At 33.6% G+C, this 72,089-nt stretch overlaps 5 protein-coding genes across 10 annotated transcripts; 3 read left to right on the forward strand and 2 right to left on the reverse strand.

Moving 5' to 3' along the window:
* The first annotated feature begins 9,792 nt into the window (after positions 1–9,792).
* Positions 9,793–12,622, forward strand: LOC109020432 (uncharacterized GPI-anchored protein At4g28100-like). Its single transcript, XM_019002889.2, has 2 exons — positions 9,793–10,821; positions 12,204–12,622. Exons 1-2 carry the CDS (start codon positions 10,147–10,149, stop codon positions 12,546–12,548), a joined length of 1,020 nt encoding a protein of 339 aa, XP_018858434.1. The 5' UTR covers positions 9,793–10,146; the 3' UTR covers positions 12,549–12,622.
* Positions 12,623–14,330: 1,708 nt separating this feature from the next.
* Positions 14,331–16,285, forward strand: LOC118348769. 5 transcript variants are annotated; one of them, XM_035691216.1, is made up of 4 exons: positions 14,331–14,490; positions 14,564–14,677; positions 15,169–15,226; positions 15,540–16,285. In XM_035691216.1, the coding sequence occupies exons 1-4, from the start codon at positions 14,414–14,416 to the stop codon at positions 15,600–15,602; spliced, it is 312 nt and encodes a 103-aa protein (XP_035547109.1). In that variant the 5' UTR covers positions 14,331–14,413; the 3' UTR covers positions 15,603–16,285. The 5 variants fall into 5 exon arrangements, 3 of the variants coding, with proteins under 3 accessions (XP_035547109.1, XP_035547108.1, XP_035547110.1); XM_035691215.1 differs by having other exon boundaries at positions 15,762–16,285; XR_004801775.1 differs by having other exon boundaries at positions 14,597–14,677; positions 15,169–16,285.
* A 4,033-nt stretch (positions 16,286–20,318) lies between these two features.
* On the reverse strand, positions 20,319–23,473 carry LOC108984288 (laccase-1). The gene is made up of 5 exons (XM_035690758.1): positions 23,351–23,473; positions 23,090–23,241; positions 22,012–22,253; positions 21,602–21,730; positions 20,319–21,421 (listed from the first exon to the last, which is right to left on the reverse strand). The coding sequence occupies exons 1-5, from the start codon at positions 23,471–23,473 to the stop codon at positions 20,319–20,321; spliced, it is 1,749 nt and encodes a 582-aa protein (XP_035546651.1).
* A 9,803-nt stretch (positions 23,474–33,276) lies between these two features.
* On the forward strand, positions 33,277–37,250 carry LOC109013780 (pentatricopeptide repeat-containing protein At4g02750-like). Its single transcript, XM_018995983.2, has 2 exons — positions 33,277–34,865; positions 35,344–37,250. The coding sequence occupies exons 1-2, from the start codon at positions 33,330–33,332 to the stop codon at positions 36,148–36,150; spliced, it is 2,343 nt and encodes a 780-aa protein (XP_018851528.2). The 5' UTR covers positions 33,277–33,329; the 3' UTR covers positions 36,151–37,250.
* A 971-nt stretch (positions 37,251–38,221) lies between these two features.
* On the reverse strand, positions 38,222–50,754 carry LOC109013779 (mitogen-activated protein kinase 9-like). Of its 2 annotated transcripts, XR_001999632.2 has the most exons (12): positions 50,152–50,292; positions 46,059–46,467; positions 45,860–45,987; positions 44,891–44,950; positions 43,900–44,049; positions 43,453–43,608; positions 42,220–42,357; positions 42,067–42,140; positions 40,108–40,209; positions 39,313–39,562; positions 39,037–39,219; positions 38,222–38,643 (listed from the first exon to the last, which is right to left on the reverse strand). XR_001999632.2 is itself a non-coding variant. In XM_018995982.2 (11 exons), the coding sequence occupies exons 1-11, from the start codon at positions 50,167–50,169 to the stop codon at positions 38,569–38,571; spliced, it is 1,563 nt and encodes a 520-aa protein (XP_018851527.1). In that variant the 5' UTR covers positions 50,170–50,754; the 3' UTR covers positions 38,222–38,568. The 2 variants fall into 2 exon arrangements, 1 of the variants encoding a protein (XP_018851527.1); XM_018995982.2 differs by lacking the exon at positions 39,037–39,219 and having other exon boundaries at positions 38,222–38,646; positions 50,152–50,754.
* Positions 50,755–72,089: the final 21,335 nt, after the last annotated feature.

Genomic DNA, 72,089 nt, shown 5'->3' on the forward strand with positions numbered 1-72,089 from the left:
AGTGATTTTCATTCTTTTCCGTGATGATCGATCATCATCATGTCTCAACCCATCATGATTTTTTAGAAGAAGAATTGGATGTATACCTAACGTCCTTGACGACCGATCATAAAAGGTTAGCTTTCTTTAATATATATATATATATATATATATATATATATATATTTGGAATTTCAACTGCCATATATAGGAGAGGGGCCCCCATAATTATCGTCCTAGAGTAATAAAAAAATGATGCATATATGGCATGCAATTACCACAAAAGGCTACAAAATGAAAGTTAAGGGGGAAATGAGACCATATGAGTGGTCTGCCTACTCATGATGATTTGATCACTGCCATGAAAAATGTCATTGTTACGTAGAAACTGTAATATAAACATTGCATGCATGGGTATATTAACATTGACTAGGCTGAAGCAATTTGATATATAAAACATCTAGTACCTTTTAATTTTTCGTAAACAAAAGTATATCTGAACTTCCTTTCAGTTTTGATATGTCTGTAGAATCATGCATGAGATATGAACAGCATGTAACGACAGAATATCTTTAGATAGTAATATATATTAATAACTAAATAAGAATGAACATGATCACCGGAGAAGGATAGATAGGGGAGAGGCCGAGTGGTGGAGGGAGGTAGGTACGTAGGTAGCTAGATAGAAAAATGAGAATGATCGAGAAGGGTGGTAGGTGAGAGATCGAAGAAAAAACACAAGAGCATATATAAGAATCTCTCCTAACTATCCTAGCTATATATCATATCCTATGGATCAAGGAGGGAAGGTGCATGAAAGGGCAAAATATTGGAGAGAGAGAGAGAGAGAGAGAGAGAGAGCAGAACATAGCAGATATGGGTACGTGTAGGAGTTTAACGTTTTGGAGAGAGAGAGAGAGAGAAGAGTGGGAAAAGCTTCTCTCTCTACCTTCTCTTTCTCTCACTAAGGCTTGTTTGGATTCGCAAGTCATCTCAGCTCATCTCAGCTCATCTCAACTCATCTCACTACTATTCATTACTATTCAGCAACTTTAACTCACAAATCTCACTACTATTCACAACTCATCTCATTACTATTCACAATCCATCTCAACTCATTTCAACTCATCTCAAGTCATCTCAACTCATCTTCGAATCCAAACATCTCCTAAAAGGTTCTTCATAATAATTAAGTTGCATTGGTCGTTCTTCATTTTGCAAGTAATTATATATCTACCATAAGATGGTTAATAAATGAGTAAAAAGCTAGCTAGCTATCTAGGGATCAATTAGTGGTATTCATATATAATTAATTTCTTCTGTAATATTGGAGAAATATTGTTGTGCGTTTCAAGATTTAGGCAGAGAAGCATCGAATTATCATCATTATTTAATCTTTTGTTAAAAAAAATGAATTTTGAATAAGTAAAAATTCATCCAAGGAAGGATACTCGAATATAATATCACCAAGGAGGCATACTCGTAATTAATTAAGTCCCAACTATATGATACATACATACATACATATATATATATATATACACAAGCAGAAAATCGTAAAGAAAGATGATGCATGCATGCAGCTACGTACCATGCATGCACAACCAGAGCCATGCATGCTTTCACCTACCTAGCTACCTACAACCAAACTGCAAATACATAGAACAGATCAATCCAAGCTCATGTGCATGCAGCTAGCTAGCTAATACGTACGTACAGTACACTGTACAATATATCGACAAGAACAAGGATCGATCTAAACCAAAACTTTAACAAAAAAATATATTATATATGTATATATATCATAAAGGAACAAACGTCCAAACTGATATCCATACCAGAAAGGCAGAAAATTACGCACCATATCTGAGCTGGCACATGCAGCGCCTAGTTAGGGGATACAAAAGAATTAAGGAATAAGAAAGGCATACGTACATACCTACGTACCAACCATATATCGGTTGTATTTGAACCGAAGAGCCTAGCTAATATATACATGATTTTTCAATGAAAATAATAGTAGCTTTTTTCCCATTTAATTATATTTTCTCACCAGCTTTTTAACGTCCAAAGGGTCGGGAATGTGCCAATTTGGACATGATCACATTATGTCAAGGCTCGAAACATCGGAATCATTCGTAACAATTTTGAATCGGTTATTTCAATGTTGGTAAAAAGTATTTACATCATAAATAATGCAATTCAAGCATTTTATATAATGTATAAAAGAGTATAATAGATAAATTCATTGACTACTTTAAATAAAAATATGATATGAATCAAAATAGTTTTATTAATAAACATGTAATTTATGTGTTTAACCTCAATTGTTACGAATTAGAAGATAAAGACCATTAAGTTATAAGCACATGGCAAATGTGGTATTTTATCCACAACCACAAATTTAATACAAAATATTCATTCATCTCCTAATTCTTTAATTCAACTAAAGAAAATAAAGAATTATATGTTTTATCCTTCAATTTTTTTGTGATTCTTATTTAATACAATGATAAAGAAGTTAATATATATCAAGCTCTATCATATATTTGTACAAGAAATTTAAAAAAATAAATAAATCAGCTAGAATTGGTATGAATTAGCATAAATTGGTCAATTAAGGCGATTCAGTGAACAATTTAAAAAGTTTATTATTAAAATCAGTTCGATTTCTGCTCAAGAATCGAACCATTTTTTCAAGCCTTGCATTATGTAGGCAATCTCAAACCATTCTAATAATCTTGCAAGGATATCGTATTTATGAAATTATAATTATAATTACCCCCTATTTACAAAAGAATTATATAAAATTAAAAAAATAAAAGAAAATTTGTATAGTCTTTCAATTAATTCCCATTATGGATAAATAAATTCATGAACCTCCAAAAACCTTGTGGCCCTTTAGTTTGGGCCAAGATTTTGGGATATTTGCTTGGGAAACAAAACTTCCTTCATGGCCGAGAGCTGGGCTCAGGTTATTAATCTTCGTATGACCCAACCCATCTTGAGTTATTTATGAACACAACCCTAGATGAACACAACCCTAGACAGAGATCGCATACGACAGAATAAATAAGTTATGAAAGCTCTACTAGTTACTACAAACTCCTCTCATCAGCTCACCTGTATGTACGCCCCCACATGCTTCAATATTTTGCAAAATTGTTGTCACTTTTTATCAAAGAGAAATAATAGTCGCAGTCATGAGTACATAAGTACTGTACAATTATTTAAAAAATAATAATAAATACAAGATCTATATTAAAAAATAAATTTAATTTTTTAATAATAGACCTTATTCTTTATTAAAAAGACTACACGATACTTATAAACTTTACGACTATATGTAGCGTGTAATTCTCGCACATTAATCTAATGCTGATGGATCCTCTGGAAAGAAAATTTCCTTAGCATCTAATTTTTCGCTACCACGGTCCACAATGCGGGAAATGAGAGATATTGTTTGTAAAATAACTTCATTTTTCATCAGGATAAAAGTCTGATGACTTGATGGTATATGATTTAGTTTTTCAAATAAAAAACATGATTCGAAACACTACTTTCTTATAAAAAAATTATATAATTATATCAAATATTATAAAAATAATTGTACATATATCATTATTCGTGAAATAAAACTATATCGATATTAAATTTTTAAATTTATTAACCTATTTTTTTTTCAATTAATTTCAAAAAAAAAAAAAGAATTCCTCCACTGTCTGCTGCACACAAAGTGAATTCCCAATTTCCATTTTTAATTAGTCACCCCTTATTTCTTTTTGGGCCCTACATTGGAATGGTGCAATATCCTTTTCATGCTCGAAAGACAAAAAAAAAGTCACGAGTCTATAGGCTCAGAGCTAGGAGCTTTATATCAATGCTTTAAATCATGCTTGATGTAACTTGTCCTTTATGTGGGCCAACTTGCAGTCACGTGCATTGACATGAAAAATTATTATTGGACCGACCTCGATCCTTTACTCTTACTATATTTAATTCTCATATACCATATTGAATTCACTCCATCCCCATTGATTATGTGATTTTACCAACACTTTGCTTTTCTTGTGAACAGAAGAAGCCTTGGCTCAGAACAGCAGCCTCAAAAAAGTGATCCTATTTAATGAAATTTATAGCTTCAAACAACAAACACATGTAGTATATAGTGATTTTAATTTATCTTTCACGAGATTAAATACTATGATAAGTTTAAATTTTTTATACAGTTTATGATTTCACATGATAACATAGTAATAGTCTCAAATTCTAACTCTACACTTCACATAATTAATTAAATATTTCATGTCATCGGCCTATTTATTAAGTAGGTCTGACCTACGGATGAGAATAAGTGTTAAATGATATAAATAATTAAATTTATCCATTTTTATCAAATTTAAACTTTTGAGATAAATAATGCACTCGTCGAAATGAATGACAAATCATTCACATTTTTTGCGTGGTAAAAGCTGTGTTGCAAAAGAAGCTATAAAAAGTTTAATTTGACATGCTGTCAATGGTCCTTTATACCAGCTTGCAAATATAATTTTTCATCAGTGGTAACTTTAAATACGCATATTAATTTCTTGAATATCCGAGTTGTCTCTCACAATTAATTTCTCGTAGCATGACCAGTTTTAAATTATTTATTAGGTATAATTTTTTTTTTTTATAAAAAATAGATTTCATTTATTCATAAAAGTAAAGTTATAGCTATGATAGATATATACTAAAAGAAAGAAAAAAAAAAAAAAACACCTAGATTACAAGCCATACTCATGGTTGGAGCTATATTAGTACACAAATTCTTTTGTAATTAGTATGGTCTTAACTTCTATAACTGTCTACAGATAAACCATATGAGAGACCACACTCTACCTAAAGCAGAGATTTCAAATCCCACCTTCTAAATGAGAGGACACACGCACCACCACAGTCCACATGTTTGCTTTTTTTATTTCTTTTAAGGTTGAAAATGCAGATTTACAATTTTTCAAGCTGCATTTTGCTATTTTTTATGTATTATTTATGTTTTCTATTATTTATTAGGTATAATTTATTCTTAATTATAGGACTTTTTTTTAAACTAATTATAGGACTAATCTTATATCATGATTAAAAAGGTAAAAGGATTAACTAAATTAATATAAAATAATTCTAGAAAAATAATCATTATCAAGATTGAGAGTTGGAGAAAGGTGGGCTTTTGTGCAACTGCAAGTCTGCAAGGTAAGTAGGCGTTTAGAAATTAGAAGTAGCAGCTTTAGACTGGAAGGCGTGCAAAGCCCATTGCTCGAACTTCCACGCATATCTTCAATTTCTGCTACAAATGTGCTAAAATACAATTCATAAACCTCAAAAAAAACAAAAAAACAAAACAAAATCATCATTACCCAAGAAACGAGTAGCATCAACTTAAAAAAATAAATATATCTATAAATTGAGATAGTGTGATGCATATGTTAAATTATAAAATTAATTTAATTATAAAATAGATCTAATATATCGCATCAAAACATACCAATTTATAAATTTATTTTTATAGAATCTTTCAATAGTTGTGTATATATATATATTTATATATATGTATATATATATAATGGTAGTTCAAAATTGTTGAAAGAGAAATAATATTTACAATCTAAGAGTGTACAGCCTTGCATAGTCCTAATTACGTTTGCAAGTGTCTTACGTTATTTATTTTGAAAAAAATAGATAAATCTAGAACCTATATAAAAAAAAAATATATGTTTCTAATAGTGAACTCTTCTTTTTTTCGAATGAAATATACAAGACTTGCAAGCCCTTAGTCTATATCTAGTCTTAAACCTCGTTTGGATATTGAAATGAAATAAAAAATCTATGAATAGTGGTAAAATGATTTCAGTTAAGATATTTTAAGGAGCTTTGTGAAAGGAGAGAGAAAATATTGAATAAAAATATTATAAAGTTAAAATATTGTTAGAATGTAATTTTTTAATATATTTTTATTTTGTGATTTGAAAAAATTGAATTACTTTTTATGTTTTTTTTTTAAAGTTTATAATGATTAAATAATAATTAGATGAAAAGTTGAATTCGTAAAATTGAAGAGTGTTTTTATTTTAGTGATGTTTGGATATTGAGATTATATAAGATGAGATATCTCAACATCTAAACGGCGTCATAGCTACATACAGTTATTTTTGTGTATTATTTGCATATTCTACTGATATTATCAATTAAAATAATTATTTTATATTAAAAAAATAATATAATCAATTATATTAATAAAATATATAAATAAATACGTAAAAATGAGTACACAGGATGTAGGCCAGCAAAATGAGATAAAGTTTCAAGGAAAAAGAAAACGTTGAAAGAATTAAAAAAAAAAAAACTTAGGCAAAGTTCCACTTGCACCAGCTGTCAAGTACTCTTTTTGTCACCTTTTGTCATGAATTATATATTCTGCACCTTCGAGTGCTAAATAGAATGTCAAACTTCAATTCCCTTGGCCAAAGTGGGCTTGATAATGCAGTGCTCACCAAACAACACACACAAAAAAAAGTACAACAGTCAAACTTCCTCACAACACTTTCTACTCTTCAAAGTTCCAAAACTTATTACAAAGTGTTAGCATGGGGGACCCATTTAGATATATTTGATTGGGGTTGGAATTTTAAGATGTTTAATTAACAACCCTAGTCACAAGTTATTTTATGTTAAAAAAAATCTATTACTAAGTCGGTGTGTAAAATGTTTAAATGACGTAATTTAATTTAAAAGATAAATTTTAAAATTTAAATCTTACAAATTAAATCTTATCATTTAACTAATATGAATAGTATATTTTACATACCGACTTGAAAATAGAATAACTCATTTTTTGAACGTTCTCCAATTTGGGTTTATTTTAATCCACATTAAAATTTAAGGATCTTTAATGTTGTTTTTATTTAAACAATACAAATGTACCTTGTGCTTGGTAAAATAAGAAATAGTGGTGAATGGTAGATGGAATAAAGGCATGGAGATCTACTATAGTCAATAAGTGAATAAGATGGAACTTAAGATCAGGGAAGTTTGTTTTATAAAAAAAAAAAAACTTTGGAAACTTAGTAATCAGTCCTAGCTTTACCACCTTTTCATACATTTGATTGTAATTTCTCTGTTTTTTCTTTGACAGTTTTAAGATTTGAGATTTTTATAAGAAGAGAAAATATATTTGCAACCGTAAATTATGCAACCGCCGTGTAATCGTTTTGAAAAAAATGAATAAAACATGAAACTCACATAAAAAAAATTAATTTTTTAATAGTGAATCTCACTCATTTTCAAAACGATTACGCGGCGTTTACGCATTTCACGTTTATACGCAGAATTACACATTTTTTCTTTTACTTACGATTATATAAGTAACTATTAATGTATTGGTATATTTTTTTATTTTTAAAAAATATTTAAAAATGTAAAAAAATATAAAAATAAATAAATAAAAAGTAAAATTTGTATTAGTGGGCACACCCAGCAATTAAAACTGGGCGGCACACTAGCACTTCCATTTTTATAATCTTAAACTTAACACCTTTATATGGATTTTTCTTTTTCTTTCATTGTCAAAATATTCTCGAAATTCATTAAACTCACAATCTTACATGTCTTCTCTGTGTAATTAAAATAATAGTAATAATAATTTTATTTACATCTCCTTCAACTAAGATGTTCACGAGCATTTCACAAGTCTCATTTCACAAGTTTTGTCCGCGCAGCTGGCTTCAATACATCTACATGTGACCAATCAACAAGCGATGCCATCGGTTGAAGGGAGTGATGGATGGCATCTACTGAAAAAGATCTTTGGCTTCGAGTAGGAAAGATATATACACATCAATTTCATATATTTATACGAATGGTGATAAATACTATAGATCTTATTTGATTATGTGTCTATCACTCTCTCACTTTAAATTTTCAAGTTCGGATAAAATTTTAAGAAACTATTATCCACATTGATGAATCACTCGAGGAAGATTCAAGTTTTTACTAACAGAGGGAAGGATAATATGCTGCAATCTTTCTTTACCTAGATCATTTTTTCCTACCAACTCTCACCCTTTTAAACTAGTTTAAGCATTGAAACCTTAATTTGGGCACATTTGTATTCAGAATTTAACATGATGGATAATTAACTATACTCGAGAATTCATGTTTCAAAAAATTCAAAGACTTTTGGAATACAAACTTACCTTAACTTATCTCAAACCAATCATTGATAGGATCAATTACTTTTTCAACTTCTCGTAAAAAAGTTAAACTCATCTCAACTTACTTTATACATATAAACATTTATCTCAGCTTATTTACATTCAAATACATTTTAATAAAACCCACAAAATACTATTATTAATAGATAAACTCAGATCATTTGCAATCATCTTAGAATCCAAACGCAACTAAATATCTATTTATATATTACAAATAAGTGAAACTTTATGATTATCATACAATCATCTATTTAAAAAAAAAGATTAAATTGTGGAATTAACATAGATAGCTAATTCATTTTGCAATGGTAGATAGGAATGTAACAAAGAAGTGTAGTTTGGAGGCAAGCCAAGTGAGAGGAAAATCCATTCATTGGCAGCTTATCTGGCCACGTTATTTGCTCCCAAACCCACAGCTCTGTTACAAGACACACCAAAACATAATACAAAGCCTTTTTCTCCCCCCCTTTGAGCAAGAAACTGCCAAAGATTTTATAAATCTACCTCTCTGTTTTTCAATCTAGACCCACACACATGTCAAAAGAAAACAAAATTTAAGGCAATAGGAAAAAAATTTAAGGCAAAATTTAAGGCATGAATCTTGTGTTAAAGTAAGCTAGATACTTCATTTGTACCATAAGTGGGTCCATAGTGGGATCCATTATGTATTTTCAGGGAATTTGGATTGTTTGGGGAATGCTGGAATAGTTCAGATAGACGAGTTAACAAACTATTTATAGTGGGGATACATTATAACTTGAAAAAAAAAAATTAAAACACTAGGGCTTGTTTGGAAATAGATCTTGTCCCAAAATTCTAATTTCATCTCGTCTCGTCTCATACCATCTTCTTCCCAAACATAACTCAAATACAAAATATTCAAAATAATCATTACAATTTTTCTAAACTTTCAAACAAAAAATAAAAAATAATTTAACTTTTTTAAATCCTCAAACAAAAATATTATTATAAAATTATATTCTAATAATATTTTAATTTTATAATATTTTTTATTCAACATTTTCTATCTTCTTTTTCAAAACTTAAAAAATACTCAACTTAAACTATCTCACTACTATTCACAAACTATCTTACCACTATTCATAAAGTTTTCATCTCATCTCAATTCACAAACGAGCATTTTTTAGTGGGTTGTGATAGAGTTATTACTCTCTTACTACCCATTTACTATTTATAGTGTACTTGAAGTTTTTTATTTTTTTTATCATTTTTTAAGTTTTTTTTTAACATCTTTAATCATTAAAAAAATATATAATTTTATTAATAGTCACTTTTTTAATCATTAAATAAATTAAAAAAATTAAAAAAAATCAAATGCAAAAATAATAATAAATAAATAATAAAAGAGTGGTAACTCTGCAATTATTATTATTTTTTTAACATAGTTAATATGAATAACTTCTACGAGTGTTTAAAAAAAAAAAAAAGCCTTCCAAATAAAGTTTCTCCGACAACAACTTGACCCGCTCCTTTGCCAAATGCACATAAATACGTGAATACATACTTATTACCTCGTGAGGCAAACTTAAAAGCCCCACGAATGATATGTTGATGATGCCAATACCAATCCCAAACGACCTTTACAGAGGTATACATATTACATACCAAACTTTGGATCTAACCTAAGCAGCAAAAGCAGCCAAAAACTCAACTCAGCCCCCACTGCCTCACCCTCCTCAACCCCACCAGCCTATTGTTCATTTTCTCCCACTCCAAACACCAACATTTCACACCAACAGCCACCATTACAGGTCCACTACCAATGTACCTTTATTGATTTGCACTCCCAGTACACCTCCATAATCATAAAAGCTGAAGCTTGAATTAAACCCAAAAACACACAGGCACTCGCATTTCCTCACACAACGAAAGAAAGACAGACCCTTTCTTTGTACCAATGTCCCCGAACTCCTCTATCTTTTCCTTCTTTGTTTTCTTCTCCATTCTCTTGCCCACCTTTCTGGGTCTGCACAACCCGGACCCTGCCACAATCCAATCGCTCCGTTCAACCCCATCTCCACCAGCAACTATTCCTGCATTCCCCGAACAATCCAATTTGGCTGGCTGCCCCCTGGACCTCCCGCATGAGCTCTTCCATGGGATAAAGAGCGCGTGTGGTTCCACAAAGGGTGGCGCCAATGGGCAGCTCCGGCGCAGCCGCTGCTGCCCTGTACTGGCTGCGTGGCTGTACTCCGCCTATTCTGGGACTGCCTTGGGCAGAACCAGCAGAGTGGGCGCTGCAGTGGCGGCTCGTAGTAATACGACATCCTACGACCTGCCATTGCTGCCGGATGATTCCGAAACCTGCGTGGATGACTTGGGGAAAACCCTAAAGGCAAAAGGAGTTGAGTTGGTGAGACCCAATGAGACCTGCGATGTGGTGTACTGTTACTGCGGCATTAGGTTGCACCCATTGAGTTGTCCTGAGGCGTTTAAGGTGACCCAGAAAGGGAAACTGGTTGGGGATGAGAGTGTGAAGAGGTTGGAGCGGAATTGCTTGAGTAGCAGCACCAATGTGAATAGATTTCCAGGTCTTGGTGGGTGCTCCAAGTGCTTGAGCAGTCTCCATAAGGTGAGTTCTTTTCTCTGATCGATAATTGGTTTGTTTCGATAGAATTTCATTTATCTAATTGATTTTCTTCTTCAAAGTTACATCTTTTCTTTTGTTCTGATTTGCACTTGAATGGGTAGGGGGAAGGATGAAGAAGAACAATCCGGTTAAATAAAATGGTCTGTTCTGAATCTCGAGTCCTATGCCGAGCTTTGTAATTGGGAAAGTTTTTCCTGTCTTTTTCTCATCTGGATCACCGTCAAACTCTTTTAGGGTAAATTCAGGACGCTCCACGAGGGCGAGTTCATTGTACGCTTGGTGCAAAAAAGAAAACACTAGGTCTGACTGACATGACCAACCTTATCTTAAACACAGAGAGTACGAAAAGTTTTGCAGGAATGCAGAACAATAACAGAGAATAGAAATATGGGAGAACGTGAGATTGTTTATTTTTCCAGTGAGCAGCAGATCAGGGTTGTCTGAAAACTGAAGTAAGAAGTAGACTCTTACACGCGCCCAAAGGCGAGTGGAAATGCAATCTATAATATAAACTGGGTTACAATGATTATGGTCACGAGTTTTCTGTTAGAAATTTAGAATGATTAATTTTTGGTACCTAAAATGGTGCTTGTTTCTGGGGAAAAAAGTGCTTAGAGAGGTACTTGTCTTTGATCAGTGTGTGTATTCTTATACGATCAAAATTTGCAACAATATTTTTGCCACAAGATCATAATGCAGTTCTCTGTTTTTAATAGCTTGATCAATGCATCCGTTTCTAGAAAAATTTGAATTAAGTCAAGGTAACGAGAGCCCATCTTCAAGAGGAGCTGTTGTAGCTTTTTCACCATGTTTTTTTTTGGCAGAATATGACAAAACGCATGCACAGTCGAGTTTTAGAATTTTACCCCACAATAATGTTTGTTTGTAAGTTGATCTGGTTGTTGAAGTCAAGTTCACAGAATATATTGTTTATGGCCTATCTTTTGTCATTTATTTTTTTAATCTAATCCAATTTCAATGTATATGTTTCGCATTGCGGTTATCAGGGTGGCATTCTGGATAAGATTAGTGCAAAATTTAGAAATTTCCAATTTCTGACTGTTCCTAGTTCAGTTTTCTGCCATGAAATTGTCTTAGATTTTGTTAGAATTTTGTTTCCATGACTTAACCCTAGTCTCTGAGTTATAGGATCATGCACATTTGTTTTTGTGTTGGTTAGATTTGTTTGTTCAGTTTGAGAATTGTTGTTTGCTTCAAAGGCTAATTTTAACAGATTGTGATTAGATGTTGCCCCTACACCTACTAATTGGTAGTGTAAAAGCTTTCATCCACCAAACTTGGGTTTGTCCAATCAGTGGGAATGCATCATGTTGTTTTCTAATGGAGATAGTGATCTTATGTAGCTTAACAAGAAGAAGACTTCCAATTCAAGTAAATCTGAGGACAGGACCACTAAAATGCACAACAAAGATTGTCAGCTAATGGGTCTGACATGGCTTCTCGCCAAGAACCGAACGGCCTACATCCACACAGTTTCGGCAGTCTTACGAGCAATCATGATGAGCGAGGATGGCTCCCATCCTCAATCTTGTGCTCTCAACAGTGACGGAATGCCTCTCGCGGTTGATTCCTCCGAAATCTCCGGCCATTCATCATCAAACAATCTTAGAGCACCCATCAACCTCTACTCGTTATTGCTTTGTTTGCTGTATTTCCTCTCAATTTTATTGTCCACCCGGATTCATTAGACCTATAATTCATTCATGATTGTTGTACTCTTTTCTCTTCCTGGTAATATGACATGCCCTGTTTCTCCTCTGCATCTGTTAGTGTAGTTAATTCGAATTCGTTGTTCCTGTCATCTGAGCAAGAATGTGTGGACTTTTGTTGTTTTCTGTATAGATTTTGAAAGGGAATTTTGAGGTGGGGCTCCAATAGCATGTGCTATAGAGACTACTGTTCTGTTTTGGAGAGACAATTTTTTGGTATTTTGGTGAGTAGCTTGGTGTCATTAATATGGAACAGTTGTGTGTTTCATTGAAAATTTATGGACTGTCAACATCTCCCAACAACGGTCCTTTATCTTCTATGGCTCATATGGGCAGAAGATGAAGGAATTTGTCATTCCTGAATAATTTGCTGCCAAGCTGGGCAGGACAAAGACAAATGTCCCATATCTTAGGATATTGAATAAAAAAAAAAAAACTATATTTATTTGAAAACCAAGTATGCAAAATAATAAATAAAATTATATGTTCAATAAAAGGCTAAAAATACAAATTATTATAAAATAATATTCGAAGAATCTGATGCCACATAAACATGTCATGCACATCAATCTAATTTTCAGCTTTTAGACCTCGTTTGTTTTCACAATTCATCTCATCTAATCATTATAATTTTTTCAAATTTTTACGCAAAATAAAATTAACAATTTAACTTTTTCAAATTTCAAAATAAAAATAATATTAAAATATATATATTTTAATAATATTTTATTCAACTTTTATCTTTCATCTCAATTTATCTCATCTACAAAAACAAACGAAGTCTCAATGTGTGAAAATAGAAAAATCTGCTATGGGAGTGCATTAGTTTTGCTGAAATTTTAGTTACCAAGAACTAGAAATATGAAGGGGGGAACAGCTTAGAGAATGGAAGACAGTAGAAAGAAGCATACCCAATTATTAATAATTATGAATTCCTATAAAATTTTGAAAGGATGCCATGTACTTGTTAACAACATTCAGCCCAATTCAAAAATATAACATATTGAAGAAAAAATTTATTTATAACCTTGCTTATTGACACGTCAAATACATTATTGCTATATAGAAGATTGGCACATCAGATAGTATAAAAAAATATTTCTCTTTTGAAGTATTTGAAAGTGATTCGATAAAAGTAAAGTAAAATAAGAAATTAATTACACGATATAAAGATTTACATGATTCTGTAACATGTTTATATTTACAGAATTGTAGAGGATTTTATTATCTTGAAAAATGACAAAACATACTTTGAGGTGAAATACATTGTTCCGGATGGTTCATACTATTCATAATAAACACATATATAAGGTTATACGACAGAAGTTCTAATTATTCAATTATTATCTTATTTGCTCGAGCAAGCGTTGAGGGAACTCTCTGTCTAATATTTGCTCGAACGAGTGTTGAGCAAACTCTTCATTTGAGTTTCACTCGAGCAACCTATCATGCGAATGTCTAACCAATATTCTGCTTGGCATTTCTTGAATAACAACTCAGGTAAAAAAGAAATTCCAAAGGCTTTGCCCCCTTGGCCTTACGAAAATACATAAAAAAAAATTATAATAAATCTTTGTCGAGTTAGATCATCAAATCAAGTTGCCACAAGAATAAACTAACTTCCACAAACCTAAAAATTCCATAATTTAGGAAACATGAAGTATTTCCTTATGGTTCATTCCCATCATTAATTTTGCACAAAAAATATTACTTTTGGACTAAAATATTGTCTTCGACTCTTCCCGCTGCTTCTCTCTCCCGCGCAAGTAGAAAAAATCCAAGAAATAAACACGGCTCTCTTCCTTTCCCCTCTTTCAGCTTGAACAAAATCCACCATCGCAAAAATGAAGGCCATCGACTGCCACCATCGCAACACACGGAACTCAACCGCGGAACACCGTCGTCAGTCGGAGTCGCCACCGTAAGCCACGCAATCTCCATTTTCCTTTCTTTGTTTTGTTCAATCTTCCCTAGCGATTTTAATTTCATTTCAGGCTAGTGATTGTGCGATTTTCAATCTTCCCTAGTGATTTAGCATGGAGACTGGGGAGAGAGATCCGATTAAGGATTAAAATCATTTATTGTACAAAAGTCTCTGATTTTCCCAGGTAACCAGAATCTTCATTCTCGTCTCACTTTGCCTACTCCCTACCATCTTATCGCCCTTTCTATTATGTTGATGGATTAGAACACAAAGCGCCACCCCAATAGTATTTAGGTATTTTCCTTCGGTACTGAAACCCCAGCTTTTTCATTATTTTCAAAGTAATACACACAGACACCGAATTATGGTCTTTGCGTTATGTAAAGAAATTGTCAACTTGTGCTCTGAGGTTAGAGATAATGGAGCGAGGACCGGCTATTGTGTATAACAGAAAATACTGTTTCTTTATTTATTTTATGTTGGATGAGGAGTTGGTTATCTGAACGGGCTTGTGATAATTTCTTTATAGAGTTTAATTTCAGTTTTTTGTTTTTTTTTTGCTTGTTTTGTGAACTACTTGATATTTTTTAATTTATTTCTATTCGTTTTGCTTGAAGTAGTATAAAAACATCTATCTATGGCGTCCCTAATATGTGAATGGGTAGGGATCAACAGGTTCGCGGCAGCGACACAGACTAAATTGCTTGAATTGCTGGGGAAACTTAAGCAGGAGGTTCTTTTTCTTGGTCTTGGTAGCCTGTACTCTGCACTAGTTCATAGGTCGCTGAGTTCTTGGTTCCTGGTTTTGAGTCCTTGATAAAATGGAAATGTGATGTAAGATTTTGGTGGTTGGAGGAAAGGAAGGTGATGTAAGATTTGATTTTGTTTCCTTGAAGTTGCTAGTGGGAATTAATGAAAAGAAAATGTGATGGCCAGCTACCTGTCTCTAATGTTTTAATGTTTGAAACTTTTTCAAAACTGAAACTTGTTTGGTGGTTTAATGTAGGGGTGAGCACCAACTGATCCGATTAGTGTTTACTGTTTAGGACCGACCCGAACAGAACTGGCATCCAGAACAAACAAGACAGTCTGACCCGACCCGAGTTTGATGAGAACACCTTCATTCTGTGGGCGTCGATTATAATTTTAACTAGTGAAATTATTTGTCCCTTTTATAGAGGAATTCTATACAAAGACAAACACAGAGAGAAAGCAAGAGTGAGAGGAGGAAGTTGAAATGAAGCCTAACCGTTGAGTCATCGCTGCAGCTGCATTCTTGGAGTGGGAGAGCTCGTCATGGCTGCAGCTGCGTTCCTGGAGTCATTGCTGCGTGGATCCTGCTGGCTCTAGCCATGGCACTCGCGGGTGACGGTGACAATGGTGGCCCTGGGATGAAATGAGTTCTTCTCTCAGGCGCTGCGTTCGTCGCTTTCATATTGGTTTTCATTGGACCCACGATGAAATGGGCATTTTTTGCAGAGCCTTCGATATGAGTTTTATGGGGATTCCTCAATGATGCTTGGACCAAGCTCCTCAAGGTTGATGCAAGCAAGCGTTGCTTTTCTTCTTCAATTTAATCGTTCGTTTGTTCATGTAGTTTATAAGGTTTGGTTTTTTTCCGTGATGAAATGCTCTGTTTTGTTGTTTTTATTTTTCCAAATCGGCATAAAACTGAGGATTTTCCTTGTGGTTGAACAATGGATCAACAATCCGTTTAACATGGTTGCACAGCCCTAGTTTAATGCTGCATTGTCTTTGGTTAGTTTCCATTCTCAAGTTTGGGCGCTAGTATCTCTTATGTGAAATATATTGATCACTGCCTCTATTGCATTAGTTTGAGAGTATGTTTTATTTTTACCGGGTTTTTATATCGTCTGAAAATCTCTCTTTGGAAAGTATATAAAATGACCATGCGAGTTAGCTATCACATGTTGGTACATATGCAAGTTTTACTTTATGAAATTGTTGGGTATGAGATCTCTTTGCCAGTTATTTCTGTTTTTTATGGCCATAATTATGCATAAATTGCGATAGTAGAGTTGAAACTTTTTTAGAGCAGACCATTTTTTTAAAAAACTATGTAAAGTTTTATCCAAAGTTCTTGTGGTTCATGGGATGATGGGAAGGCTTTGAGTTTTGTTTGAAACTTCCAAATTTATTTTCAATTCAATCATTTTTTATCTGTTTATTGCTTTCATTTGTTGACCAAGGCCAGTTTCAATTCCATTATACAACTTTTGATACTCGCCAGTTTCAATGTCATTTGTTGTAGATATACTTAATAGTAATAAAAGGATGATATTGGTCACTGCCTCTATTTCATAGATTGTAGATATTCACCAGTCCATTGTTTGAGAGTTATGTTAAAGGAAAGGAAGAGAAATAAGCTGGAGCAAAATATTTTTTCTTGTTTTCTTGGGGAGCTGAGATGGTCTTAACAAATATTGTTCATTGCAGATCAATTTCATCAACAAGATTGTATCTCATTGCATAGTTATGATCATTAATAGTGTAATTAACAGTCAGAGTAAGCCTTTGAGCAAGGTCAGAAAATATAAATGATCTATCAAATACATTTATATCATTATGAGATTCCAGTAATCCAAAAATAGCATACCAAATCCATAGATCGTAAGAAGCCACTGCTTCTAAAATAATTGTTGGTTCGTGGATATGATCAGAGTACATACAATATCAAGCAGTTGGGCAGTTCTTCCACTTCCAGTGCATACAATCGATGCTCCCTAACATACCTGGAAATTCACATTTCTCACCAACTGCGAGCAGTCTAACAATTTCATCATTGTTGAGTTTCCTTAAGTACTCTTCAGAAAAAATTAAAACAACTGCTTTGACATATATTTTTAGGCTTCTTAATGCGATAGTCTCTCCAATTTTCAAATATTCATCTATAAAATCAGCCGTGACACCATATGCAAGCATCCAAACATCCTCAAAGCAGTTGTTATTTTTTGAAGGAAAGAAAAACCAAGTCTTCCAGAATTATCTCGTCTTTGGATAAAATAAAGTTCATGAGCTTCTATCACAACTTGGATACAAAGAAATAGAAAACGACTCATTCGAAACCACCTTTAAAAATATTTGTGAAGATAGATTGGAGGATCAGCAAAATAGTTACAAAAAATATTTTGGTGGGCTTACAATTGATCGCGCCTTATGAATTTACGTGATTTTTTAGAAGAACCACGTGAGATTGATCATTCTTCTTCCAAAACAAGTTGTCTTGCTATCTCAAATTATTCGTCAGAATCTGAATCGATAAGTGTCATTTTTAAAAAAGCGAATGATCCATTGAGAAAAATTGAAAAGAAAATGTTTCATAGGGACACTTGAGTTGAAGTGAATAAAATTGTTGATGAAATGTTATGTTTTATTGTGGAAGAATATAACGTTGGAGAAATATAGCCGTTAAAAAATATAACCGTTAGAGGAATATAACCGTTGGAGAAATTTAAATTACAATTAGAATTAAAATAAATTAAAAGTTTAAAATCAATATTTTAATAAAATAATGAAAGATTTGTTAAGTATTTGATATTATTGAAAAGTAGCTAGTTAAATTTGTAAAAGTGGATTTCTTAATCAAATTTTGACTAAAGTTTGTTGAGCCCACTACTAATGCTTAAAAGTGAGTTTAACTCATTCAAAATCAATTATTGATATGATTTATTACTTTTTCAATTTCTTATAAAAAGTTAAGCTTATCCTTACTATTTCATACATTTAAACACATATTTTAACTTATTTACATTTAAACACATCTAAATAAAATCCATAAATATTACTAGAGTAATGCTAGAGCCAGCGGTGGCTCTAGCATGTGTTTTTTGATGTGTTTTTTTTTACAGTTATTTTTTATAGAAAATTTTTTAATACTTTTAAATATTTTAAAAAAATAAAATAAATTTATAATATTATTAAAAAACACTTCCTTAATCGTGAAGTAAAATAAAATATTAAAAAATACTTCTTTAATCACGAAGTAAAATAAAAAAAATAATTTTTTTTTTACTTCATGATTAAGAAAGTATTTTTTAATAATATTATAATTTTTTTTACATGTTTAAAATTGTTAAAAAAATTTATATAAAAATAATTGTAAAAAAAACACATAAAAAAATATAAGGTAGTGCTAAAGCTCCCGCTGGGCTACAGCATATTTACTATTTACATATAATTTTTTTCAAGTTATTTTTATATAAAATTTTTAAATATTTTTAAAATATAAAATAAATTAAAAATATCATTAAAAATATTTTTTTAATCAAAAGGTAAAAAAAAATTATTAAAAAATATTTCTTTAATCACAAAGCAAAATAAAAATTATAAAAAATATTTTTTATTTTATTTCATGATTAAGAAAATATTATTTAATAATATTATGAATTTTTTTATAAAGGATGATGCTAGAACCACCGTTGGAGCTCTTGCTGGCTCTAACGTAGTATTTTTTCATGTATTTTTTTAAGTTATTTTTTATAATGATGTTTTTAATACTTTTAAATATTTCAAAAAAATAAAATAAATTTAAAACAACATTAAAAAAATACTTTCTTAAACAGAAAGTAAAAAAAAAAAATTATTAAAAAACACTTTCTTAATTGCGAAATAAAATAAAAAATATTTTAATATTTTATTTCGTGATTAAGAAAATATTTTTTAATAATTTAATAAATTTTTTATTTTTTAAAATATTTAAAATTATTAAAAAAATCTATATAAAACAAAAAACCAAAAAAATATATATAAAAAAATACAAGTCCCAGCGAGAGCTCCCCAATGGGGGCTCTAGCATTATTCAAAAATATATGATAGAGCCACCGCTGGTGGCTCCCAGCGCTCTATCATTTTCCATATTACTATTTATAAAGGTCGTGAGAACCGGAATGCTTGCGATCAGAAGCCCTGACCACACGCAAAGTCCATCCCCTTTCTCCCATGGTTTAACGTCTCTCCATGTTCTCGAATATTGAGGCTCATCATTGTGTTCCGAAGGAAACTCAAGGTTTTCTGCGTCCATGTTGTCAGTTCCAATCTGAATCGAAACACACGAGACATTATCTCATGCTCTTCCAATCGCATTCTGAGAACAAGAACAGGATAAAGGTACAAACTTTTCATTTCTTTTGAATAGACCGACAATGTACACCTAATAGTTAGGAATAATAATATATACAAGCTCAAGTATACAAACTCAGATCTTTTTCTGTAAAAAAGTCAGCCTCATCATAAAAATGTTTGAAAAATTCATTTTTTCTTAGCGAGCCAATCTTTTTTATGAAAGGTTATCACTGACATCACTCAAAACTAGTGTAAAAGCTAATACACACGTGTGTTCATAGAATGTGCGTTGAAAATGTCTGGGTCGCATCTTTGTTGTTTGTTTTCTTCGCGGTGAAAAAGTGTTAATAGAATGTGCGTTGAAATGTGTTGATTTAGATTTGAAAAAGTTGAATTGTTTATTATATTTTATGCGTAAATTTAAAAAAATTGTAATGATTAAATGAGATAGGACAAGATAAAACGAGATAATTTTAACTGTATAGCAAACCAGTCATAAAGGAATGTTGATTCAGAGTTGAAAGCGTAGTGAGTAAAAGGGTTTAAAATCCAAACGCTCAAAACTATAAAGATTCCACAAGATATGACATCCAAAAGCTCAGACTTGATATCAATCTTCAATCAAGATAAGATTGACAGACGCTTTTATAATACACGTACTGATTCCTAGTAATTCGAGAGAAACTGTAAGCTTAATCACCCAAAATTTGCATTTGATTCCCAGCAAAATGGTTCCTGAAATTTTAACAGGAGGGAAGATCTTGAGGTGGTGGGAGCAAGCTCTGAGACTGTTCTGGGCCGTTTTTGACAATGAAAGCCATGGCTAGTCCCCAGGAAGTATGTTCCTCAAGATGACAATGAATGAACCATACTCCCGGATTGTCTGCATTGAATCTAATTGCAGCCCATCCTCCAGCTGGAACTGCCACTGTATTCCTTTCTGGAGGATTAACAAGGTTGTAGTTTTTGGGATCCTTTATAGCATCGAAATTTCCAAATCCACTGCCAACAATGAAGAAGTTGTGACCATGGACATGAATTGGATGGTTCTCCACGTTAAGAAAACCTGTATCCTGCAGCACAATTTCTATTTTTGTGCCGTATGGCAATATCAAAAGCCTTGTACCAAACTCGGTGTTCATGTTTTCCTTCACTGGGTCCACTCCGGTATAATCAAAAGCATTAGGTGGCTTTTCCGGGAAATCTAAAGAGTATGCAGTGAAGTTCTTGTAATGGTATTCCAATATCGACTTCAAAGGCCGAACAAAGGATTGATTATTCATGGAAGCAAAGAATCTCTTATCTTCATAGCCCTTGCAAGTTTTGTTTGCAGGACAGTCTTGAAGATTAAGGCTTATAGTTGTTATAACTCGCTTATCAATCTTTTTGGGAACATGACAAGGATACTCAGGAGATGCAAGGCTGCGGATTTTTTTAGAAAATCTTGTAGCAAAGGCAGTATCTCTCATTTCAGGAAGGTTATGAAATGCAGAACTCCTTGGCAAAAAAGGGGTCTCACTTGTTTCTGTCCTAAAATTACTGTACCTTAAAAAGCCAACTGAAGTAGAGTTATTGAAGGGAAAAATGGAAGTTATATAAGGAGTGACTGCCATCACAAACATGCCTGAGGAGTCTGGAATTCGATTTGCAGTGAACAGAACATTGGTAGTTTGTCCAGGAGCAACCATAATTGCTGTAGTTGTGAAAGGTCTTGTGTAAACTGCATCAACTTCAACAACTGTCAATGTGTGTTTAGCTATGGCAAAGAATAGCTCATTGTTGAGTGCTGCATTAATGATTCTAAGCATGTAGGTTTTGCCATGTTCCACTGTCTGGATGTAAGTATCTGCACATTTTAACATTAAAATTGTAATGTATAGATGTAGGTATGTCCACCTTTTCTCTGAGGCAGACCTTTCTTCAGTATTATAACGGACACTTCAAGCGTTTTGATCTTTATGGGAACCAAAATAATTGATATTGTCTACAATTCAGGTTGATAATACTTCAGCAACACTAAACTCACCTTTGTTAGAGCAAGGATAGAGTGGTCCTGGCAAGCCATTTATGGTATAAGCATCTGAACTATTAGGCCCACCTCCATACAACATCATCTCATTTTCCACTGCGGCTACCTCTGCATTCCACCATTCACCTGTAGTCAATAAAAAAAAAAGTGAGTCCAACAGCAACTAGTTGCCACTTGCTGTTTGACCTTTTATGTTAATAGTCTTTCAATTTCATCCAATCAAATAAATCTGAAAACAAAATCCTTGTCAGGTATTTACTTGTATATTCGTCTTGTATACTTAAGCTATGCCTAATGTCATCATCTTATGAATAAAACTTCTTGATTACCTATCAAAAACTCGGAAAAACAGAACAAAAAAGAAGTTAATTAAAAGGCCAGGAAAATGGTCTAATTGGAATTTTCACCTAATATAATGGGCACTTCAGATTGGATTGGAACTGAAAATGGATATGGCATGCGAGGGTGGATTATGAAGGAGCCATGCACTGAAGAACGTTGCCAACCATAATGTGCATGCCATAGGAGGGTGCCTCTTTGGTCGATCACAGTGAACTTGTATGTGTAGGACTGCCCTCCTCTTATAGGGCATTGTGTAATGTAAGCTGGTCCATCTGCCCATCCTGTTCTTAGTTGCCTTATTCCATGCCTATAATAAGCAACAAAACACATCAGTCAGGTAACAATTCAAGACAGCTAGTTTCTCATGGTGGTCAGAATATCTAGAATTAAGATTTCCTACAAACTTTTTTTTTTTTAATTTCTATTTTTCTGAGAAAAATAAACATAACATGTGAGTCCTACTGTACTAAATATTGGGGTCCACATTGCTCAGGGTCAGCATTAATACAATATGATCTACATGTTGTTATAATATAATATATATATATATATATATAATTAGCAAAAAGCTGGCAACTGCTTGAAGTACAGAACCATCCTGCTTCAAGATGGGAAAAGAAAAAGAAGAAAGAAAGGCCTCCACCTTAAATAAATACTAGCTGCAAGACCTTCCATATAGTTAATCCCTTTATTGTTATTATTATCGCAGTAGATATGAATAAATATGGTGCTAGATGAGGTTTTAATTAAGGCTGAATAGTTAGGTGTGGTCTGAGAAGCAACCCTACTAATATCCTTAATGCTTATATGGTACTATCTGTACTCTATTTTTAATTCTGTTCTTAGATTTTGGGGTTTGTTGGTTGGCTCATTAATATAAAATCTCTCTCTCTCTCTCTCTCTCTCTCTCTCTCCACCCTTGTGTCCTTTGTATCTATTAGTTTATTATGGAGATATACGATATGCTTAGAGCATATTAATTAAACATGAAGATGCATGCTGAATATATTATATGACTATTTCCTTTTGACACATTACATTAATTTATAAGTTTATTTTTATAATATCTATTTGTAGGCCAAGAATTTCTGAGATTTTTATTACAGACTGTTCACTAAGGGAGTCATGAGCATATATGCTTACCAATGGATAGTGGTGTTCATGGCCATGTTATTAGTGACCTTTATTTCTACATTGTCGCCTTCATGAACAGCAATGGTCGGCCCTGGATACTCCCCATTCACCGTTAGAAGTGGCTTTGTGTGGCACAAACGACTCACCTTCTTCCACTCAACCTGTTTGGATAAAGAGAAAAAGAAGAAGAAGAAGAATCACAATGCTTGAATCACTTTCTTTTCAAGAAGAGGTTGAAACACGTACAGAAAGTTTCTGATCTTAGCTTACATTAAAATGAAAGCTCTGAGTGGTTGTAGAAGAATAAGATAACTGAAGATCAAGCCCTGCCAGTAACAAGACTTGAAGTGTTATTGCAAAGAAGAACCTGTAATGTTGGCACAAGCCCTCCATTTTCAGCACCAATATTGCAGCAGTACTCACGCATAAATTTCTGCTCATACAGACATACAGACATACATACATACATATATATATATATATACATATATATATATTTATATATATTACAAGTCTTACATCAGGAATTTCATGCACATTCCCCCACTTATAAAAATCCTATGAGATTTACGGGGAGTAGGTGCGGAGGGGATGGAAGAGGGACAATGAATATGTCAAATGGCCATTCATCTAAATCAGTTCCTTTTTGTTGGAAGCCTTGGCTGTTAATACGTATAATATATATGGAAAATATTCTAGCCATAAATGAATTACACAAAAATAATTTCACAAACTAATGTGATTTGATATAGTTCGTCAAATTATAAAGTTGCTTTTATTATAAAGTAGGTCTAATAAATCAGATGAAGTCATATCAATTTGTAGAATTACTTTTATGTAATTCATTTGTAGATGTAGCAATGTTATATTTGGATATATATATATATATATATAATTTTGAACCAAATATTTATTGATTTGCCTTCTCTCTCATCTACTCATCTCGTCATGTACTGCACATGTTTTGGGTTCTTAATTATATGAGTGAACTTGGGGCTCAGAGATTTGGTGGATTTTACAAGGCTTTACACCAGACAAAGCTGGACTCATTGAGTATCTTTGCTCACCCGAAACAGAGTATCTTTACTTACCAGAAACAACACAAATTCTTAGTAGCTAGTTTGGGACGAAAAGATACTATATATTATACAGTTTTAAGGGGTGCAAGTCTCGTGCATTCCTTTTAAAAACAGCGGGACGCCCTACTACTAAAAAGTTGATTTTTCATCTGAAGTCTCAGATTTATCAATTTTTTTTAAAAAAAGTACGGAATTTGTACACTCTACGACTCTACAAATTATATCTGTAATGAAAATACTGTATCAACATACTAAAACAATAGAAGGATAATATTGTTAAAATAATTATTTCAAATGATTTGGGAGCCGACTTGATGCACACACGGAAGAGATCAGCATTATACCCTATGTACGTATGAGTTAGATGAATCGACAAGGTTACCAACTAAAAACTTCACTTTATTTTTTCCTTTTTCTGTAAATGATTATCTTTGGTGTTATGTCTCCAACTACCAAAGATGGAAAGGAGAATGTCTTTTGCGTAAAAAACAGATTTTTTTTTTTGTTTGTTAATTTATATAAAAAAGAATTGCTTTTTAATTCATATTGTGAATATTATCGATCTTATAATTAGTGGTGTGGTACACATCAGACTTGTAAATAACGTAACTTTTTTCGTAATTTATGATTCTTAGTTCTTAAATATGAACTTATTTTAGTGTACCAGAGTTATCTTTTCGTGTTTTCTGACAGAAATAGAGATTTTTCTAAAATTTTGTATATAATTTTGCTAATTATTTGCTGAGTACAAAACAAATTTGTAAGCAACAGAAAAAAAAAAAAAAAAAAAAAAAAACAGTTTTGTAAGTATTTCCTATTATTTAAAATGAAATTAAAATTCCATCAAACGAAAAAAAAGTATGGGCATGGTGCCTATCTTAAAAACACTCTGCATCGTGATCGAATGAGTGAATTAAGATCTAATTAAGTTCTCATTTAATTTTAAGCGTTTTAAATAAGAGAAATTAAGGCCATGGTCTTTCGATAGATGGCTTATGTGCCCACATGTCTTTGAAGGTAACATGCCTATCAAGTCCATAATATGCCACTTGCTTGCATGACTCAAGAAGTGGGATATCAGATTGGAGGATGTGTTGGGAAGGTGTTTGCAAGTTCATGCAGATAGGAGAGGGATTGGCTAAGGGAAGTTTTTGAGAATAAGAGTGGAAGTTGACATCACAAAAACACTTATGAAGGGCACGTTTCTAGCTGTGGATGGCAAGAAGTCTTGAGTGCAGTTTAAATATGAGAGATTGCCTACTTTCTGTCTCAAGTGTGGAGTGATTAAACATCCTCAGAAGATTTGTTCTTATGTATCGAATGAAGTAGGACAGTAAAAATATGGAGTTTGATTAAGAGCCCCTGCAACAAAAGAGAGTGAAATTAGTCAGAAGAGGTATGGTGATGTGGAAAGCCAGCAAGCCAAAGATGATAACCAGTCATGGAGGTGGAGAGGACAGGGATGAAATCAAAAAAGCTAATGCTGATTTTCAGGAGAAGATTGAGGATCATGTTAAGGGAAGTGAGGAATTAACGAAGAGGGTATCAAAGATGGAAGGAATGCAAATTTTAAGGGAAACTGAAGGTCAAAAACTTGTGACTGAAAAGGAAGGGGAAGTATATTCCCCAAAGGAAGTTGCCACGAATAATTATGCAAAGGAGGGGACGTGTAAAATGTCAAATGTAGAAGATACTACCTCAAAAAGGAAAGGAACTATCATAGGCCAAACAAGATCTTGTCAGATTACGCATCACAGCTCAGCAAAGGGTCTCAAGGTTGAATTTGAGGCTTAGGTTATCTCTCTTGATCAATTGCTTACTGATCAGGTTTAGGTTTTGAAACATTCTAAAAAAAGGGTCAGCGGGAAAAGAAGAGCTAGGGACAAGTGCTTCATTGTTTTAGTGAATGATTCAAGGGAGATATGTGCATCGACTAAAATAAGCAAAAAGAGACGTGGAAGTCAGTCTAATGGAGGGAACTTTAATACAGAGGCAAAGAAATCCAGAACTGAGGACATGGAAATCATAAACTCACACACAGAAAAGATGGTGGTGGTTGGTGCACAGCCCCACCATATGCAATGAGTTATCTAAGTTGGAACTGTCGAGGGCTTGGGAACCCTTGGGTAGTTAATGGTCTGCATCCTTTGGTGCAGAATAAGATCTCATCCTTTGTTTTCTTGATGGAAACCAAGTGTAAAAGGAATAAGGTGGAACTTGTCCAAAGGAGACTAAAATTTGACAACAGCTTTGTGATTGATTGTAAAGGCCTAAGTGGAGGAATTGCTTTCCTATGGAAGGATGGGGTAGAGGCAGAAGTGAGCTCATATACTCAGAATCATATTTCCCTTCTTGTTAAGGGTGTTAAAGATGGGAAGAACTGGATCTTAACAAGGTTCTATGGCAATCCTAATACAACTAAGAGACAGGAAAGTTGGCAGCTGCTCCAGGCTTTAAAATCTAAGGATTCTAAGGGGTGGTTATGTGTAGGGGATTTCAATGAGATCCTTAATCATGATGAGAAGTATGGTGGTGCTATAAGAACCTACAAACAGATGGAGGCATTTCGAGAAACTGTGGATAAGTGTGGTCTTAGTGACATGGGGTTTGTTGGGAGCAAATACACTTGGTCAAATGGGAGGTTTGGTGAGGCCTTTACCAAAGAAAGGCTTGATCAAGCCTTTAGTAACAATGTGTGGTCAGAGGTTTTCCCTAGCTCAAGAGTTCATATTCTCCTAACTCACAGCTCAGACCATAGTCCCATTCACATTGCTATGGAGTAAAATCTTTCTGAGATGGCCAGAAATGCAAAACCCTTTAGGTTTGAGGCGAGCTAGTCACTAAGGGATGATTGTTATTAGATAGTGGAGGAAGAATGGAGTAAACCCAGAATGGCTGATAACAAGCAGAGCTACACAACTGAGGGCCTCAAGAAATATCAGGTGTAGTTGATGCAGTGGAGCAAAATGAAGATTGGCAACTCAAAGAAAGAGATTAATTCAAAGCTGGCTCAAATTTCCAATTTACAAAAAGTCAATAAAAGACATTTGAATGAGAATTCTACAAAGAGAAGTGGACAAACTACTTGAAGAAGAGCACATTAAATGGAAGCAAAGAGCTAAGCAAATGTAGTTGAATGAGGGAGACAGAAACATTAAATTTTTTCATCAATGTGCCTTTCAAAGGAGGAATACTAATTCAATCAAAACACTGTTTGATGATAATGACCAGGAAGAAATGTCTAAAGAGGGCAAAAGTGAGCTTTTTCAAAATTACTTCAAGGATCTTTTTACCTCTTCTGAGCCCATGTATATAGAAGACTACCTAGATGCTATGGAGTCTCGAGTAACTGTAGAAATGAATCTAATGCTCACCAAGCCATACTCCCATAAGGAGGTTGAAGATGCCCTTTTCCAAATGAATGGTCTTAGCTCACCAGGCCTAGATGGCTTCCCTGCAACTTTCTACCAAAAGCACTGGAACATAGTAGGAGCACAAGTTTGTGAAGCTATTTTATTTGTTCTTAATTCAAATGGCAGCCTTGTTGAGATTAATAATACTTTCATCACTCTTATTCCTAAGAAAAAGTATATCACTAAAGTGCATGATTTTAGACTCATTTCTCTTTTTAATGTGATGTATAAGATCATATCTAAACTAGTTGCAAACATATTGAAGAAAATCCTGCCACACATTGTTTCACCAACCCAGCCAGCTTTTGTTTCAGAAAGACTAATTACTGACAACGTTATTGTGGCTTTTGAGGCAAAGCATACCATGAAGTGTAAAATGACAGGCAAAGAAGGGTACATGGCTATGAAACTTGATATGAGCAAGGCATATGATAGAATCAAGTGAGATTTTCAAAGATCAGTGTTGTGTAGAATGGGGTTTAGCCTTCAATGAGTAGAGTTGGTGATGAAGTGTATTGAATCTGTCTCCTATGCACTTCTGGCTAATGTTGCTCCTCAATAGGCTTTTCATCCAAGTAGAGGCATAAGACAATGTGACCCCCTCTCACCCTATTTATTCATTTTGTGTGTTGAGGCTTTGAGTAGTTTGATTGGGAAGGTGGAGGTGAGTGGATTGATTCATGGGGTACCAGTTGTTAGAGGACAGCTAAGGATTTCTCATCTATTCTTTGCGAATGATAGCCTTTTATTTTGTAAGTCAAACTCTATTGAATGGGGTAGCTAGGTTGTTTAACCTACTTAGAGTTTATGAGGTTGCTTCCGACCAAAGATTGAACCTTGAGAAGACTTCAATTTTTTTTAGTAAAAATACATCCAAGGCAGCTCAAGATTATATACTCTCTATTGCAAGGATGAGGACTGCAATGTCTTATGAAAAGTACCTTGGTTTGCCCTTTATAGTAGGAAAAGCTCGACACAAGTCCTTCAAATGCATATTGGATAAAATCCGAATGAGGATTAGCAATCATATAGTGAAAACTATATCTCAATCAAGGAAGGAAATTTATATCAAAGCTCTAGTTCAAGCCCTCCCCACCTACACTATGAGTGTTTTTAAAATGCCTAACACTGTTGAAAGCCATCAATAGTGTAATACAAAATTTATGGTGGGGGCAGCAAGATAAGGAGCATAAAATTCATTGGGTTTCATGGAGCATGATGGGAAAGTCCAAATTTGCAGGGGGCATGGCTTTAGAGACCTCGAATGCTCTAATAAAACCATGCTAGCCAAGCAGTATTGGAGGTTGATCCAACAACATGAATCTCTAGCAGCTAAGTTGATGAAAGCCAAGTATTATCATGATACAAACTTTCAGAGTGCTAAATTGGGCTCTAAACCATTATATATCTGGAGAAGCTTTCTTGCAGCTAGGCAATTCATTGAAACAGGTTCTTATTGGAGAGTTGGTACTGGCAAGAATATACATATTTGACAAGATAAATGGCTAAACCAATCCAACCTAGTTAAGATTCTAAGTCATGTATAGATGATGGATAGTAATGCCAAAGTGGCAGTATTGATTGAGACTAACTCTAAGCAATGGAAGACTGACCTGGTACAACAGATTTTTGAACATGAGGAAGCTGAGACCATTATGAGAATTCCCATCAATACTCTGAGCAGTAGGGACAGACTAATTTGGAAGGGTTCTCAAAATGGATGCTTTTCTGTGATGAGTGCATATCACTTGGATAAAACTAGGGTATTGGCAGATAAAGGTCAGGGCTTGAGCAGCAACCACTTCAAGGAGGTTTGGCAACAAATATGGAAGCTTAGAGTCACACCAAGGAAAAAGTTTTTATGGCCTGTCTTGAAGCCTTTCCTACTCAATCCAACTTATTCAAAAAGAAAGTTGTGGAACACCCATTATGCCCCATCTGCTGCTTGGAAGAGGAAACGATTGTTCATGCTATATGAAGGTGTGTGTTTGCGAGGGATGTTTGGAGCCAATGTTCAAAAAGATTACAGAAATGTCACTCGCCACAGTCTTCAAGACAGTGTGAATGAGACAAGATAGTGTTTGAATGATTTTGCTAAGTGGGGAGTTTCTCATATTAGGAGAAATAGTAACATCATAGCTCACTTATTGGCAAAAGATACTCTTTCCATTCCAAATGTTATTGTAACAATGGAGGATGCTCCTTGTATTTCATCTTTGTTATAATGGAATGTTACAAGAGTTTCAACTACAAAAAAACTAAGAATTGCCAGAGTTTATATTATCGGCATTTGTTTATGCACCAATAAAATTATATTATTGCCGCCATTTAATTTTTATACTAATAAATAATTAAATTTTTCAGCGTTTATATTGTTTCGCCGATAGTAATATATAGCTTTGACATCATTTGAAAAAATGCCGAAATATATCAATTATACGCCGATAAATTAGTTGTTTACTGACATTTATATTATTACCCCAGTAATAATATATAGCTTTAACAACGTTTAAAAAAAGCCTAAAATTAAACAAATTTATGCCGGTAAATTATTGAATTTTCTGGCGTTTATATTGTTATGTCGGAAATAGTATATAGCTCTTTCAGTGTTAAACAAAACGCCGACAATTAATCAATTTTACGCCGGTAAATTATTGAGTTTTTTGGCGTTTATATTGTTTAAGAAAACGACTATAATTGATCACTTTTACGCCGGTAAATTAGTAGTTTTTCGTCTCTTATATTGTTACTCCGGTAATAATATATAATTTTGGTGGCATTTAAAAAAACGTCGACAATTGATCAATTTTACGCCAGTAATTATATATAGCTTTGGCAGCATTTAACAAAACGTCGACAATTGATCAATTTTACGTCGTACATTCATTTTGAAAAAAATAGAGTCTATTATTAAAAATTTAATCTTTTAATATGGACCTCATATTTATTCTTTTTTGAAAAAAGAATGTGGTGCCTGTGAATTTTATAACAAAATATGTTTAAATATGTTGGAACCTTTTGAGTTCTAATGATTAGCTTGAGAAAAATATATAAATTCAAGGGACTCGAATACTAATTTTTCTTTATAAATCACTAATTTTACTAATACAAGAGAGCTTCCTAGTTGCTAAACCAATTGAACATACACAAATCTTTAATTAAAACGAGTCATATAATAATTATTAACCACTTAATTAGAGACATAATCAAGGCAGTGCTGGTAGAGGGTATGCCTCCTTGCTTTTTAAATCTTTAATTAAATGTGTTTTTACATATAGTTTATTGTATATATAATTGAAAAATATTTTGGCCCCCAACAAAATTATAATTCATGTTCATGTATTTGATCAATTGCTAAAAGAGTCCAAGACATTTAACGTACAATATTTACTTTTATAAACTATATTATACAAAAAATAAAAAGAATCAGTGTATATTATGGAACAATATTCCTTATTTACATTTCTTAAAACTCTCAAATGGACTTCAATTCAATTCAATTGTTTTGTTTTGTGATTATTGCTCAATATAGTTACACTGAGACACCTTAAATATGAGTTGATTTTGTATTTATGTTTTTTAGACATTCCAGTAATGCTAGAGAGAAACTATTATAGCAGTACACACTTTGCATTCACTGCGTGGCTGCTTCTAGTTGATTGTTCCCAACACTCATTTGGAGAGATGTGTGGTCTACATGATGCCACATCATGTGTGTAAAATGGATACTCCCAATAATAATTTCTATTTATATTTATTCATCTCAAAATATACAACATTTTTACCCAAAAAAGCAGGTCACTATCCCTACTCTTTTATTTATTTTTAAGGAAAATGCTAGTAAAATACCCATCGAAAGTGGATACTGATTATATTTTTTTTTCCCTTAATAGTTAATGAAGTATTTTTTAATGATTTTGTGAATTTTTTTTTAATTTTAAGGGATTTAAAAAAATTAAAAAACAAAAAAACAAACTTACACGTTCGGTGAGAACTTTCGGTAGACGTAGCAATCCCCTATTTTAAAATTTCTCTTTATTTGATTTTTTTAACTTCTCTTACATATTACTTCATCCAAACCGATTTATAAATAAATTATTGTTTATTTTTAAACTTGAAATGAGATAATAAAAGAATAAAAATTATGCTACTCAACCCCATTTCACCTATGAGACAAGAAGTTCTAGTTATATATATATATATATATATATATATATATATATGCAAGGCTTACGAGATGAATTGAAATAAAATTTAAAAGTTAAATAAAATATTGTTAGAATATATATTTTTAATATTATTTTTTTAATTTAAAAAAATTAAATTATTTATTTTATTTTATATAAAAATTATAAAATCAGACGAAGCTGAAGCTGTAGAAAAAAAATCTATTGATATTAACAAATGTTGTACGATTGCTATATGTATAAATTATTCTCTTATTTAAGACTCTCAAATATTTTAAAAAATTTTGAAAAAATATTTTTTCCGAATAAGTATATTGTAACAACAACAATACCGCAACCAAATATAAATATTTTTGACGAAATTATAGATTTTTCATTGTTTGTTTGAGATCCTAAAAGTAATGACACAGATATTTTCAATACTTTTTTGGTAACAAAAATACTACAAAAATTGAAAAAATTTCACAATTTGTCACATCCTATTTTTCAACCTTACAAAACACCGAGCCGAGTTTATTTTTTTTATGAAATGAATTGAGATAAAAATTAAAAATTAAATAAAATATTTGTAAAATATATTTTTTAAATATTATTTTTATTTTAAGATTCGAAAAAATTAAATTATTTATTTTATTTTATTGAGAATTTAAAAAAATTGTAATAATTTAATAAAATGAGAATAATTGTAAAAATAAACAAGGCCTAAAACAAATAACTTTAAAAAAAATGACATTTAGAGTCCAATAAGTCTCATGAATTTTTTTAAAAAGATAAATAAATAGGAGATTTATATATATATATATATATATATATAATCATTTGTTTTTATGATAGATGTCACTTTTTGTTTTTAAAAAAAATATGGCACACCACTCCACTCCTAGAGCACTCTTATTGGATTAGCTAAAATCTAAATTTAATGAGTATTTAATTATTAAAGAGTAAAATATATTCACATTGGATTAATCAAATTCTAAATATTTAGAATTTAGCTACAGTGACTTTCAAAAGTTTTTCTAAATTTGAAGGTTACTGTACATACATCAAATACATATTTTATTAATTATTTCTCTCTCCCTTTCTTTCTATCACATATTTTTCACAATTAATATATTAATTTGATTTATTGATATATTAATTTAATAAGAACATGATTATTACTTAACATATAATAAGTATAATAGTAAAATATGATAAAATTAAAAAAATTAATAATTAAAAAAATTAAATATTTTTTAAATTATTAGTTATTCATTACCATATAATGAATAAATGTATAATCTAATGAGGAGATTTAATGTAAATAATCAAAATAAAATTTATTTTATATTATTTTATTATTATATAATAAAAAACTAGCTATTCTAATATAGAGATTTATGTGAATGAAATAGTCAAAAGTCAAATTTTTCTTATATTTATTAAAACTGTCTTTTTAACTTTGACTAATCGAATTAGTTAGCTCTGAAAGCTTAGGTTAGGTCGCAGCCTGATATAATTTGTTGTCGTCCCTTTGCCAAGCTGTTTTGTACAACCAGAGTATTACCCATTTCGACTGTGTATAAAATCAATGCTTAAAGCAATGCGCGGGAGTTACCGTTTGAGACAGTTACACAGCACCAGCCATCGCTCACTCCATAACGAACCCATCAACAAGAGCCTCCAAAACATAAGAAAAACCACAACTCCATCAAAGAAAACATTAAACAGTAGGCACGATGCTAAGAACAAGAAGTCACCCATCTCAGACTCGGAAATAGTGAAATGGAACATGTCCATCACCGCCCACATGCGCAACTGCCAGTGCGAGTCCGCTCTCCGCGTCTTCAATTCCATGCCACGCCGGAGCTCGGTCTCCTATAACGCCATGATCTCTGGGTACTTGTCGAATGACAAGTTTGATCTTGCAAGAGAAGTGTTTGAGAAAACGCCCAACAGAGACTTGGTTTCTTGGAATTTGATGCTTAGTGGGTTTGTGAGAAATGGTAACCTTGGAGCTGCTCGTTCTTTGTTTGATCAGATGCCCGAAAGGGATGTTGTTTCATGGAATGCTATGTTGTCTGGGTACGCTCAGAATGGATATGTCGATGAGGCGAGGAAGATTTTTGATAGGATGCCGGATAAGAATGTAATTTCATGGAATGGGATACTTGCAGCATATGTGCAGAATGGAAGAATAGAGGAAGCTAGGAACTTGTTTGAGTCAAAAACGGATTGGGAAGTGGTGTCTTGGAATTGTTTGATGGGTGGGTATGTAAAGAGGAAGAGGTTGGTTGATGCTAGGTGTCTGTTTGATCGGATGCCTATTAGAGATGAGATTTCTTGGAATACTTTGATTACAGGTTATGCACAGAATGGAGAGTTGTTGGAAGCAAGAAGATTGTTTGACGAGTCTCCTACTCGGGATGTCTTTACATGGACCACAATGGTGTCTGGATATGTGCAGAATGGGATGTTGGATGAAGCAAGGAGATTTTTTGATGAGATGCCAAAAAAAAATGAGGTCTCGTGGAATGCTATGATTGCGGGATATGTGCAGTGCAAGAGAATGGACATAGCAAGGGAATTGTTTGAGGCCATGCCTTATCGGAACATAAGCTCTTGGAACACAATGATTACAGGCTATGCTCAGGGAGGTGATATTTCTCAAGCTAGGAACTTGTTTGATAGGATGCCTCGACGTGACGGTATTTCTTGGGCAGCAATCATTGCTGGTTATGCTCAGATTGGTCAGGGTGAAGAGGCTCTGCAGCTATTTGTAAAAATGAAAAGGGATGGGGAAAGATTGAATAGGTCTTCATTTACCTGTTCTCTGAGGGCATGTGCTGATGTTGCTGCTCTGGAGTTGGGGAAGCAATTGCATGGGCAGCTTGTTAAGGCAGGGTATGAGACTGGGTGTTATGTGGGGAATGCACTTCTGGCAATGTATTGTAAATGTGGAGACATAGATGAAGCCTATGATGTTTTTGAAGATATAGCAGAAAAGGATGTTGTCTCTTGGAACACCATGATTGCAGGATATGCAAGGCATGGATTTGGCAAAGAGGCTCTGATGGTTTTTGAGTCAATGAAGACAGTGGGTATCAACCCAGATGATGTTACTATGGTATATTGAATCAACCTTGATGACGCCTTAAGTCTTCAAACTTGTTTATCGTCTCTATGACCAAATTTTTTAAAACTTGAAGGACGACTCTTTAATTTGATGTCATCACCACTTTTAATAATCTTAATCTTAATTTGGATAGTGATTAAATCAGTAGATGGAAATAATTTAGGAACGAGGCTTGGGGGTATGCTCCCCCCTAGGTCTAAGGTTCAAATTCCCTTGGGTGCAAGCGATCTCTAGGGGCCATCGGATTGGGGGATTTTTCCCTTGAATTATCTAAGGTGCACTTGCAGGAAACTCCTTATTGAGTGCCCGTGCACCCCTGTGATTAGTCAGGACGTTGTTTCTGAACACCCAGTTCCAATAAAAATAAAAACAAATTAGGAACGAGGGTCCAACTTATTGGTTCTAATAATCTCTTTGAGATTTTCTTCTTTCTCCTAATGGTTTTTACCCCTTTTCTGCTGTCTTTCAGGTTGGTGTACTGTCTGCTTGCAGTCATACAGGTTTGGTAGACAAGGGTACCCAATATTTTTATTCAATGGATCGAGATTATGGTATAACAGCAAACTCAAAACACTATACTTGTATGATCGATCTTCTTGGTCGAGCTGGGCGTCTGGACGAGGCTCAGAATCTAATGAGAAATATGCCTTTCGAACCAGATGCTGCTACATGGGGTGCTGTACTTGGTGCAAGCAGGATTCATGGCAACACTGAATTAGGTGAAAAGGCTGCTGAGATGATTTTTGAGATGGAACCTGATAATGCAGGAATGTATGTTCTTCTCTCAAATTTATATGCAGCTTCAGGTAGATGGGTTGATGTTAGCAAGATGAGATTGAAAATGAGGGATAGTGGTGTGAAGAAAGTACCTGGTTATAGTTGGCTAGAAGTGCAGAATATGATCCATACATTTTCAGTTGGTGACCATTTCCACCCAGACAGGGAGAAAATATATGCATTTTTAGAAGAGTTGGATCTGAAAATGAAGCTGGATGGGTATGTTTCTTCTACAAAACTGGTTTTACATGATGTGGAAGAAGAGGAGAAGGAGCATATGCTCAAGTACCACAGTGAGAAATTGGCCGTGGCATTTGGAATTCTTTCAATACCTGCTGGGAGACCAATACGTGTAATGAAAAATTTGCGAGTGTGTGAAGATTGTCACAATGCCATCAAACACATATCCAAGATAGAGGGAAGGTTGATAATCTTAAGGGATTCTCACCGCTTTCACCACTTCAGTGGTGGTTCATGTTCATGCGGGGATTACTGGTGAGATAGAAGATATTTGGTAATTGGAAATGGTACATTTATTTTGCAACTCTATGTTCTTCACTTGGTAATCCTTGCAGATTGACAAATTACCATATTGTGAGTTTTTGGGAAAATCTCAGTTTATTGACTCTTTTGAGAGAAGATTAGAGGCAGATATTTATGCTTTCTCCTCTTGAAGTAGATTAACATTTACCCTCTTCAAAGTTTCTCAAGATGGGTGGAATAACGTTGGATCTATTCAGAAATTTCTGGACTATTGCTGATTGTATGGAAGATTTCTCTCTGGTTGATGATGGGATCTGTTGTCTTGGATAACTTTTTATAGATCCCAGACTGCATATTAAAGAGAAAGTTCAAGGTGGAATACATGATGAAATGAATTAACTGGTGGGAAACAGTCAGCTGATACTTGGAGAAAACAGCCGAACAAGTGTGCTTCATATAGGCGATACCATTGAGGTATATAAAAGGAAACCTCTTCTTGTATTCATCCTCCAATTTTGGTTTCAATTTTAGACTTAATATGCTTCAGCTATTAAAAATACGTGGTTTTCTTGGGCATAAGAAAGAACCAACTAAGAAGTGAGACGGTTAAAACCATCAAGTAAACCTGTTCCTAAGGAGTGTGTTTTCTTCAAAATAGAAATTATGCATTCCTTGCTCGATATAGTCTCAATCTACTCCATGATGGTGTTTGGTTGCAATTAAATGTCGGTATGCAAAATGAAGGACCTTTTCTCTGATTTCTTGTTCTCTCTCTTCAGCAATAGTTTGAGCATATGACAGGCAATAAGTGCCCCTCCACAGAATCTTTGAACATGATTAAGATGGCTATTGGTTATGTAAATTGCCATTCACAATCACCAACCCTGTGTGTGCAGCTATGCCAAGCCATTGCTTGCCGCAATCTCATATGCATCCATTGAGAACAAAGCAAAGGCACATCCAGCAAAAATATATGCTCCTATAAAAAATAGTTACCTTTCTCATCTGATGAACATAGAGAATAAGGGAAATGTCTTCATTATGCCATGTGAGATGATAATGTCCACAAGGACTATATGTAAAAGTTTTTTGATCCTTGCTTATCCAATTTTATTTTATTTTTTTTACTGTTTTTATGTAATGTTTTTCTATTTTAGTTTATGCTTCATTACTGTCACTCTGGTCATTTCATGTTTATTTTCCCTATTTGAGTTCAGGATAGATTGCGAATGAGCAACTGGTCCTGCAATCAACTTAAAAAGTTATGATGCCTCCGTTTGTAGGACTCAACAATTTAATACATTCCTTTTTGTTTTTTCCATTAGTGTTTAGGAACGATTCATAATCTTGATCTGGAAATTCAAGATGCTTCAATGAAATATCCCTCTTTACTTGTTCTTTCTTCAGGTATTATACCATTTTCCATTTTTTTTTTAAAAAAAAAATTTCTGTTTTTGGGTACCCATCTTGATTTTTCTTCAACCGAACATTTGCTTTGACTTCCAATTACTGATCTGAATTTCGTGCATAATAGGGCATAATTTGAACTGTTTTGTGCCAGGCAACTGTCTGAAATCTGAATGTCATCATGGTGATCCAATAAGCTTCGCCGAGACTCTTTGGATGTAAGCTACATGATTCCATGATTGAGTGCTCAGGCAATGGCATTTTATGTTGTTAATACTCCTTTTATGGTGCTTTTGAGGTCCGGAGTATTAGCACATTCTCAATAATTTCTAATAATCTATTAAGAAAAGAGAACTGCTACATATACAAATAGATTACATAAAATAAACTCATAAACAGATGTGGTTTCATGGAATCCGTTAGATCTACTTTATAATAAAAGTAACTTTACAATCCGACGTACCACATAAAGACACATCAGTTTATAGGTTTATTTTTGTGTAATCACTTTGTGACTAAAGTATTTTCTTTAAGAAAAATTAGCAAAAAAGTAATACGGGTACTCAAACTTAAAATTTAAGATCATGCATTAAAACTCAGGTCTCAAATCTTAAAACACTATACTTGTATTAACATCAGCAATATGATCATTCAACCAAGTATTGGTTAGTCCTAGGATGGATAAACTTAGCACAAGTTACCAGCAATCATAACGAAGTGGTTACATAGGTCAATGAAATGAAAACAAAATAGAGATCATCTGTTCTTCCAACCAAAACCTTTTCTCCCTACTTTGTCACAGTACCTAAATGGAAATTACATTGTTGTCGTTTCTTCCAAATATGTGTTTAATTACACTACTTTGGCTATTACTATTTAATCCTAGGGTTAGCTTCTACCTGAAATAATGTGAGAATCTTCTGTGTGGGTTTATGGAGCACCATCTGTCCATGCCATGGAGGAAATATATGCAGAGCACAAAACTAAACCATCTGGAACTCATTATAAAATAGATCAGAACTAGAAATCAGGCATGTAGGGCGGCAACTTTCTGCGACAAGCCATTGATTTCCTCACCATTGTCCTCAGCACTCGGTTTGTCCTGCTGTTGAAAAGCAAAGAGTGACATATACACCAGATAAATGCAAGTAGGTCTGGAAAGAAAGAAAGTAAAAAATCAAAGCAATGAATCCCTATGTCAGGGACCTTTTAGATTACACAAAGTCCTTGAGATTGTTTTCATTTTGCTAAATTTTAGTTACAGTTTACATGGAAAAGGGAACCCTATAAAGGTGCCCATGAAAAAGAGTTTAATTCAATTGATCTCAAGTAGCTTAAGGCAAAGACCCATCAGGTGGGGGGCAGCAAGAAGAAAACACAATAAGAGCGACAGCCAGAAGAATGCAGTCATCATCAACAAAAATTATAAACACTGACTAAAAATCCATAATGCAGTCATCACCAAAAGAGTCATAACAAAAGGGTAATTTGATACCATTTCAAATATTAGAGCATCGCTGTTTTCAAGATATGGAAGAAACTTCTGAATCTATGAATGAAAGAACTGACATTCCAAATGCGAATTTGGAGCGGGGGGAAGGAATCATTGCTTTAGTTTCAGAGAGACTTTTTTACTGGCTAGAAACAATCAGTGGTTCATTTCAATTTTGGATACCTGCTGCAGAGATTAATGGAGATCCCTCAGCAACTTCCATGCAAGGAAAGATTACATGCACAAACAAGAGTATATGTTTAATGTAATGTTAGTTACCTCTGAATCTTTACTTGCTTTCACACCTACACACTTGGAAGCACTAATACTAGCACTCTTCAACAGGCTACGAGCACTGTAATTTGGCTTGCTAGGTCCATTTTGTGAACCTACGTTAGCATTTTCGGCATTATCATATTGCTGCGAACTTGGAGGACTAACCAGACTTGTAGCGACAGAAGCTGCAGTTCGCCTTTCAATTTCATTTTCTGAGTTAGCAGTCCCATCCTTGGGTGCACAAACCCGCTCCCTGGGAAAGTATAACATAGTAGGAGATTCTTATGAATGCCAAAAAAAAAAAAAAAAAAGAGTAATGATAACGCACAACCCTTTATATAACCTTTTTTACAACCATGTTTTAAAATGAGGGTATTTATATAAGTGATGTTACTTTGGTAAGTTATTTTACAAAAATGTCCCTCATTTAAAACATAGTTGTATAAATGATTAAAAAAAAGATTGTATGTTTATCATTTTCCAAAAAGAATAAAATAAAGATCATCAAACTGGAATTTCTTTTGGTAAGGGGGGCTTATTTAGCAGCCCAAACATCTAAATTAACTCATTACCATAAAAACTCACGTTAACACCCGGAAGAAAATGGCGCAAAAAGGAGCATTTTTTGGCCAAAAACAATTGAGATGAGTGTATCTCATGCGCCGCGTGCACGAGCGTGCACACACAGAGTAGGTTGGAATTTTTTTTTTAAGATAACTTGAAGGCTTGGTTTTGAAATTTTAAGAGCGTCACTAACTACAAATTAGGAACATGCCAACTTTCAATTTAAAACGGTACCTAGGTAAGGAAGCATGCTGCCTTTGGAGTGGAGTGCTTCTTTCACCTTTACCATAATGCTCCTCAAGATGCGCAAACTGCCGTTTGAAACGATCTACACCACTAAATTGCACAAAGATGAATTACTGACTGATAATCACATATCAAGAAACTTCTGTAAATGTAAAAGGATCTCCTTTTTGGCAAGTACACAGGAAGAATACACGAGAAACTAGCATCTGCATCTTAATAGATAGTACAGCGTAAGTGACAGAAATAAATCTAAATTTCAAATCGCATGAGTTAGATATTTCTCCAATCAGTGGCAAAACAAGCACTATGATTTTTATTTTCGTATTTGTTTTATTGATGATTAGGAAACAAAAACAAAACTAGGCATTAGTACACTAGGAGTATACTTCAAATACACCAAATGACACAAAGAAAGAAGATCACGAAAATCCTGGAAGGGAGCACACAATAATGCTTTCAACGTGGATAATTAATGTTTGGAGCATGGGTCCCTCCATTATCAGGGTGTGAAACAAACCATTTGATCTGTACCCTTGTACTTTTTTTTATTTTTGAAAACCAATGGAACCAATTAGAAGCAAACCAAAAATTATCAATCAATTGAAATAGGCTACAGAGTTCGAATAATTGCCTTTGAAAGCATTCCTCATTGGCACTGCATCCGACTTTGCATAACCTTTAAATCCATCAGTTTGGGAATATATATTATGATCAAACTAAACATTTTTTTATTGGCACCGAGTGTCCGAGAACAGCGTCCCGACCAATCCCAAGGGTGCACAAGGAGCGGGTGTTTAGTTTGATATTATGATGAAACTAAACATATTTTCTTTGAGTCAAATAAAGCAATTACTTCCATTGGTACACATTCAAAAATAGCTGGGGCAGTGGTCCAAATGATACAGTAAATGCAACAAAATCTTTTTGGGAGATATGCTAAAGTGATAGCAAAATGGGCATGGCTCACATTAAGACTTTGAGAAAAGCTAGGAAGGACTAAACTATAAGTAAATTATATGACCTGTAAAGGATGACAGAAATAAAGGTCAAGATGAAAGAAAATTAATTAAGATGTTCTTGGCATTTACAACTAAAACTAGCAATGGAATATATTGAAGTTCCATGTTAAAAAAGATACTACCATGACAAACAGGCAACCAGTAACATGTATGAATAAAATGGTAAGAACAGAGTTTCTAGCCTATATTTTATCTGAAAGTGTGCCCCTGATTGAGCAGAACAAGAAACCAGAATTCAGGTAGCTTAACCCAAAACTCCAGGGTTTCATGAGTTGAGTGCTTGTACAGCTTCTGACATGATGTATGAGAACAGGTCCTAAAGCTTAAATGGGAACCACTAGCTCAGCAGTTTATGATGATGCCATTTATATCACATTAAAGAAAAAGGTAAAATTGGCATTCTGTAAAGGCAGCAAAGTCCAGACAGTACTTCAGAAATGGAAAACTTAATTTTTCAATCAAATGATGTACAACCCACTAATCATTAAAAACATAAAAGAAGTCCACAATAATCAACATTGCTTTAAGAACTCAAGGAAAAAATGTGCCTCTGCATGAGACAGACACTAAAGAAATAAGTTTCAAAACAATCATACACCAGAATGGAGCAACATTTCAACAGCTGAAGAGACTTATACACAGGGACCTGGCAATTACACAAACTACGAAGATGGTAGAGAAAATCGCTCTGAAAATGATGTTAAAATTCAAGCCATGGAGTGCTAAAACTAAGATGGGAAAGAACAATTTTCTTCTCTATATCGTATATTTCAACTATTGAACATTGAGAATGTAAGAATTCCATACAATGATGCTGACATTTCACAGTGAAGTATATAAATGCAGCATTAAGCATATATAAGAAAATGAATGAAATGGCTTTCCTCATGTGAACATAACACTGAAAGATCATAGACAATTGCCCAACCTTGGGTACATAAAGCTAGTCTGATCTCCACCTCGAAGATACTCCCGCAGCATCTGGGGATGATATTCTAAAATCTGTGTTTCATTTAAACACAAAATTAATAGAGTCATCATGAAGATTAGAAGCCATTGTGGTTACATAAGCAACAATTACCTCTCTATAGATTAACTCTCTAACATCATCTTTAGCCAATTTCCTCCTCTCAAACTCAAACTCAAATTTTGATATAGGTTGAGTGGATGGTTCACGATCCACATTAGACAAACCATGAAAGTAAGGATCAGCTAATGCCTGTTGACATAAGCATTAGGGACATTAGGAATATTATGATCTCAAACATTTAGATAAATGAAATACCATTCATATAAAATATAGATATTTTCAGGTTGGTGGTTGGAAATGGTCATGGTGTTTGATTATGGCACATGTTTGGTGTGGTGCAAGGGCTCTTAAGTACGTTTTTCCGTCTCTTTACCAGATTTCTTGCGATAAAGAGGCTGTTGTGGCTGATTTGTTGGTTTGTTCTAATGGTTCTTTCCCTTGGAATGTCAGCTTTCTAAGAGCGGCTCATGAATGGGAACTTGAAATGTTTGCTGACTTTTTCGATTCCTTGTATGCTATGTCATTTGGTAATGTGATGGAGGATAGGATGATTTGGATTCCTGTTGGGAGTAATAGGTTCTTGGTGCGCTCCTATTACAAGGCTCTCTCGGGATTCTCTAATGCTCATTTTTTTCCTTGGAAGGCTATTTGTAAGTGTAAGGTCCCTCCAAAGATTGCTTTCTTTGTATGGACTGCTTCTCTTGGGAGATTGCTCACCATTGATAATTTGAGGAAATGCGGTCTCATCATTATGGATTCGTGTTTCGTGTAAGAAAAATGGGGAATCTGTGGATCATATTTTGTTACATTGTGAGGTGACTCAATTCTTGTGGAATGAGATCTTTATCCGGACTGCTGTGGTATGCCTGGAAGAGTTATGGATATTTTTAGGTGCTGGAAAGGTATAAGGGGAAATGCTCACATTGTCGCTGTGTGGAAAATGATTCCCCTTTGTATTATGTGGTGTTTGTGGATGGAGAGAAATAAGAGGTATTTTGAAGACCGGGAGCATTCCTTGAATGAGCTGAAGAGATTCTTTTATAATACTTTATTTTCTTGGGCTTCGGTCATTAGTTGTAATGAGGACAGTTTTCATGATTTGTTTGTATCCCTCACTAGTGCTTAGTGGAACTTAGGCATTTTCTGTGTATATTTCCTGTGTACTTGGACTACGCCTATTCCTATCAATAAAGTTTTACTTTTACTTATCAAATATATATATAGATATTTCTTATACAAAATATATTTTTCTGGAAATTTTTTGATTTACGGAATATAAGTTACCTCTTCCGCTGTGGGACGATCTTTCGGATCAAATGCAAGTAGGTGCTCTAGTAAGCGAAGAGCCAAGGGATCCACATTAGGGAACTTTTGGGAGAAAGGAACAGGTTGCTTTTTCCGCATGCTACCAAGATACCTTCTTGCCTTTTCATTCCGAATCTACCAACATCATGGTAATAAGTTAAAGCAATGAAATAAAAAGAATATGAAAAATCTAGAATGAAGCCTGAAAACAACTTAGGGTAAAAGGGAACAGTGAGCAGTTCCTTTTTTTTTTTCCTTTTCTTTTTCTTACAAGGTGTCCAGAACTATACGAGTGTAGGATGCTTCGATGGAAGAATTTCAAGAACGATAAAGACTAAGAAACTCAGAAACAATTTGTTTCCAGTACATGACTGAGTTGTCTTAGATGATGAAGAGTAAAGCAGTAACTAGAATGAGAAAACTAACCTTTGCAATATTTTCTTGAGAAGGAGTACCAAGCAAATCAGTCATGAGATCTAATTGGTGCACCACATTTTTTCCAGGAAATAGTGCTTTTCCTGTAAGCATTTCAGCAAATATGCATCCTATGCTCCAAATATCAATAGCAGGGGTGTACTGCAAAAACCAAAAAAAAAAAAAAAAACAGAGAAAGAAAAATAATAGAAACTGAACATATAGTCCAATAATCATGATTCAATACAAATTTTGCAAATCAAACATATTCAAGTTCTCACAATAAACTGCTCATGCAGCAAAAAAAAAATGGAAAAAAAAAGATTTGAAAATATCCTGATACAAATGGGAGAAAAGATATGAAGCATTCTCCATGGGAAGCAACAAACTAAGGTTTTAGAGAAGATACTTTTCACTTTATGTTGACGAGCTACCTGTCATCATCCATTTCAAAGACCAAAAACTTGAAAACTGCCAGTAAAGAAAGCGCAGCTCTCTGAAATATAGGAGATATTGAGAGTTTTGACACTCCTTAGTGATCTTCCATTATTTTACAAAAAGAACCAAAAAAGAAAGTTATGTAATAGTGCAAAGACACAGAGAACAAGCTTAACTTGGAGTTAAAACAACAACCAACAAAAGTAGCTCAAGTATAAGACACCTTCCCTAAAACCTGCATCCCTTACCCTATATACTAAAACACTGGAATTCAAGAAATCTGCATTTCACTGATGCTGTACATTCTGAAGCTGATCATTGTGCAAGTTGTACAGAAATATAAAATGACAAACAAAGCTCTATAAAATCACCTATAAAAAACAGAAGTAAAAAAGGAACCGCTGAAACAAACAATTACCTAGTGTAACCAGTAATCAATTGAGAAGAATCAAATATTTCCTATAGCATTATCCAACTGAGCAACTAGCAATATGACAACCAAGGCATTCACTTTGCAGCTGTAATGATTCGAGATAAAGAGTTAAAAATAAAAAAAGCAGCTTACTTTCGAGAAAAAAGAGCCACAGAGCTCAGGAGCACGATACCATCGAGTTGCAACATAGTCCTTCAATAGCAGTAAATAAATAAGAAAGCTGTGGTTAGATTCTCTTTTTGATAAGTAAGGGTAAAACACTTTATTGATAGAAAAATGCAAAGCCCAAGTAGACAAAGAAGTGTACACGGAATATGCCTAGCAACCTCTAAGCACTAGTAATGGATACAAGCAAATTACGAAACTATCCCCATTACAAACAATGATAGAAGCCCAAGAAAGTAGAATGTTAAAAAAGAATCTCTTTAACTCATCAAAGGAACGCTCCCAGTCTTCAAAGCACCTACCATTTCTCTCCCTCCACAGGCACCACATAATACAATGAAGAATCATTTTCCACACAGCGAGGAAATTGTGGTTAGATTCTAGAACCATAAATTAAATAAATGGCTAATTAACAATTTTTACAAAATTTTTCTTTTAAAAAAAGACCTAGTAAGAGCACTAGCATTGATGTCTCTATATGCATATGCAAAATACATTTTTTGGAGATTGATTTTGCATATCAAGAAAAACTCTCACATTGGATTATGCACCTTTGAGCTAAATAATAATAAAATATTATTATTTATTTTTTTCCTAAAATTATTTTTTATTTATTTATTTTGCAATTAGCACCACTGCAAATTCTACCATTTAGCACCCACTAGAATTTCCTAAATTCTATTCGTTGGTGGAGAGAGAGCAAGGGGGAGGAGAGAGAAAAAAGTAATAAAATCAGATTTTGAGAGTGAACAGTGCATCTTCAAATTTGTAGAAATATTGTTCATAACTATGCAAATTTTTTGATATGCATAATCTAATGCAGTCCAATTTAATATTATATTACGCAAATATGTAGATGCATATGCAGATGCATAATCCAATACTAGTGCTCTAAGAAATACAGTGAAATGACAAGATATGCATGGTAAAACTTACCGTCCAGAAAATTGCTGATGGAGCATCATTGAAAGATACACGAGCAAGCCCAAAATCACATATCTTTAATTTGCAGTCAGCATTAGCAAGAATGTTTTTGGGCTTTAAATCTCTGTGAAATACATTTGCTGCAAATAATATGGAACTAATGAATTATCATTAAAGCCATAAAAGCCAACAGGATACTGAAAGCACCAACCTGTATGAATATATTTAAGACCACGAAGAAGCTGATACAAGAAAAATTGATAATGCTCAGGAGTAAGATCATCATTTGCCTTAATTACTTGATGAAGATCAGATTCCATTAACTCAAAAACAACATAGATATCTCTAAATTCCCGCCGTGAAGGAGGAAGCATAATATGCTTTATTTCTACAATATCTGGATGTCGCAACAACCGAAGGAGCTTAATTTCTCTCAGAATCCTTGTGGCATCAGAAACATGTTCGAAAACATCATTAATTTTCTTGATTGCAACCCGTTCTCCAGTATGGGTGTCAACTGCAGAGCCAACAACACCATAACTTCCTTTCCCAACGACTTCTTGAATTTGGTACCGACTTGCCTCTCCATATTCTGTGAAGAACTCTGTTTCTAAGCCACCCTGTAGAAGGAATACCAGTTGTTCTTCATGAACGAAATAAATCAAAATATGGTAAGAGGAAAAAGAAAACAAAACATCCAGTAAAGAATACAACGTCGTGTATCAATGGTCCAGTAACAAAACAAATTAAAAAGAAAAAGAAAAGACAAGTGGGAGACAGTAACTGATGGGATAAAGCTTTTTGATAAGTAATGAAGATTTTATTCATACGAATGAAATAGGCATCGCCCGTGTACACAGGAAGTATACAAAAGAAAAACACCTAATTACATTCTAGCTAAGGAAAGACTTGTTTCCATCAAGTACAATGGCTGAAAACCATAGCATTAAAGTGCGCATAAAAAAATTCTGAAACTCCTCCATTGTGCGTTCCCTATCCTCAAAACATCTCTCATTCCTCTCGGACCATGTGCACCACATGATACACAATGGGATCATCTTCCACACTGCCGCCACTTGGGGACAGCCTTGAAGCTCCTTCCAACAAGCCAATAAGTCCACCACCCGCGGAGGCATTACCCAAGTAATATCCATTCTTCGAAAGATCTCATTCCATAACCCCCTTGTGACCTCACAATGCAAAAGTAAGTGATCTACAGATTCTCCCTTTTTTTGCACAAATAGCACCAATCCATCACTATGATTCTCCTCTTTCTTAGATTGTCCGTAGTCAAGATCTTCCCAAGAGCGGCAATCCATACAAAGAAAGCTACCTTAGTAGGCACCCGTGATCTCCAAATCCTTTTCCATGGAAATGATACATGGCCTTGGGTTGACAACATCTTGTAGTAGTTTCTAACTGTAAATTTTTTACTACCATTAGCCCTCCATTGCAACCTATCCTCTTGAGCCATAGTATTTCCCATAGAATAGAGCAACCTGAAAAAATCAGATACAACCTGCAGTTCCCAATCATGAATATTTCTATTAAAAAGAATATTCCACCGGTAAGATCCATGGGAGAATACCCCATATCTGCAACCGAGGCCTCCCTGTTAGCTGCAATACTATAGAGTGCTGGAAATCCCTTGTATAAAGCACACTCTCCACACCAAACATCATGCCAAAAACTGATTCTGGAACCATCTCCCACCACACATCGTATGTGACTTTTGAAGCCCTACCAACCTTTCCTAATAAATTTCCATAGGCCCACTCCATGTCTCCCTCTTACTTCCGTAGAGCACCATCCTCCCCACCCCCTTCCATGTCTAGAATCAATAATCTCCTTCCAAAGTGCGTTCCCCTCTAAGTGGTACCTCCATAACCATTTGCCCAATAAAGCTTTATTGAACGTTCTCAAATTGCAGATCTCCAAACCTCCATTCGGAATGGGAGAACACACCTTGTTCCAGTTAACCAAATGGAATTTGGTTGCCCCCCCCCAAAACAAAAAAGACCGGAATAATCTCTTAATTCTAGTTGCCACCCCTGCAGGCAAAGGGAAGAGTGAAAGGAAAAAAGTGGGGAGATTGGTTAATGAACTCTTAATTAAAGTAAGTCGACCCCCTTTCGATAAATACATCCGTTTCCACCCAGCAAGCATCCTCTCTACTTTCTCCACCACCCCATCCCAAATGGCTCGAGCCTTAAAATTGGCCCCCAACGGAAGACCCAAATAATTCATAGGCAAGAACGACACCTTGCAATCCAACAACCGCGCCAAGTGGTTAATATTAGGCACCACACCCACCGCAACAATCTCGGATTTACTAAGATTAACCTTAAGCCCCGACACTGCTTCAAAGCATAACAAGAGAGCTCGCAGAGATTGAATCTGACCAATATCTGCATCACAAAATAAGAGTGTATCATCTGCAAATAAAAGATGAGAAAGTGAAGTAGTACCATTTGTACCATTACCCACCGAAAAACCGGATAAAAAACCTCCACCAACAGCGGCCTTCACCAACAGCCCCAGAGCCTCCATAACAATGACGAACAAGAGAGGAGACAATGAATCCCCCTGCCTCAAACCACGTGAGCTGTTAAAGAATCCAGCAGGAGTACCATTAACTAATACTGAAAAACGGATGGTAGATATACAACAACGGATCCAAGAAATCCACCTGTCACCAAAATCACACCTACCAAGCAAGTAAAGAAGAAAATCTCAATTCACATGGTCATAAACCTTTTCCATGTCAAGCTTGCAAAGAACACCTGGAACACCTTCCCGCAACCTATCATCCAAACACTCATTGGCAATAAGCACCGAATCCAGGATCTGTCTCCCCCTATTGAAGGCATTTTGAGGCTTAGAAATAATATGTTCCATCACTGAGCTAAGCCTGTTTGCTAGGACCTTGGAGATAATTTTATAAACTCCACTTACCAGGCTTATGGGGCGAAAATCTTCAACTACCTTAGCCCCATGTTTCTTTGGGATAAGAGCAATGAACGTCGCATTTAGGCTTTTCTCAAAGTTATGGAAGGAGTGGAATTCTGCAAAAACCTGCATAATATCACATTTTACTACATCCCAACAAGCCTGGAAGAAACCCATCGAGAAGCCATCTGGGCCCGGTGCCTTGTCCTTTGCCATGTTACTAATAACCTTACACACCTCATCTTCCTCAAATGCCCTTTTCAACCCATTAGCACTTTGTATAAAGCTATTATCTTATAACCAAAAACACCAAGGATCTTCAAACTTACACTTGTATGAAACCAATACCCGTAGCATACGTGTGTATAGAAAATCTTAGAGATATTCAGTTGTCATACCTGCAGCTTTTACATCTACTCAGCAAGTTTCCTAACTTTTCTAGGAAGCCGGTGATATTATTAGGTAATGTCGGAATACGGATACATGGTATCTCATATTATAGGATGTCATGCCAATTAAAATTTATGCTTACAAAAATAATTTTAATTACATAGCATGTTGAAATAAGATGGGAGTACCACGCCATCCACACTCCAGGAATACCTAATAATTTTCCAATAACATAACAACTTCTTTCCTCCAGCAGGAGTGGGTCAATAACATAACAACTCCTTTCCTCCAGCAGGAGTGGACCCAGCTTTTTTCTTGGCTTTGGTAGGCATGACTAATTTTATTTTATCCGTGTTATGCACTATAATTGCTTCTATGGCATAGCATCCAACAACAACGTTTGCAAATTTCAAAGCGTGATTCCCTTCTACATTTTCCCATTGAATTAACAGAACCTAAGAAAAGAACAGCGTTTTACCATCTAACTCTGGCTTATCCAATTCGAATATCCTTCTCTATATAATATCTTTCTTTATATAATAAATTAAGGAATGTTTAATATGTAAATTATAAAAGAAAATTTATAAACTTTAGTGACTTAATATATTATGTTTAATTATAAATCTATTTTTAATATAAAATAACACTATTACTTTATAAGATTTTTTTTATATCCTACCAACTTCTGTGTTAAATTTCGTAAGAAGCCAAACACAGCCAGACAAAACAAAAAATAATAAGAAGAAGAATCAGATTAACAAGGACCCTCTTACCAGCAAAAAAGAATACCTTTAGCTAAACAAAAAAACAACAAAACAAATCTCAAATCAAACAAACGGGAAACGAAAATCAGACCAAGCCCAGAAAAAATCCAAATTAAACCAAATGACAGAGATATCAGCTAAAAGTTCAAAAACGAAAACCCCCAGATATCCAGAAAGAGAGGAAAGGAAAGGAAAAGCGACCTTCTTTTGGGAATCCATGGAGCCAGGTTTGAAGTGGGTAGTTCGTTTGTGAACCTCAATGAGCTTCAAGCCAGAGATATTAAAGTCTCCCTCCGGACTTTCCTCTGCTTCTTGTTCCTCACCTTGTTTTAGTTCCTTCTCGCGCTTAAGAATTCTGGACGATTGGGCGCGAAGTACGCTCACCGAAGAGACGTGGCCACAACTATCATTGATAATGACATTATTGGCATGCTTGTTATTATTCGGGTTAGCACCTGAATTTTTATAGTAATTACCACCACCAACAATAATATGAGTATTTCTTTGTAATTATTTGTTCGACGTTGAGAAACCAACCACGAACCCCTTCCACCAGTGTGTCTCCACTCCCCATATAATCCCTTCCACTTCGTTTCCCAGCCACTCGTTCTCTTCAGCATTGCCCGCTCTCACTCTCCTCCCTCTTCTGAGATTCTTATCTTCCTCTCTTTATTCTCGCAGCTTTTGCCACCTGCTCTACTTTCTTGTGGTGGTTTCCTTCGCTTTTGTCCTTCGTTGTGCGGTGGCCGGTGGGTGCGGACCACAGAGAGAGAGAGAGAGAGTCGCGTGGTTGCTTTTGGGAGATGGGCCATTGGGCCGTGAATGATGGAAATGTAATAATAACGCGTGAATTGCTGCAATTCCGGCTTGTCGTCTTCCGTCCCAACTCCAACCAATCAGTTAGAGCATTGATTTGTAACTAGAATGTTAGATTTTTACTATAATATAGATTTGTGGATAGATTAGTCCATATTAGATTAATTATCTTAAAATTTAAATAATAATAAAATATTATAGAATTTAATAATATATAATTTTTTTTAATATTTTACAAATATACTTCATATATTAATTAATAACTTTATTAATAAATAAAATTATTATTTTTCAACTTTTTTTTCTCTCAACTTAATTATTCAATAAATATATTTTGTCAATCATTCACCTAATAATCACATATACAAACATACCAACGTTTCTTCTACCCAACATTTACATTTAGAATTATGGTTGAAGCCAACAAACATGCCAACAACTTATTATATCAAACAATCACCATCTACAATTCTTGAATGAACTAATTTGTAGCCAACCCTTCTTTTTTTACCAATTTTTTTAGTTGTAACTAGTAGTTGATGATCAAACCCTATAAATAGACCAATCCTCTAACTACACTCATCAAAAACCAAATTTCCTTCCTCCAATTCTTCTAGTTTTCTTCCCTCAATTTACTATGGATCCATCTTTAAATTTTGATGATGATTATTCTGATCATGAGTTGGATATGATGCAAGCAATTGCAATGATATCCAAGGGAACATCTTCTACACCTCATCGTACTCCTCAACGTCGTAGGTTCATCAGACGTGATTCATTACATATCTTTTTAGGAAGAGGTTTCGAATGAGTCGTGATCTTTTTTTACGTATACATGATGCAGTAGTCTCTCACGATGATTATTTTGTCCAAAAGAGAGATGTCAGTGGGAGGCTTGGATTGTCTTCCCTTCAGAAGATGACTACAGCAATTAGGATGCTAGCATATGGGGTCACCGCAGATCTAATGGACACATAAGAATTGGAGAAAACATCGCACGACAAAGCATGAAAAATTTTGTTAAGGCAATTGTCTCAATTTTTTGGGGTGAGTATTTGAGATCTCCAAAAATCAGTGATATAGTAAGATTACTAGATGCCGAAGAAAGACGTGGATTTCCAGATATGTTGGGTAGCATTGATTGTAGGCATTGGAAATGGAAGAATTGTCCTACTGAATGGAAATGTATGTATTTTGGTCACGTGAATAAACCTATTATTATTTTAAAAGCTATAGCATCTTATGATCTTTGGATATGGCATGTTTTTTTTGGTTTGCCTGGGTCGCATAACGATATCAACGTACTTGATCGATCTTCTGTTTTTGCTGCGTTGGCCGAAAGTCGTGCTCCTCCGTGCAATTATACAATCAATGGTCATGAATATACAATGGAATATTATCTTGCAGATGGTATATATCTTTCATAGACAACATTAGTGAAAACAATTTCATCTCCTTTGGGAAATAAGAAAAAACAATTTGCTGCTTGCCAAGAGTCTACAAGGAAAGATGTGGAGCGTGCATTCGGAGTACGCAATGTAGATTTGCAATTGTGCGTAGACCTGCGAGATTTTTTCGTCCTGGAGTACTAAAATACATTATGTACGCATGCATTATCTTACATAATATGATCATTGAAGAAGAGCTGCATCTATATCTTAGGGCTGAGCAATTCATTTATGAACAAACGAAAGAGACTCGAAATGAGCCAATTTCACGCGATAATATACCTGAATTCATAGACTTCATTGCACAACATCATCGAATTAGAGATAGAGGCACTCATAGTCAACTCCAGACCAACTCTATCGATCATTTATGGAATATTCATGGTCGTACGTAATTTAAATTTCTGTTTCTAATTTGTAATTTAAAATTTGGAATTCATGTAATTTTTAATTTTGCATTCAACTTTAAGTAAAGTTATGACGTTAAATTTCTAATTTGTCAAGTTGTAATTCTTCAGTTTTTACAAATATTCATTTACATCTATAGTTGTAAATCACAAATATTTTTTAGTTTTTACAATCTTGAAGTCTCAGAATAGATCACAAATTGTCAAAACAGTCTATTAATTACCCAAAAATAATTTACAAATTGTCAAAACAATCCATTAATTACTCCAAAATAGTCTAGAAATTTTCAAAATAGTCCACAAATTAATCCAAAACAGTTTACAAATTATCCCAAAACAGTCCATTAATTACTCCAAAACAGTCCTGAAATTGCCAAAATAGTCCACAAATTGTCCCAAAACAGTTTACAAATTACCCCAAAACAATCCATTAATTACCCCAAAACAGTCCACAAATTGCCAAAACAGTCAACAAATTATCTCAAAATAGATCATAAATACCCCATATCAGTTCACAAATTGCCAAAATAGTCCACAAATGAGCCAAAATAGTCCACAAATTATCTTAGAACAGTCCATAAATTATCCCAAAACAGATCACAAATTGGCAAAATAATCCACAAATTATCCCAAAATAGATCACAAATACCCCATATCAGTCCACAAATTATCCCAAAATAGTTCAGAAATTGCCAAAGCAGTCTACTAATTATCTCAAAACAGTTCATCTGTTTATCCAGCCCACATATGGCTGGGCAACCACTAAAATTTCAAAAAAATTATTCACTAACAACATTAGACGTTAGACATCTCCATAAGGTGTCGAATGAGATGTAGATGTACCTCCGGAATGAGATCTTCGTTCCTAAAAAATCTTGAGTTGAATATGGCCGAAATATTGTTGCTGCATGGAATTCATGCCATTTAGATCTAGCATCATCATCTTTACCTCAAACTTCCTCTTCTTTAGGGCAAATGTTGCTGATTTTTCTATTTATACCTTCAACATAGAATTTCTACACTCTTGCATGGATGTCGCTCTATTATCAGTCATTTTAGCTAAGGCAATCTTGATCTCACCATTGTTGCCTTCCATCGACTTCCGATTCCTCTCCCTTTCTTTCTCAGCTTTTTTATCTGGAGGTCTCCAAGCAAGAACCTCCACGTCCTCCTCGGCTATGTCAACAACAATTTCACCAAACACTTTTTCTAGTGACCTTCTCTTTTTATCAACGGTGGATATGTGTTGCTGCCATTTTGGTTGGTGTCTTCTGAGACACCAAAAGTGCTCCATTGTGAAATTAGAGCCTATCATCTCTTTGCACAACATCTTTGCCTTCTCAATTTACAAAGGTGAAGAAATATTTGTTAGTTCATAAGCAAGTCTATCACAAATTGCATGAATGGTGGAAGATGGTACATACCTTGTCTTGCTCCGTGATGATACGTACATTGTCTTACTCCGTTGCACCACTCGGGTGCAATGACTCTACTTGTGTTAGAAATGCACAAAATTTATTTGTCCATTTTTTAATCATAGACCATTGATTCATCAAAGAACCCTCAGAACGGTTGGCAATGTTTGATTTTTTATATTCATGATAAAATGTGGTAATTCTTTCCCACATTTGACTAGACTTTTGATCAGTACCCCTTATCACATCGATGCTAATGTTGAGCCAAGCTGAGACGAGGAGGTTATCTTATTCAACAGTGAAAGATGTACATCTTTGAATTTTTTTTTAAGAATGCCTCTGTTCACCGTCGTTAGGGGTTGCTTGGACAACAATATTTCCATGTTGCGTTGGGGCGCTATTACAACCTCCTCATCCATTTTGCAATAGAGTAGTGAAAAATGGGTCATCATCAAAACGTGTGTTCATCCTTGAAAAATATTAAATTTTCAAGGAGTCAGAGATGTTGGCCAATATTCAAGTCAAATATTAAATTCTCAGCATCATATTGTTGTATTATATAGCATCTCATCATGGAATATTGCAGTATCTTAGCATCATGAAGTATCTCAGCATCATATTGCATAAACAAAGAAAATTGAATAATGAAAACCAAAGGAATAAGAGGTACAAGTGTTATTTTGTAATCTGAAAATTTTAAAACATCAAACATCCATTCCATAACAGGTATTATATTATATATTATCCATAAACAGCAAACATCCATTTAGTGGGGTATCTATTTTCAGAGAATGCACGTAAAAGAGGGAGAGAAGAATGTGAACAAATACCAATAATAATTTCTATGTAGTTTGAAAAGAAATAGAAAAAATAAGCACAAAAACTCAACATGGCTAAACACTAGGTAGTTTCAATCTCTTTCACTTTCTTGGGTTTTCCCGGAAATCAATCACAAGATTATCTTAACAAACTAAATGGGTTTCCTCGTTTGAGTTCCTATTTTTCTATCCCACAATTGTAAATACCAACAAAAAACAAAAGTACCCCAAAACAGTCCACAAAAATAGTCCACTAATTACAAAAAAGGTCCACTAATTACAAAAACAATCCATGTTAAAAGTCCACTAATTACAAAAATAGTCCACTAACATGTAGTAGCAATTTCCTGGGAAAACCAAACCAATATAATGATTTACAAATTTATGACACAAAAAGCAAGTGTTTCCATCAAAATTTATCCTGAGATGCACAATATATAGCAGGTGCCCAACCATAGCATCATACCAATAAACTATACTTTTCTTGAAAAACATATGCTAAAGAATCTAAATTAGCCGAGGAAGAGTACCATACATAGCATCATATTTCACTATCCATGCGCACACACTCTTCACACTATTGTCTCACACACTCTTAAGACTATTGTGGGTGCCTGCTGCCTTTTATTAGACTTAACAAATCAGTGTGATTTTCTAGTTACATTTAGTTACTTAGATTTAGTCAGCTCTTAATGTTGTATTAATAATTTAATACACCTTCATATGTACAGACCATACATGGCAATAATATCTTCTAACTTCAGTACATTCTCATTCATTTCTCTGTTTTTCATTTCTCTGTTAGTCAGCCCTTACATTTGATAGCACCACAAGTGAGGTCTTGGATTATATGGTGGTTAATTTCTGTGTTTTGAAGTTATATGAACAATCTTGTTTTTCATTTGGCAAAGTACCGATATATTTGAAGAGCAGGAATAGGTTGATCACAAAGTGGGATAAGACTAATCACAATCACAGATTTGCAATAACAGAATACCACTCACAGAATACCAATCAACGCCTTTCAATAACCAACAACATTGCACAAACTTTGAATCCAATTAATAAAACCCTTATAAATCTCCAGCAATCACGACTATATATATATCCCCCAAATAAATATTATATAAATTGCACACACTCTGTAAAACAGATTTTCCATACCTAAACCTAAATGTGGGGATCAATTGCTTTCACGAGCGTGCCACACGGTCCAGTGATGAAAATTGCCTCCAACTATGGTATTCTAAAACCCAAAAATTCCATCATGTGAAAGCAAATAAATGAGGAAGAGAAATATGAGTGTGTGTGCGTTTAAACAATCGGGGATGTGAGACCCCATGAGTAAGGCAAAGAGTGACTGAGAAAACTTACCTCCAGCCGACACTTCCAGTGAGGAGAAGACGGAGAAGACCTGCTATGTTTCGGGAGTTTTGGGAGAAGGCGGAAAAAGGGCGAAGAAGAGAAGAGGAGAAGGGAGTTTCGGGAGAAAAAAAAAAGGGCGAAGAAAAGAAGGGAGTTTTGGTAGAGAATGTTCGGGAGAAAGAAAGAGAAGGGCGGCAAAGAAAGGAAGAGAATGAGTTTCGGGAGAAAGAAAGAAAAGAAAGAGGAAATGGGGGTTTCAGGAAGAAGATAGAGAAGGTCGAAGAAGAAGTGAAGAGAATGAGTTTCGGGAGAAATAAAGAAAAGAAAGAGTAAATGGGGATTTCGGGAAGAAGATACAGAAGGGCGAATAAGAAAGGAAGAGAATGAGTTTCGAGAGAAAAAAAAATAGAAAGAGGAAATGGGGGTTTCGGGAAGAAGACAGAGAAAAATCGAGAGAAAGAGTTTAGCGGGAGGCAAAAAATGATAAAATAAAAATTTGGTTCGTGTGCAGTAGCTCGCCAAGTCTGGCGAGGGGTGAAGAATTACTGTAGCATAAATGTTAAACTTGAGGTGTTTAGCTAAGCCAACGTAGATGTTTTTTTTCACCTTTACTTTTAAAAAAGACTTGCATTGGCAAATGACTCGTCCATTGCCAATGCTTTTAGGCTAGGCCATTGCCAAGTCTAAAATTTGACTAGAATCTTAACTTTTAGTTATAGTATTAACTTTTGACTAGTTGAGTCTATATTGAACTAGCTATCTTAAAGTGAAAATAATAATATAATATTATATATTTTAATATTACTTTAGGAAATGTGTCTAACATAGACCTTCTGATCTAATCAATGAGAAAACATTAAACAAATCGCAAAATCTCAAACCAAAAATACCCAAATCAGAAACCAAAATACCCAAATCTCAAACCAAATTCCAACATAAAAATACCCAAATCACAAAACAAAATACCGAAATCTCAAAGCAAAATACCGAAATCATTAAACACTACGCATGAGCACAGACAAATACCCAAATCACAAATCAAAATACCGAAATATCAAATCAGTTACACGGAAATACCCAAATCGCGATTTTCAAGTTCAGTTTGTAGAGGAAATGTGCAACCTTTTGGACGAGGATTCACCGGCAAGGCAACCTTGTGATAGAGTGGTCCTTGCAAACCCTAAACACAGATTCAATCACTTGATGAAATGGGAGAAAATAGAAAGTGAATAGGGAGAGGAAATCTAAGCAGAGAAGAGGGAGAGAGGAAGAGAAACTACCCTTTGGGCTGGAAGACGACGGCTACACGACGGAGAGAAGGTGTCTTGCAGTTGAAGAAGACGTAGGTCTCTTTGGTGCTCACGGTTGAAGAAGACGAAGGGCTACGGAGATATGCGTTTCGGGATGAAGAAATGAAAAACAAGGGAAATAGATGAAGAAAGAGAAAAGAAAGTGGAAAGTAGATGAAATAATAAAATATTAGTTTCAACCATGAATAGTAACTTGCAATGTTTGGAGAGGAGTCTAATTTTATTGTAGCTGAAATCTTTAACTTTGGACTTTTAACTAGTCCAATGTAGATGTTCTTTTTTACATATAGCTAAATTATGGACTTGCATTGGCATTTGGCTAGGCCATTGCCAATGCTCTTAGAGGGCCATATATATCTTAAAAGCGTCTATCCTCATATGAACAGTAATATAAACAATAGTAAATAGTATATTTTTTGGACATTTTTTATTCTGCATATACCTCTATGTAACTGACTATTATTACAAAAAACAAATTACAAAAATTGCCATTAAAAATCATTTGCGTGAAGTGTGTAAACGTCACGTGAGTGGGGTCCACTATTAAAAAATTAATTTTTTTATGTGGGTCCTATGTTTTATTCACTTTTTTCAAAACAATTACGTGACGGTTGCATAATTCATAATTGCAAATATATTTTCTCATATTCTAAAGGTTTTGAACTCTTTTGGTGTATTGACAAAAAATGACTCTAACTTTTTTAGATGGGTTGGCGTGCATGCAGTATGATATAGTCACATAAGCTCATACGTATATATATACTAGGCAGGCACAATTGTTTTTGAAAAATGTTAGTCTTCTTGCTGCCTCCCTTTGGAATTTTTTTTTTATATTTATTTTTATTTGGTAATTAAAGAAATATTTTTTAATGATGTTTTCTATTTTTCAATTAAAATATTGAAAAATGTTAAGAAAATGCATGTGAAAAAGCAAAAAAAAAAAAAAAAACACATGAAATACACTAGCGGGAGCCCTCAACAAAGCAGCGGTGGCTGTAGAGCCACTCTTTTTTTTTTTTTTTTGAAAATTGTAGCCAATGAAAAAGAAATAAAAAAAATAAAAAAACACATGAAATACACTAGCAGGAGCCCTCAACAAAGCAGTAGTAGCTATAGAGCCACTTTTTTTAAAAAAAAATTGCAACTAGTGAATAGTATGTCTTATTAGGAATAACGCTAGTTATGTTATCATGTATATATTTATGGAGAAGAGTCCAAATTAAATTAGAAAAAGCTAGCTAGCTAACATATAATTATGGTATATCATGTGGTGAGGATCAAATCATGCAGCTAGCTAGCTAGCATGCATGTAATTGGTGAGTGAAACCAAATTATTTATTTCATATTGCATTATTACTTGATCTCTATCTTATTTACGTTTTTATCATTTCTACCATGCCCTGTAGATCGCCATTTGTTGTGTCGATCGGTTTATTAATTTGACCTATAGTACACAACTTACTAATCTTATTTCTATCCGACTCTTTTATTGAACAAATAAATTTGGATTCGTCGACTTTTAGTTACTACATACCGTACGACATTATACGCATGCTGCCATGCATATATTGGACAATTATATTTGATTGTAACTTCAATATGCATTATTATTATTATTATTATTATTATGTTGCTTATAAACTTGATAATATTTATGTAAAAAATTGTGTTTATAAACTTGGTGATTTTAAATATGCAACTCTCATGAACTTGTCAATTGAATGATGATTTTGTATGTTGGCCCATTTATATAAATATGATGTTTTTAATTAGGTGTTATTCAGAATCTGCTTTTAAAGAGCTTTTATTTAATTAATGAATTGTTACTATTATATGTTTTTGTTAAGAGATTTTATTTTTGTATAGCTTTTTTTTTTTCCTCCAACCGAACGCTATGTACAAGGGGCATACGTGCCTTGCACTTAACCTTCATAGTAGTGTATATATATATGTATCTATATATATATATATATATATATATATGTATGTATGACACAATCTGTTAATTTAATACCAACACAATATGAAATTAATAGATTTGGATTTGAAGTTAATGAATTTGGATTAAAACGAATTAATTCATTAGGACATGATTCATTAACAAGTCATTAACGGGTCTACCTACTTAATCCGTTAGTAACTCGTTTAGACCGATTAACTTTTTTTACTCAAAATTATAATTATATCATTTTTTTACCTAAAAGCAAAATTACTCTAACCCTATTTCGTATTTCCCAACTCTCTCTCAATTCTCAATTAAGTTAGTTCGCACGAGTCACGACCGTCTCCCACACTTTCTCTGGATTGTAATTTTGGTATTTTTATTGTTTGGACTGTAATTTTAGACTTATGTAGTTAGTTTTATATTTTTTTGGAGATATTGTGATTTTAACTTTTATATATAATTATGTTAATCAAATCAAATAAATTACTTGGATCAATTCAACCCATTTACATAAACGGGTCGTGTCGTATCGATATATTTTTAATTAATTCATAATGGGTTAGGTCGTGTTCGGGTTGACCCATATTGTATAATATACACAACCCACTAAAACGTTTTGTCACCCTTCCCAAGATCTTAAATATACCGCATGTATTATACTTTATCTTCTCAAACTTTCACTCAAGTCACAATGTGCCTCTAAAACTAATAATTGCATCAAAGTGGACCTACTTACTTTCAAAATTTACCAATCTCCCCTTCCGTCCACTAGAAGCTTCAAATCTAACGAAAATTCACTGGCTGCTCATGTGCATAATATTCAATGCAAAGATGTGATTTTCATCTAATTTATTATCATTGACCATATAAAATATAAAATAATATATGTTATCAATTAATAATAAATCATAAATCATTAACCATATATAAAATGTATAATATTATTAATAATTATGCATATTAAATAGTAAAGTCTAACTTAATAAGTAGTAACTATCAACATCATAAATATAATTATAGTAAAAAAAATTAATGAGTTAGTTACATAATCCACATTAATAATTCACTTAATTTTAATTCAGTAATTTAAATAATTTTTTATTAATTTATATATAGTTAATGAATATCAAATAATTTCATTGTGCACACAGATTATTCATACTTGCTTGCAACTTAGGTGTCAAATAATTTAATATATGGTTAATGATTTATGATTTATTATTAATTGATAGCATATATTATTTTATATTTTATATGATCAATTATAATAAATTAGATGAAAATTATATTTTTACAGTGAATTTTCGTTAAATTTGACGTTGCTGGTAGACGTAATGAGAGATTGGTAAGTTTTGAAAATAATCGGGTCCACTTAGATGCAATTATTAGTTTCGGAAGCACATTGAAAATTGAGCGAAAGTTTGAGGGGTCAAAGTGTAATTAACCCCTAAAATAAATTTAGGTGACAAAAATAATTGTTGAGAAAGACCAAGATGAATTTTCAATTGTGAAGTCTACTTCCTGACTCAATAATAATTGGGTTTTGGGGGGTGAAAAAATGAAAGGCTAGATAAAATAATATACATTACTTGATTTTAAAAAATAAAAATAAAAATATTAATCATGCATAAAATCCTTATATTCCCTTTATTTAATTTTTCTTTTGCACTTTCCTTAGCTAATATTAACATTGCAAAGTCCTAGGCCTATGCAGAACATTTTTGTCGTTTATAATTGGAGTAATATTACATATCACATTATTATCATGTTTATCACATTTTATAAATATGACACTATCCATCACCTTTGAATCACTTTTATTTAAAAAAATATATATATATATATATTTTCTTTTACACTTACCTTACCTTATCTTTCACTCATTTAGAATATATAGTCACACCATATGTTATTTAGTCACATCATCTATCATGCATTTCCATAGTCACATACATCATATCAATAATTATAAGAGTTCATGAACAAGGACTATTAAGAACGATTCATACCTATACATATACATTTATAAAAGATGTACAGTACCATAGAGTTATAAAAATAATGACCTTTTTTCTGTTTATATAAAGTTACTTAGAAAATTATAACCATAGTCACTTACTTTGAGCCTTATGTAAAATAAGCTAAATGTAAATATCACATAGCGTAAAATGGAACCTAAAAACACTCGTATAATTGGATAAGTATATATTTATGTTAAACTAAATATGGAATATAAATTATACTACTAGGCCTAAAGAGGCTAACTGTGTAATACCTCACACGTCTCATTTTCAACTAAAGTGAGGGCACAACTTTTAAACCTAATTCATCATGGTTGCACTCATATTTTACGCACTCATGAAATTACACCATGTGATCTCAAAAATCTCACTAAATCAACATTATTTAACTTAGAATCTTCCACATAAAATAATGAACCCTAGTACACTAAATTTTTCATTCTTTAAATCTTAATTCTCAAAATCTTAAATAAGTCAAATGTCTTCATCACAACACTTCCATAACACTTATTTTTAATTCATTGAATCCATACATTATTCACATAAAGCTCACAACCTCTACTGACTACCCTATTTGCACTTATAAAATCACAATAACCTAATTTGTACCACATAGTACACAAATATCTCTTTTTGCCCATTCGAGCACTTCCACCTAATTAACATACACTACGAAACATACTCATAATACCACCGTGCTCTTGAACCATCAAATAACCAACACCTAGTGGTTGCACTTGCATCACCATTAAATCCCTTAGTTACATATCGGTTTACCCTAACCCATTCATAACCTACCCTACTCATTTTATTTAGCATTGAAATGTTGTCTAGACATGATCTTAGATATTTTAATGAAAAGAAACGCAAGAGAAGTCATCACCGAGAATGTAGTGTTGTGTCACACAAATGGGTGCAACCCAGGTATAAGGATCGTTTAGTTATCAATAATGCAACTTGAGTTGTGGTGACTCATTGGTGGTGTTAGGGAACTTTGACTGGTCCTTGGTGGCTGTGGCATGGTTATCAACTTGAGTTGTGGTGTAAGGAATTTGTTGTGTGGTTGTGGTGCTCAGCAACAATATCAACAGTAGACGGTATGATAGATTATGGTATCCTATTCCTCGATAAAGAACTTGGTGAGGATCTGTTGTGCCAAGGGTACCAGTCAATCTGTAACGCCCAATGTTCTAATCAAGTTAGGCATGCAATGTTCACAAAGAACTGCACATGTAAGTGAATGTTCCATATAAAATCACAACAGAATAGTAAATGTTAAGTGTTAGTTGTACCAAGGTTTTAACCATAAATAAACTCATTCAGTAAATACTCCAAATATCCACATGTTACTTCATCTCCAAACATAAAATACAGATCCAATTGTTTGTTTCCTAAATCCAAATAGGACAAACTAAACATAGTCAGTCACTAGACTAAGTAATACAAATTCAAACCAACAACAAAATCTCTATTAACAGAGACTTGCCTTTGTATCTATTACTTGGATGAGATTGATTTTTCTTCTTGAATCTACCTCTGCATCAAAACCTATAGTTTCGATAAACGATACCATAGGTAGGTTAGACAGCTATAACAAAACTGCTAGTGAAAGACAATGCTCGCGAAGATGCAAGGTACAGTTTCATGTAACGAAAATGATGAACACATATATTAGGGAGTTTTTTTCAAGCAAAAACACATGTGATATGCTCAGGGATTCAGCTTCCCCTCTATCAGGTGAGGCAAACAAGATGCCGTCTCACCTCAATCATCACAAGGACTCTCTCTACCTGTAAGAAACTCGTGGCAACTTACTGCAAGAATGGTTTGGGGACTCTCTCTACCTGTCTGTAACGCCCAAAAGAAATTATACCAAAAGAATTTCTTTAATTTAGACAAGTGGATCAAACATGGAAAACATAGGAAAAGAAATCTATGGATTAAATTAGTTAAGATTTCGGTTTAAAAGCAAAGTCAATCTATGATCCTTAAGGAGAACATGTAATTTGGATCTTTTGGATGCTTATAATCATAAATAGACAAAAAGAATTATATTATACTATTGGATTCGTTATATTTTTTAAAAATCTATGGTTTAATAAATGTGTTTATTTTTTGAGTATCAAGTGGGCCAATAGGAGAGCGTGAAATGTCACCTAGTGTGCCACATAACTAACAAGCTGACTCATCTATATAGGATGCCCAATGCTAGCTGAAAACACTTGAGAAACTTCAATTACATGTGGTGAAATCATCAATCTTCATTTAGTCTTCAATTTATACATGTAAACAAATTACGTAAAGTTGTAAGTGAGTTTGTATGTAAAGCAAGTCAAGACCCATACATTCATACAAGGCCATGACTTGCACATCCCTCTATCATTGTACTGAAAACACCCCATACACATAAAGACCCGCTCAAGTTCGAAAGAGAAACCGACTGAGTAGTGAAGTGGGAGTGGAAAAAAAATTCTTAACCTCTTGCCGAGAGCTTCAACCCTTGATAAGCAAGGTTTCCCTCTATATCTTTATATGTTTTAGATGTTCAAGTTTGTCAGTTATTGGAAGGTTTTTCTTGAAGAAAATAATATATTTTTGAAGAATAAGTTGGTTTATAGCTTAGAAATTCATTATTGAGTTTAGATGTCATAGTTTGAGTTTTATCTTTGTAAGCTATTTTTTTTTTCCACTTATACAGTGTGTACAGATTTTGAAGAGCTTGTATATGAAGTATATTTGTTGGATATATGACTTTTGTTCAAGATCTAAAATATTAGAGTTTAAAATGTCATTTAGAGTTAATACAAGTTTCGGTTAGCATGTTGTTGAAAGTTAATGATGATTCAAGTTTTTGGTTATTAATTTTAAGCATGTATTGGAGCTTTGTGATGAGTTTGGTTGTGACTTGAAGTATATTTTGTGAGTTATATGTTGAACTTGAAGTTGGTTTTGAATTGAAAATTTTGGTACAAGTGTGAATCTATGGTTGTGCATTTCGATTTGATCCTTGTAAATCCGGATTTTTTGTGGTATGAATGTTTTGATTAGAGTTAGATGAAACTTGATGATAGTTTGCATAGCTTTAATATTAAGAAAATAAGTTCATTTCCAAAAGAATAGTTGTATACTCGAGAACGGTTGTTTATATATCTCGATTTATTTTAGTGTGTAAATGGTTTTGTTTTTAAGCATATTTAGGTTTTTACATGAAACAAGACAATGTACATATGTTTGAGTTCTAATCTAGAGTTAATCCAAGTACTTATTTTTGGTTTAGGGGATTACAAATGTGAAATTATGCCTAAATGCATTTGGTAGATTCTTATGCTCAAAGGTTCGGATTTGGCATGTATCATTAGCTTGTTGTTTGAAAATATTATTTTTGAGGTTAGAAATGAATTTGTCATAGAAAATATATGTAGTTGGTGAATTTGGGTTAATTATGGGGCCAAAATGTAATTTTTGAAAGTTTAGTGGTTAATTTTTTATTTTGTTGATTTTCGAAATCCCGAAATGTTTTGATAATATTTTCAGGGTTAATTAGAAAGTTTCAAACCTTAGTATATATAATTTCAGGCATATGTAAATTTCATAAAGTATGAGTCCATCATGAAAAGTATTTTGTCACGAGCTCAATGCTAAGATGAGGTATTATCCTAGAAGAACTCCTATGTCTACTCTTAGAGTATGTAATAATGGAGTGAAATCTATTAGGTTCACGAAAAAAGTCAACGAGTTTCGAATGAAATGAAAAGATATTCAAAGTGAAGCAGAAAGCACTTAATGTTGGTGGGTGCGCAATAAAATGCTCACAATGAAGGCGATAAGATCTGCCTGAGTATTCTTTCTTTGATGATGTATTCATAGCTGGTCAAAGAACCTATAATGTGGTGCGGTAACTAACAGGTGCACACGATTTACTAAGAATTATTAAGAGTGGGTAGTGGGGCCCCGCACCTTGCTGCCATGCCCCCATTCACCCTGCCCCCGCATGGCGGGGCGTGCAACCCTGCCCCGCCCATGCGGGGGCGGGGGGCAGGGAGGGCCCAACCCACCTCTCATTTCTCCCGCCCCGCATTTATATATTATATAATATATATATATAAATATAGTAATATGTATTAAGTAGAACTTTTACTTAATATTTTGTGTAAATTGTAACATAGTAGGATAACCATTTGCAATACAAGAGTCCCACATTGTTTAAGTGTGAGACTTGTATTGTGAAGGCAATCTATAAAAGAGTCACCCTACTATACTACAACTTACATAAAATATTCATTAGCAAATTTAAAAATTATATAGTTTTTAAATTATAGTTATATTTACAAATTTAAATTTACAATTTGAGTCTAAAAATGTGTTTGTGATCACTTTTGGATCCATAAATAATTTTTGAGCATAGTGGATTGTAGTCTATTATTGAAGTGGGCAGTGGGCGGGGCGGATTGGTCCCCGGGATGTTTTATGAAAGCAAACATGTCATGGAAGTTATGATGAAGATGATGTTTATTTTAAAAGCAAGTTCTCGTCACTCATGCATTCACGTCATGTTTATTGATATGCATGCTTTGTAAATTGTTAGTATGTTAATAGTATAATATATCGAGATTTGCAAACATCTCACCTTGGTAGTCCCAACTACCATTCTCATACAGAATGGTATAAGTCGTGATAGGTCAGCATGAGGAGGAATAAACTTACATGGACAAGGTGAACTAGTGATGAACTTGACCTGGAGGAGACGATGGAGCTTATACTCTAATTTCTAAATGTTATTTTGTTATTGATTGTCGAGATGCGTGAACTATTAAATCTTTAGGTTTGAAACTATGTGTGGTCTAGATGTTTGTAACTAAGGAGTTTTTTACTCCAATATGATATTTTTTGTTTTAGGTTCTATCTTTTGATGGATAATTAACAAGTTTGTATGCTTAAAGTTACGAAGAATATTTTGGGATTTTAGTTTATTCTGGTAAATATTGAAATAAATTTTTCACTTTGATTATTGTATACTGCTAGATGCATGTAAGGTGCATTGCATATTATCTGTCATGTATGGAGGTATGTAACATTGTATTCTATGTCCCAACACTTAAGTCTCCATTAAATCTCAAGTGTGGGTTGAGAGTGTCAAATGGTGATTATTAGAGCAATTACATCTCTGGGTAAACCAACATGTCACTAGGAACTGATACCAATATATATGATTGAATTATTAGTATGTGAATATAAGATTAAACTGTATAAATGTGTATTGGATTTTCATCTATGTGTCTTAGCCCGTGATAGAAAGCTGGACATAAGGAATAGAAATTCAAGAAGGAATATTGATAATTAGGAAGAATAGAATCCTTCGTTGGATGGGGGACGAGCTATTGCTATTGCTATATGTCAGTTGACGGACATAATGAGATAGCATCAGGAGCTAATTCAAAGATAGATGCAGCAACAGTCACAAGAAAAATGATAGAAACAACCAAGAATGGAGATAAGAGGTTGCTTCTACGAGAAATTTTTAGTATGTAAATACTCTAATTTCATAGGTACAAAAGGGCCGATGAAGGCTAAAAAATGGTTGATCGCCTCTAGATCAAACATTTGAAATTATTAGATGTACAAAAGAACTAAAAGTTCAATACGCTGGACATCTGCTACAAGGAAAAACATGTATATGGTGGGATAATAAAAGACAACTATTGATTAGAGAGTTGGTTAGTATAGCTACATTGACCTGAGAAAGATTTAAGGAAGAGTTTATATAAGGCTCACATGTCCTTACGGCTTACCTTTGGTCTAATTCATAGTCTCTTATTGAATGAGGGTCTCTCACATGGCGTTGGACCATATATTTGAGTTCAGACGATATGGTCTGTCGAGTCATAATCTTTTATACAAACCCACTCCGGATGTGACTCTTTAGATAAAGTGTGGGCTTCTGCGTACCACATTACCACCTTCTAAGTGTTTCCATGTTATTCCGAAAAGTTTGTACGTTTGCACAGGTCTTGTCCTTGAACATTGTTCGACTTAGGTTCGTTCCTCGCCATTATACGAATGTCACATTTTTTAGAACTACTAACCTTTTCAGCTCGTCGTTCTCCTCTACACACGTTAGGCAACTTTTCTAGCTTGCCTAACAAAAGGTAAAACGTCCTTTATCACCTTGGGCTAAGATGTGTCTGTCAGGCTTTCTATATAGTGTTGCTCACTCACATGTTAGACTAGTTGCACTTTGCAAACTACCACTGCCTCATTTTTCACCAAATCGAGGGAAAACCATCTTTGCCTTCCACTCGACAAGGAAAGACTCTTCTTCACATTCCTTTTGCTCTTGGAAGGTGGTCTATCCTCTTTTGCTGGCGTGGTCGACACACAAATGGTGGTGGATGTGTGGTGGTAGATGGTGACAGAATGTGTGGAGGCGTACGACTAGGAGGAAGACAAGTTGCGACATAAAACCCTAAGGCAATAGAAGTATGCGTGCATGGGATCTTTGGCTCTCGGGTTTAAATAGTTGGCCGGGTCGGGTCATGGGTCATCTCATGTAGGGGTGTAACCAGTCCGATTTGGTCCGATTTTAGACAAAATTTAAGACCAAACTGTATTATATATTATATAATATATATAATAATGTAGTAATAATATATTGTAGTATATTATAATTATATTATAGGCTATAGTAATATATTATAGCATATTATAATATAAAGTGATATAATATTAGTATAATTATTAATTCACACTATATAATATTAGTATAACTATTAATACAATAGACTATAGTGATATAAGATTTTAAAATTTAATATTATATTAATTAGTCATTTATCATATAATACAAAACTATTTTATATATAATTATATATAAAAATTATATACAATATAAAAAATTATAATATATATATGAACCGGTCTGGTTCGGTCCGATCCGGTTTTAAAAAAAGAAAAATCAAAATCGGACCGATTTTGACAAGTTTTAAGAAAAATAAAACCGATATCGGACCAAACTCACATGTTCGGTCCGGTCCGGTTTACCTATTCACTGATTTTTTTTTTACACCCTTAATCTCATGTGGGTGGTCATGGTTTGATCTCGGGCCTTGTTTATTTTAGCAGATGAGATGAGATGAGTTGAAATTAAAGTTAAAGATTGAATAAAATATTGTTAGAATATATTTATATTATTTTTATTTTAGAATTTGAAAAAATGGAATTGTTTTATTTTATTTTATATGAGATTTAGAAAAGTTGTAATGATTAGATGATATGAGATGAGTTGTGAAAACAAATGAGACCCGACTTGGTTCCAACACAATTTGATTGAGCTCAATCCATGAGTCCTAAATTACTATCCTAGCCTAAATTCATCTCCAACCAAATATAAACCCAATAGCCTAATCCCTACTTATCTTTCTATTTATCCTTAATAAAAGGAATGAAGCCCAATAAATGTTCAACTCCGAAGTAATCTTCTTAAAATTAAAACCTTTACATGAAAAGGTTGTCCGTAGCTAACTAAGTAATTAACATAAAACAATAACCTAGATACACACATCAACGAATGGCAACCATAACAGTAATATAAATTATTGATGTAATTGGTCAAAATAATTATTTTATATTAAAAAAAAGTGATGCAGCCAATCATATTAGTAGAATACACAAGGAATACACAAAAATTACTGCACGTGTAATTTTTGTAATAAATAATAGTATTAATAGTGATTCTCTGAATGATACGAGGGTTAATTACAAAGTATGCATCGTATAAACATGGCTGACTAGGAAAATGAAGGTTGTGAAACAGTATTCATGTATCTTACATTGCAATACCACAAAACATGTCATCTACGTACAAGTGCCCATGAAGTTGAGCTCCTACTTCTCGATGTCATCTACAAGCAACGCCATCGGATAAGATAGATGAGAGCACTCAAACGATAAATAAGGAAGATTCAAGCTGCATGACTACAAAAATGTATATAAACTCTACCATTAACTTTCTTATTATATTAAGCTATTGGTTCTTGCCCTTTTTCCTTTTCAATTAACTCGATTCTCATGAAAGGCTCTCCCATAAAAATTACCCTAAAGGTCTCATTTGGTATTATGAGAAAGGGAGTGTTTTCATGATAATACTACTAAGAAATGTAACATCATTTTTAACTATGATTTGTTTAGCTATATTATGTCGTTCATAGAGCAACTTATATTCTCAAAATCTTGAAAAGATGCAAAGCTAGAATCTTATTGTATAGTTATAGAGGATCTAGCATGGAAGAATCATAAACATAAACCTTGTTTTTTTAGGAAAATGATTTATACAATTTTAGGTAAATATGAGATTCGAGTAATGATTTGTATAAGTTCTAAATAGACAAAGCCAATACAATCCCTTTGTTAAAAAGTAGATCCTACAATGAAAAAGTATAAAACAATCTATTCTTTATTAATGGAATCTACTTTTTTACAAAAGTTCTATAAGAAACTTGTCTATTTAGGTCTTGTATCTAGCATTACTCGTATAATTCACATGAAAAATGTCATTTTTTAATAGTAAATCCTACTATTTTTTAAAGAAAATGTGAAACTATATTTAATATCAACCCTTTTTTTTATCTCTTTTAATATTATTAATACTAATACTAATTTTAAGACATGATTATGCCGAAACCATACTTGAGGTGACTTCGTAGTTGGCAATACCCAAAAAAAAAAAAAAAAAGTACTAGTTTGTCCTCTCATTTTGTCTATTTATTTTGACCGCTTGTATATTTAATTTTTTTTACTTAATGATTAAGAAAATAATTTTTAACCTATTAGTATATTTTTTTATTTTTTAAAAATATTATAAAAAAAAAAAGAAAAGAAAAAGGTCAAAATGACCAAGCAGTCAAATGGAGCGGTGCTACTCAAGCAAGAGAGTAGCACTGCTAAAAAAAATGTTCCTTTTTTTTTTTATTATTTTTTATAAAAACATATTTCATTTCATTCAATGAACCGAAGTTATAACTGTGACTTATCAACTCAGGAAAAAACCTGAACTATATGCCAAACTACGCAACTGCTCTGGAGTATTCCCGTACACAAATTCCTTTATGGTGGACGTTATCTTAACTTCTAAAAAACTCTCTCTTAATAAAGAAAATGCTTTGTAAAAACAGAACTAAATAGCCTCTTCCGTCCTCTCAAGGAGGATGAGTACGGGATACTAATGCTATGGACATTAAGTCTAATAACTTATTTCTTTTTTATTAAATATTAAAAATAAAAAATTACAATAAAAACACATGAAAAAAATGAAACTACAAGCATCAACGTGGGTCCAGACGGCACGTCCACCGCAAGCTTCACGAGCTCTTGTTTTAATTAAACTATAAGCTAAAGAAAAAGAAGGGTTAGAAAAGTTAAAAACAATTGAAGAAACAATAGTGGCCCATTGGTCCTAATCCGCATATGGCAAGAAAAAAGAACAACAAATTATAGGCCACGCGCTTTCTCACGGTCAAATGAGAATTGAAAAAATACAATCCCAGGCCCTTTATGATTGGATAATGGTGGGCCCCATCCCCGGATTTAGGTGCACGAGGTCCTTGTCTGGGAAGCGAGAAAAGAAAATAACCTCACGCGCATTGCCACGCTCTAATCAAATTTTTAGCAATAAAATTGGCAATAAAGTATGTCAGACAGTATCCAATGGAAGAATAAGATGGTTAAAAAAAAAAAAAAAATTAAAGATGGTTTGGATTAAAAATAGTTTCAATTAATCTCATTTAATCATTATAATTTTTTAAAATTTTTACATAAAATATAATAAATAATTCAATTTCTTCAAATTTTAAAACAATAATAATATTAAAAAAATATTTTTTTAATAATTTTTATTTAATTCTTAACTTTTATCTCAATTTACTATTCAAACCTTACATTAATTTATCCATTAATTACTATTCACCCCTAACACCATCAGCCAAAAGAATTAATAAAAAACCATTAACACCATCCATAAACAAACAAAAATCAAACGCAGAATGTTACGATCTCACATCGACTAAGTATGAGATTAGTTGATGATTTATAAGTCTCTAGACACCCTTCCTTGTAAGCTAGTTTTCAAGGGTGAGTTCTACCTAGTGGGTTCATAACAAATGGTATCAGAGCCACCCCACATCTAAGGTTATGTTACAACGGTTGCAATCGTGCGGTATGGGGGTGATGCCGGCATGACAGTGTTTGCCCGAAGCTAGGAAAAAGACCTAGCGCACAACCAGTCCGTGTTAGCGCTGGTTTTCTGAGATTAAAATATTAAGTATGAGATTAATTGATGGTTTATAACCCCTAGACACATTTTCTTTGTAAGCTAGTTTTCAAAAGTGAGTTCTACATATTGGATTCATAACACATAATTAAGGAAAAGAAACACACAAAAAGAAAAGAAACTTCATGACCATAAAATTCAAACGAAAGTAAGCAAAACAAATCAAAGTAAAGGATTTCTAGAGATTCAGAGCATATTTAAATCCAAGCTTTGTCCACAACCTCAGCAATCTTCTTGATTTTTCAACAAATTGACCACAAATAGAGGATGAGT

The sequence above is a fragment of the Juglans regia genome, chromosome 6 (genome assembly GCF_001411555.2).
Source record: "Juglans regia cultivar Chandler chromosome 6, Walnut 2.0, whole genome shotgun sequence".
Lineage (NCBI taxonomy): Eukaryota > Viridiplantae > Streptophyta > Magnoliopsida > Fagales > Juglandaceae > Juglans > Juglans regia.

Excerpts from the sequence above, each read along its gene's own strand:
- LOC109020432 (XM_019002889.2), top strand. The coding sequence starts at position 10,147 with ATGTCCCCGAACTCCTCTATCTTTTCCTTCTTTGTTTTCTTCTCCATT. Across the intron at positions 10,822-12,203 it reads GCTTGAGCAGTCTCCATAAG|CTTAACAAGAAGAAGACTTC; the intron begins GTGAGTTCTTTT and ends GATCTTATGTAG.
- LOC118348769 (XM_035691215.1), top strand. The coding sequence starts at position 14,414 with ATGAAGGCCATCGACTGCCACCATCGCAACACACGGAACTCAACCGCG. Across the intron at positions 14,678-15,168 it reads AAAGTCTCTGATTTTCCCAG|GTTCGCGGCAGCGACACAGA; the intron begins GTAACCAGAATC and ends AGGGATCAACAG. Across the intron at positions 15,227-15,761 it reads TGGGGAAACTTAAGCAGGAG|CTGCATTCTTGGAGTGGGAG; the intron begins GTTCTTTTTCTT and ends TCATCGCTGCAG.
- LOC108984288 (XM_035690758.1), bottom strand. The coding sequence starts at position 23,473 with ATGGAGGGCTTGTGCCAACATTACAGGTTCTTCTTTGCAATAACACTT. Across the intron at positions 22,254-23,089 it reads ATGAACACCACTATCCATTG|GCATGGAATAAGGCAACTAA; the intron begins GTAAGCATATAT and ends TGCTTATTATAG. Across the intron at positions 21,731-22,011 it reads TGAAGTGCCCATTATATTAG|GTGAATGGTGGAATGCAGAG; the intron begins GTGAAAATTCCA and ends TATTGACTACAG.
- LOC109013780 (XM_018995983.2), top strand. The coding sequence starts at position 33,330 with ATGCTTAAAGCAATGCGCGGGAGTTACCGTTTGAGACAGTTACACAGC. Across the intron at positions 34,866-35,343 it reads ACCCAGATGATGTTACTATG|GTTGGTGTACTGTCTGCTTG; the intron begins GTATATTGAATC and ends GCTGTCTTTCAG.
- LOC109013779 (XM_018995982.2), bottom strand. Across the intron at positions 43,609-43,899 it reads CTCAAGAAAATATTGCAAAG|ATTCGGAATGAAAAGGCAAG; the intron begins GTTAGTTTTCTC and ends TGATGTTGGTAG. Across the intron at positions 39,563-40,107 it reads CAGCATGCTTCCTTACCTAG|GGAGCGGGTTTGTGCACCCA; the intron begins GTACCGTTTTAA and ends ATACTTTCCCAG.